The following is a 72,089-nucleotide window of genomic DNA, read 5'->3' as shown; positions in this document are numbered from 1 at the left end:
CTCAGTCACAGCTCCTCCCTCGGTTGTGAAAACCCACAATACTGTCAGACAGCGTCAAATGAACCCTGGGGGGACAAAACCACATCTACTTGAGAACAATTATTTTAAAGTAAAGATGTTTCCTTGGACTACATCAGAAAAGTCTATATGTTAACTTGCTGGCCAAAGAGAATGGAGAAAAAGGCCATGATACTACAGAAACATTCCAATGGGAAAGACAACATACGTGACTTAGAAAAGAATCCTTTAAGAGTAGTCTCAAAGTTACAGGGAGAATGGGAGAGATGACAGAAAAATTGAGATAAGCAACTGCACTGCTTCATGACAGGGAAAAAGGGCAGATATTGAAAAAATCTATGCCGGAAAGTCTTGTCACCAAACAAGTTTTTGAAATATTTTCTTCAGTTGCTAGAACTGAGGAAGAAATAGGTAATCGCTAGGATTGAACAAGGGTCCATTAAAAGCAGAGAGTGCCATACTGACCTCATTTCCTTTTATTATCGTATATATAAGTTGGAAAATACTAAATTTATATTGTAAGAAATTTTATAAGATCTGGCATGATACCTTTTAGAAAAGGCATTAAAGGGCCATTAATGGAGCAGGAATTAAAGGGCCATCCACTTAAGAGCCTTTCTTCAGAAAAAAGCAAGCATCAGATGAACTAAGAGACTTTCCATCTCCAAGACTGTGTAACTGTGGTTACTACACCATACTAAGGTTATGCTCTCTTTTCTGCTTGAGCAAACTCATGGGGAAAAGGTCTTGGTAAAGCAGTCTGAGGACCAGTCAGCAAAAACACACATTGTAAGAAGCTGAAAACAAGGATGCAGACTCATTATTTGACTTTACGCTTTAAGAAGACAGAAATAACACCTGTTTAGCTCCTTATTTATCTGCCATGTCACAGGTGCTCAATAATTATTACTCAAGAAATGAATGTCACAGATATCATTTAATTCTAATTGAGTCTCACTGAAACCTCTTAGACAAGTTGAGAAGAACTTCCTGGATGCTGCTTCTTTTGAAGACATTAGTATAAGAGCAAAACTGGTTTTCTCCAGAGATACCAGCCTGATGCTTTCCTAGCAGATGAGTATGTACTAAATACTATTTATCACTTCCATGCATGCCACTCCACCACCTCAGTGTAGAAAAGAAAGTATTTTCCTTCTTTGACACAGAAGATAAGACTCAAAAACAGACATCCATAACTAATACAGTATGTTAGCCCTCGCTGAGGGTCATGCTTCTATGTCCTCACGTTTTTAGGGCAGAGGATGGAGGTGGGAAGCCTGGCATGACAATCAATACCAAAATTACAGCTCCATGATAAGAAATGCTGTCAACATGGTAATGACTTGTTTAAACATTTATTAAATCACTTCACAACAAATAGTAACACATGAAGTGTTATCCTCACATTTCACAGCGACATCACTCCTAAGCAGAAAAAATGCTAGCCAAACTGTTTTAAAATCTTCATCAAGATATTATGTAGTTAATTTTGAGGGATTGGATTATTCTTGTTTGTTCACAAACAACCTTTTAATAAATTTGGCAAGCAAATGCAAGCATGGATGCATTATTATTGCTGAAAAAATAAATGTCTAAAATCAGGTATTTCAATATTGGAATACCCACAACACAGTGATTTTCATCTTCTCTATGTATTTTTTTAGCCCTCTTCTATTTCACTTTGACTTTCTGTGATCATGGATTACAACAAAGTTACTATTAATGACAGACTCACAATATCACAATTTAGAACCTATAACTTACTTGAATACTCAATCTTACGTTTCTTTTTTTCATCCTTTTAAAAATCTTCACTCCAAAGAAAATAACAAAGAAAAGGAATGAGGACTTTTTAAAAATACACTGTTATTGATCATTTCTAAAATACTACTCATTCTCCTGGTAAACAGAGATATATTAATATAAAGGTATATGCACATACATATAAATACTTTTAACATAAAATATTGGTGAATTGGTTTAGTTACTATTTCAGAATAGGTCAAAGCAAGTTATTGACAATATAACATTTTTATGTTCATTTATTATTTGAACCATTTATTTTTGTATTAACAAAAAGACCATAAAAGTTCACTGGTTTAACAAAGAAATTAAGATCTGCAAAGGTAGTGCCAAGCTAGTGTGGCATCTCCATGAAGCTGGAGACCCAAACCCTTCCTGAATGTTGCCTTATCACTCATTAGAACATCGCCTGTCTACAGCTGGAGAGGGCTCCCCACTATGTCCACTGTTGCCTCTTTCCAGCATGGGAATGTTGGGGAGTGATGTGGAAAAAAAGAGCGTGCTCTTTCTTTAAAAGTACTACTTAAAAGTTGTTCACATAATATCTGCTTCACCAGATCTTGGTCATATAGCCACTAACAGCTGCAAGACAGCCTCAATTTTTAATAGACACGTGCCCAGCTATTGTTTGGAGACTCCATTACTAAAGAAAAAGCAGAAATAGATATTAGGACATCTAATATCTATTTTAAGTATTTGAGCCCAGTTCATTATTATTATTATTGTAAGACACAGAAAATGCTTGGACTTTCATTAGCCAAGACACCTGATTCCAAACATGACGGAGCAGGCCACCACAGTGAAACACGGAATAGTCTTTTGTTTTAATTTCCTGACAGATTATTCTGAGTGGCACATCCTGATCTCAGATCAAAGGTCTGATGGAATAAAGTCTGGGTGCCCACCATTCTATTCATGCTGCAGAGAAATGAGAGCAAGCTACAAAAGGTGGCATGATTCTATGTTGAAACTAATTCTGAAAGTCGCTCTGTCATGTCCGACTCTTTGCGACCCCATGGACTCTACAGTCCAAGAAATTCTCCAGGCCAGAATACTGGAATGGGTAGCCTTTCCCTTCTCCAGGGGATCTTCCCAAACCAGGGTTCGAACCCAGGTCTTCCGCATTGCAAGTGGATTCTTTACCAGCTGAAACCACAAGACAAATCCATATAAATGATCAAAATCCACCTCTCTCTGCACTCTTGAGTGTGTGATAGCTGAAGTAACATACCCGATTGGTGGCTAATGAGATGGTGTCTACATGGTCTGATTCCCAGTTTGGTCCTTTTTCCATTGCACCAAAGTGCCTTCAATATGGCAAGCTGTATAAATAGAAAAACAATGAGAAAGATCAGGTTATTATATTGATAATTCAAACAATTCAGTAAGGGGAAAAGAAAGTGTAAAAATCCAGTGAACTCCAAGAATTTTTATTCACACAAATGCTTATACTTCTCCATATGTAAGTTCCCTAAGGACAGGATAGTTATCTGTTTTGTTTACTGCTGTTCCTATCACATGGGCTTCTCTGGTGACTCAGAGGTAGAGAATTTGCCTGTCAGTGCAGGAGACCCGGGTTCAATGCCTGGATCAGGAAGATCCCCTGGAGGAGGAAATGGCAACCCACTCCAGTATTCTTGCCTGGAGAATCCCATGGTGAGAGGAGCCTGTGGGCTACAGTCCATCGGGTCACAAAAGAGTCAGATATGACTTAGTGACTAAACACATTTCCACAACATAGTAGGCACTAAATAAATGTTTATGGAATTAATGAACAGAATAGTCCTATACAGCCCCCAGTCTCAACCTGAAGCTCCAGACTCTGAAAACCCTGTTCTTATACTGGCTGTTCTTGAAACAGCTCTCCCTGGAACCAGGGGAGCAGTGTGCAAGAGCCTCAGCCATCCTACTACCTCTTAGTGATCCCTCTGTAACAAGGGTATAGCTGGTCCCTCTTCCATATGAGTGGTATGGAGCCACCTAAGAACAAACCTATGCGATCAGCTCAAAGTTCTTCTCCAGGGCACATTTTTCTCGTACTGTTTAAAGATGCTTTATTTCCCCTGCTGCCTTTTTCTCCCATCTTTTCCCATTTCTCTTTAGAAATCATAATCAGCCTTTTTCATTTACGACACCCATAGATTTGAAAAAAACAGAAAACCCCCTAGAAATAATGAGGAACTCAACACTGCAAAATCCTCTAGGTAATTCAGCAGTCCCCTGATCATACACTATATCCTAACTATCCAACTGTAAAATTCCCAATGCACCAGACAAGCTCACGTGGAAGCACAAAATGCAAGCTGTAGATGTTACCGTAGAGCTACCTCTATTCAGGAAAGAAAATGAAGGAGATAAGGGCAAAATAGAAAAAGACAAGCATTGTGCATTGATACTGCTGTTGTAATAATAATCACTCAATACCGTTGGTGTTTTGCTGTTTACACAATCCCATGGTACACATAATTAAACTGAGGCTCAGTATTCTTAAGTGGGTTGTTTAATATGTAACTGATACATCTTGGAACAGAGACCCAGACACTGAAGTCCTTTGAGTGTAAATGTTATGGTCTTGTTAATATACCGTGCTACTTTTTAAAACATCAACATGAATTCTGGAATCATAAAAGAGCCTTACATCTTCTGCAAGTTCAGAGGATCCACTGAATATAACAATGGTTTAAAACCATGCTATTGTAGCCTGATAATTTATCTTGATCACTTCAGACATGTGTTACAAGTAATTTATTAATAATAATAAGGGGTTATAGTTTAGGAGTGGCTACTTTTTAATAACTTAGAGCAGATATACCTGTCATGCACTCTCACTCATTTGTACTGCAATATGCTTTTTTCGGGTGGATGCAGAATCTGTGCAATAATCACTATCAGGCCAGGATACGCACAGAACCTTACTATCACCAATGCGAGTGGGCTTTAAAGGGGCGAGGGGAGCATTTTTGTATGCGTCATCTGAGAATCTCTGGTTCAAAATAAGAAACCTGAGGCTAAAGACTTTATTTTCATTCTATTTCACTGACCACAATGCAAACTTGTGCCATTCAATCATAAGAGGCAACAAAAAAGATCTGGAGCTGGAAGAGATCTGGGGCCATTACTGGAAAAGAGACCAAAGATAATCATCTCTGTATATAAATGCCAGCATATTGCCTTTGGCAACATCCATTATTATGACTAAAGGAGTATGGAAAACTTGGAAACAATTCAAAGAACAGGGCTCACCTCCCATTAGCCAGAACAAATGTTATTTCTGTGAGATTGTCTGTGTTCTACATTATGTAATTTTAATGGATTGCTCCTCCCCTCAATGTTCTGTGCGCATACTCAACAATAGTTCTTTCTCCGTAATTATTCATTTCATTTTTGTCTTTTCCCCAAATGTAAAAACTCCTCAAGGGCAGGAAATGTTTTATTCATCTTTATCTATCCATAATAGATGCTCAAAAATGTCGATTTAACAAAAAAGGTTGATTAGGATTGGAAAGAAGAAACTGTGTTTTTAAAAAACGAAAGTAGTGGGAATTTCTTAATCTGAGGAGGGGTCACAGTAAGACTACTTAACACATAAATGGGTAAGGCAGTTACAGACAGTGATTAAACTTCTGCTAGAATGAACTAGTTGATAAGCGGCTTCAAAAGACTTTGAGTTTTACTCAGAATCTCATGGCAAACCACTGGAAGATTTTATACAGAGGATTAATATGGCTAACATGTTGAAAATAATTGTAGGGGGACAAAGGCAAAAATGGTGACCAGGTAGAAGGAGGTTATAGCAGTAACTCGGGCAAGAGATTATGTTGGCTTTAAGGATGGTAGTTGTGAAGGGTGATCAATTTCTAGATTTTTACTGTATGTATAAAGTAGTCAACAGGAACTCCATATAGCTTGGTTTCAAAAAGCTATCAAAGATGAATACAAAGTTTTTGGCTAAACTAATAAGAAGGGTGGAATTCTTCAAGCATTGAGACTTGATAATATTCCAAAGGGAAGGAGTATAAATAAAAAAGCAAAAATGTATAGGAGATATCAAGCAGTGGCCAGAGAGGTAGACCTAGTGTCAAGAGAGAGCACTGTTCTTGAAATCATGTAAAGGAAGGTATCAGTGACCTGTTTTTAAAAATCTGTCAAATGAGATGTTGTTGTTCAGTTGCTAAACCATGTCCAACTCTGCAACCCCATGGACTGCAGCATGCCAGGCTTCCCTGCCCTTCACTTATCTCCCAGAGTTTGTGCAAACCCATGTCCATTTAGTCAGTGATGGTATCTAACCACCTCATCCTCTGCCACCCTCCTCTTCTCTTGCCTTCAATCTCTCCCAGCAATCTTTTCCAATGAGTTGGCTTTTCACATCACATGGCCAAATTATTAAAGTTTCAGCTTCAGTATCAGTCCTTCCAATGAAGGGTTGTTTTCATTTAGAATTGACAGATTTGATCTTCTTGCAGTTCAAGGGACATCCAAGAGTCTTCTCCAGCACCACAATTCAAAAACATCAGTTCTTCAGCAGAGCCTCCTATCCTCATCCATCAGAGGGCAGACAGAAGATCTAAGAACTATAATCTCACAGCTCCAAAACAAAACCTACAATCTCAGAAAGCTAACCAAATAAGATGAGAATTCAGCAAAATGGCAAACACTGGTAAACTTAGTAAGAGTTACATGCAGTGGAGACATGGGATTAGAAGCCTACTGATATTGGAACAAAAGAGGGTGTGAAGGAGGAAACAGAACAGGCTCTATCTTGAAAGCAGGACTCCATCTCTGGCCACACTGTGGACTTCGAGCTATATGCCCGGTATCTATGGAAACAACATGCCAACTGGAAAACCAGGCCCCCAGAAGGAAGAGCCCCAGGGCTCTCCATCGCCTAAAAGAATACCCTAATTATCTGTGTAACCTAATAGAGTCATACATTCTATTATGCTTATTGGGGTATGACCACAGGTCTATTGATAACTGTCTACTGTTAACTACCTAGGCTTAAGGCACAGGTTAATTTTGATTGTATCTTTCTTTTCCTTTAGGCAGACTAGTTGCAGGGAATTTGGAGAGGTGAGTTTTGGCACATACACTTAGGGTATATACGATTTTCACAAAAACTGGTTGGGGTCCTTGGCTAAGAGGAGACTCTGCATTGGGCCTGCTGGTGTAACAAACTGCACTCCACTATCTGCATTGTCCTTCTGACTGAGTTTGTTTCCTGGAATGCGTGGCTACAACAGGTGGAAGGAGAGGATCTAGACATAGTGGGTATCAAACTTTTTTGTAAAAATTTTTATTGAAATATATTTGATTTACAGTGCTGTCACTAGCCTCAGGTATACTGTAAAGTGATTCAATTATACATATATAGTATTTTTCATTGAGTAGATTATTGGGCTTCCCTTATGATTCAGCTGGTAAAGAATTCAACTGCAGTGCGGGAGACCTGGGTTCACTTCCTGGGTTGGGAAGATCCCCTGGAGAAAGGAAGGGTGACCCACTCCAGCATTCTGGCCTGTAGAATGCCATGGACTGTATAGTCCATGGGGTCAGAAAGAGTCAGACATGATTCTTTAATAATAATAATATAATAAAGATTGTTACAAGATACTGAATATAGGTCCCTGTGATATACACTGGGTCCTTGTTGGCTATCTATTTTATACATTCAGTTCATAGTAGTGTGTATATTTCAGTCTCAAACTCCTAATTAATCCCTCCTCCTCCTTCCCTCCTTGGTAACCATAAGTTCGTTTTCTATGTCTGTGAGACTATTTCTGGTTTGCTAAAAAGTTCATTTGTATCACTTTTTACATTCCACATAAAAGCAATATCATATGATATTTGTCTTTGGCTGGCTTATTTCACTTAGTATGATGATCTCTGCTGCTGCTGCTAAGTCACTTCAGTCGTGTCCGACTCTGTGTGACCCCATAGACGGAAGCCCATCAGGCTCCCCCATCCCGGGGATTCTCCAGGCAAGAACACTGGAGTGGGTTGCCAATGGCATTAATTCATTCTTTTTTTATGGCTGAGTAATATCTCATTGTGTGTATATACCATATCCTCTTTATCCATTCACCTGTTGATGAAGACTTCAGTTGCTTCCATGTCTTAGCCATTGTAAATAGTGCTGCTATGGACACTGCAGTGCATGTATCTTTCAGAATTATAGGTTTCTCCAGGTAATGCCCAAGACGGAGATCACAGGATCATATGATGACTCTACTTTTAGTTTTTCAAAAAATGTCCATACTTTTCTCCACAATTTACAGTCCCACAAATAGTGTAGGATTCCTTTTTCTCCACACCTTCTCCAGCATTTATTATGTATACACGTTTTTGATAATGACCATTCTTACTACTGTAAGGTGATAACTGATTGATAGTTTTGATTCACATTTCTCTTAAGCACAAGCTGGAATCAAGATTGCTGGGAGAAATATCAATAACCTCAGATATGCAGATGATACTACCCTTATGGCAGAAAGTAAAGAAAAACTAAAAAGCCTATTGATGAAAGTGAAAGAGGAGAGTGAAAACGTTGGCTTTGAAGCTCAACATTCAGAAAACTAAGCTCATGACATCTGGTCCCATCACTTCATGTCAAATAGATGGGGAAATGGTGGAAACAGTGGCTGACTTTAGTTTTGGGGGCTCCAAAATCACTGCAGATGGTAACTTCAGCCATGAAATTAAAAGACACTTAATCCTTGGAAGAAAATTATGACCAACCTAGACAACATATTAAAAAGCAGAGGCATTACTTTGTCAACAAAGGTCCATCTAGTCAAGGCTATGGTTTTTCCAATGGTCATGTATGGAGGTGAGAGTGGACTATAAAGAAAGCTGAGCACCGAAGAATTGATGTTTTTAAACTGTGGTGTTGGAGAGACTCTTGAGAGTCCCTTGGACTGCAAGGAGATCCAACCAGTCCATCCTAAAGGAGATCAGTCCTGGGTGTTCACTGGAAGGACTGATGTTGAAGTTGAAACTCCAATACTTTGGCCTCCTGATGCAAAGAACTGACTCTTTAAAAGATCCCGATGTTGGGAAAGATTGAAGGCAGGAGGAGAAGGGGACAACAGAGTATAAGATGGTTGGATGGCATCACCGACTCAATGGACATGAGTTTGGGTAAACTCCCGGAGTTGGTGATGGACAGGGAGACCTGACGTGCTCTTGTTCATGGGGTTGCAAAGAACTGGACACGACTGAGTGACTGAACTGAATAATTAGTGATGCTGAGCATTTTTTTCCTATGCCTGGTGGCCATCTGTATATGTTTTTGGAGAAATGTTTATTTAGGACTGCCCATTTTTTGATTGGGTTGTTCATTTTCTGTTATTGAGCTTTATGAGTTGTTTGTATATTTTGAAATTTGACACCTTATTGGTCACATCAGTTGCCAATATGTGCTCCCCATTCCATAGGTTGCCTTTTCATTTTGTTTATGGCTACTTTGCTGTGCAAATCTTTAAGTTTAATTAGGTCCCATTTGTTTATTTTTGTTTTTATGTCCATTACTCTAGGATGTAGATCCAAAAAGACATTGCTGTGATTTATGTCAGAGTGTTCTGCCTGGTTTCCTCTAGGAGTTTTATAGTATCCCATTTTATATTTAGGTCTTCAATCCATTTTGAGTTTATATTTGCATATGGTGCTAGAGAATGTTCTAATTTCATTCTTTTACATGCAGCTGTCCCATTTTCCCAGTAGCATTTGTTAAAGTGTCTATCTTTTCTACATTGTATATACTTGCCTTTTGGTTGCAAATTAATGGACCAGAACTGTGTGGGTGAATCTCTTTGCTTTCTAATCTGTTCCATTGATCTATACATCTGTTTTTGTGCCAGTACTATATTGTTTTCCTGAATGTGGCTTTGTATGCTAGTCTGAAGTCAGGAAGCCTGATTCCTCCAGCTCTATTATTTTTTTCTCAGGATTGCTTTGGCTATTCAGGGTGTTTTGGTTTCCACACAAATTTTAAAATCCTTTGTTCTAGTTCTGTGAAAAATATCATGGGTAATTTGATGGAGATTGCATTGAATCTTTGGGTAGCAATTGCATTGATTGCTTTGGGTAGTACAGCTATTTTAACAATATTGAGTCATCTAATCCAAGAACATGGTATATCTTTCCATTTGTTTCTGTCATCTTCTATTTCTTTCATCAGCAACTTATAGATTTCAGAGTACGAATCTGTTGCCTCCTATATAGGTTTATTCCTAAGTATTATATTCTTTTTGATTCAGTTGTAAGGTGATTGTTTCCTTAATTTCTCTTTCTAATCTTCCATTGTTAGTGTATAGAAAGTAATGCAACAGATTTCTGTGTATTAATTTTGTATCTTGCAACTTTACTAAATTCATTGATGAGGTCTAGTAGTTTTCTGGTAACATCTTTAGGATTATCATGCCATCTGCAAACACAGAGTTTTACTACTTCCTTTTTAATTTGGACTCTTTTCCTTCTCTGATTACCATGACTAGGATTTCCAAAACTACGTTGAATAAAAGTGGCAAGTGTGGGCATCCTTGTCTTGTTGCTGAATTTAGAGAAAATGCTTTCAGTATGTCACTGTTGAGTATGATCCTAGCTTTGGGGTTGTCTTGTGTCTGCGTGCTCAGTCAATCATGTCTGACTCTTTGCAACCCCATGAACTGTAGCCCACCAGACTCTTCTGCCCATGGAATTTTCTAGGCAAGAATACTGGAGTTATACTTCCTATACCAAGGGATCTTCTAGGCCCAGGGACTGAATCCACATCTTGTCTCTCCTGCATTGGCAGGCAGATTGTTTACTACTGCACCACCTGGGAAGCCCTAAGGGGTTGTCATATATGGCTTTTATTATGTTAAGGTATGTTCCCTCTATGCTCACTTTTTGGAGAGTATTTATCATAAATGGATGTTACATTTTTGGATGTCAACATCCATAAATGGATGTTAAATTGATAAAATCAATTTATCAATTTTCCTACATCTATTGAAATGACCCTGTGGCTTTTATTCTTCAGTTCATTAATTGGTGTATGACACTGATTGATTTGTGGATACTGAAAAATCCTTGCATCTTCAGGGATAAATCCTTTTTTGATCACGGTGTATAATTGTCTAATGTATTGTTCGAGTTAGTTTGCTAGTATTTTGTTGAGGATTTTTGCATCTATGTTCATCAGTGCTATTGGCCAGCAGGTTTTTATTTTTGTGATATCTTTGTCTGATTTTGGTATCAGGAAGAGGATGATTATTATATAATGAATTCTGAAATGTTCCTTCCTCTGAAATTTTTTAGGATAATTTCAGAAGTATCAGTGTTAACTTATCTCTGAGTGTTTGGTAGAATTCACCTGTGAGGCCATCTGGTCCTGGACTTTTGTTTGCTGAGAGTTTTTAAATGACTGATTCATTGTCATTACTGGTAAGTGGTCTGTTCATATTTTCTATTTCTTCTTGGTTCAGTCTTAGGAGATGGTATATTATTGTTGTTCTTAGAGCAGAAATTTTACATTTTAATAAGGTCAGATAATAAACCTTTCTTTTATAGACTGTGCCTTTGATGTTGCATCTAAAAAGTCATAAAACTCAAGATCATCTGGATTTTCTATGTTATCCTCTAGGAAGCCATAGTTTTGTGTTTTACATTTAAGTCTGTGATCTATTTTGAGTTTTGTGAAGGACGTAAGGTCGGTATCTATGTTCACTTTTTCTGTTTAACCAGTTGTTCCAGCATTATTTGTTGAAAAGACTATTTCTTCTCCAACATATTAATATTGTCCTTGTTCCTTTATCAAATATCAAGTGACTCTATTTTTTGAGGTCTATTTCTTACTATTTCTATTCTGAAATGCTCATGAAATTTAAAGTGAAATGAGTCAGCATAAACTTCCCCAGACAAGTTCAGCTCCTCAGGTATAGGTACAAAGTAGGCAAAGTTTAAAAACTACTATGCCTCTTGCAGGGGCTTCCCAAGTGGTGCTAGTGGTAAAGAATTCTCCTGCTAGTGTAGGAGAAGTAAGAAATGTGAATTTGATTTCTTGGTTGGGAAGATCCCCTGGAAACGGAAATGGCAACATACTCCCGTATTCTTATCTAGAAAATTCTGTGGATAGAGGAACTTGGCGGGCTACAGTCCATGGGGTGGCAAAAAGTCAGACATGACTGAGCACCTGCACACATGCCACCTATAAGCTGCATGATCCTGAAAGACTTACTTAGATTCCCCAAGCTTCTGTTTTCTCATTTATTTTCACAGGTGTGTTGTAAGACTCAAATGAGATAGTATATGTATACTGCTGTGATGGAGAGCTCAAACACTAGATTTAGCCTGATTGGGCTTAAATCCTGACTCCTGTGTTAGTGATAGAGAGAAAGAGAAGGAAAACGAGGACATATGCAAAGGAATGTTTATAAATACAAACCATGGAATCTAAGTTAAATAAGGAGGGAGGTGAGAATATGAAATGTGGTAAGGGAGGACAGTGAAAATGTGACTGGATCAGTTGGGAAGTTTGGTTTTCAGCTGGAAAAATAGGAAGGAGGTGGTCAGAAAATAGAATACCTAAAACTGATATTATGATAGGAATGTATTAATTGACATGACCTTGAAAATCAATGTCTGATGTAAGGTCGAGAAATAGATTTATGAAGAAGAGGTGAAGAGGCTGAAAGTCTGAGTATCATCTCTGTGGACACTGAAAACACACAGAAGTATGACACAGAGTAGTGTTGATAAGAACTACGAGCAAGGTTAAAATATTCAGGATTCAGAGGTTTCCTTAAATGACTGCAAAAAAAGCAAGGAAGTATGGATAATATCATGGCTGGAATTTCAAAGATAGGAGGAATTAAGAAGGAATGAGAGAATAAGAAGCAAGGAGGAAAATATGTTACTTGAAAGCACAGTAGTACAGAAGGTGTGGAGGGAAAAAAAATCAGCCCCCACTTGATACAGGGCAGAGCATGTTTAAACCATCTAGTGTCTTATCCTTTGGAGAAGGAAATGGCAACCCACTCCAGTATTCTTGCCTGGAGAATCCAATGGACAGAGGAGCCTGGAGGGCTACAGTACATGGGGTCACAAGAGTCAGACACGACTTAATGACTAAACGACTACCAATGTCTTAAGACTGCTGCTGATGCTGCTAAGTCACTTCAGTCGTGTCCAACTCTGTGCAACCCCATAGATGACAGCCCACCAGGCTCCTCTATGCCTGGGATTCTCCAGGCAAGAACACTGGTGTGGGTTGCCATTTCCTTCCCTAATGCATGAAAGTGAAAAGTGAAGTCACTCAGTCGTGTCTGACTCTTCGCGACCCTATGGACCGCAGCCTACCAGGCTCCTCCGTCCATGGGATTTTCTAGGCAAAAGTACTGGAGTGGGGTGCCATTGTCTTCTCCATCTTAAGACTAAAAAGTCTTAGTCTTAGATTATAAACTAGCTTCTCAACTCTGTCAGACTCTGTAGGAAAGCAGGCAGCATAATCATCCACCTTAATGTTACATTACATCCTTATAAGAGTCTGGCAACCCAATCACCATATGCCTGGAGAATTCCAAGGACAGAGGAACCTGGTGGCCTACAGTCCATGGAGTCAGAAAGAGTCAGACAGGACTGAGTAACTGAATTGAATTGAAATGAGTGACTAACACTTAAACATGATTACCCTGAGAAAAAATTTTTCTCAATATTAGCATGGTCAGAGTTAAAAAAAAAAAAAACAATTTAACAATATCCTAAGTATTTACAGCTTTAGTTAGGGAAAAGCATTTAGAATATGTATTTATTGAATTGCGCTTTTAAAACCAATTGCTCTTTAACACCAGCATTTTAAATAAAATTGAATTAAGAGGAACTAAAAAGCCTCTTGATGAAAGTGAAAGAGAAGAGTGAAAAAGTTGACTTGAAGCTCAACATTCAAAAAACTGAAATCATGGCATCCGGTCCCATCACTTCATGGCAAATAGATGGGGAAACAGTGGAAACAGTGTCAGACTTTATTTTTTGGGGCTCCAAAATCACTACGGATGCTGATTGCAGCCATGAAATTAGAAGACGCTTACTCCTTGGAAGAAAAGTTATGACCAACCTAGATGGCATATTAAAAAGCAGAGACATTACTTTGCCAACCAAGGTCCATCTAGTCAAAGCTATGGTTTTTCCAGTGGTCATGTATGGATGTGAGAGTTGTACTGTGAAGAAAGCTGATCACCGAAGAATTGATGCTTTTGAACTGTAGTGCTGGAGAAGACTCTTGAGAGTCCCTTGGACTGCAAGGAGATCCAACCAATCCATTCTAAAGGATATACGTCCTGGGTGTTCATTGGAAGGACTGATGCTAAAGCTGAAGCGCCAATACTTTGGCCACCTGATGTGAAGAACCGAGTCATTTGAAAAGACTCTGATGCTGGGAGGGATTAGGGGCAGGAGGAGACAGGGACGACCGAGAATGAGTTGGCTGGATGGCATCACCGACTCGATGGAGGTAAGTTTGAGTGAACTTCGGGAGTTGTCGATGGACAGGGAGGCCTGGCGTGCTGTGATTCATGGGGTCGCAAAGAGTCGGACATGACTGAGCGACTGAACTGAACTGAACTGAATACACACCCGGAGAGACATTAATTCCACATCTCTTCCAAAGTTAGTGTGGGTTATTAAGGATATGAGTTTGAGCAAACTCTGGGAGATGGTGAAGGATGGGGAAGCCTAGCTTGCTGCAGTCCACAGGGTTGCAAAGAATCAGGCACGACTTAGTGACTGAATAACAACAAACTAACCAATCCTATAGCTACCATATCTTGGAAAGACCTCAGAGTAACTGTGAATCATAATTTTTTAAAAATCAGATTTAAAGCAAAATATCCATTACAAAAATGTATTTTATCACAATTTTAAATAAAGACAAGACACAACCCTCCACTTGCATGATCCTTTCCCCTCTAACCTCAGAACCAGTCCAATAATGTTTTATACACAAAAAGAGGTACTGGCCTAAAGGTCAGTCAGTTTGCCTATGTCATTTTAAAAAATATGGCACAAAAGTAAGATTCAACTTGACTACTGAGTTTTGACACTGTCTTAAATTTTGTACTGGAGGTCACTCCATTCTGTCAATAGTCTCCGAAAGTGAATGATTACTATATTTATATTCTCACAATCTTCACAAAGCCTGCCTCACTTTATGAAGAGACACAGACACCTTATTGTAACAAGCAGTTACCCATTTCATTTCAGTCCAAACATTATTTCCTGGGGGTCTTTCAACTCTTCTCATGACAGCTGCCCAGTTTACCTGCACATTACTCTATCAATGAAGTTTCCTGTAGAAAGCAGGCAGCAGGAAAGGACTGGCAACTATTATAATGTTATTAAAATGATATAAAACTACAAATAACAACAATCTTGATAAGTTTTTAAAATATCCTTTGAAACTATTTCACATCTGGAATGGCTAAATTAAAATGATCATTAAGTCACCAAAAATAATGTGATATAAACTATTATAACATCCAGTAGCTTTGTATCAATAATGTTAAGCTAATGGTAGAAGTGCAAAAGTCTTAACTCTATCACCATTCAGTCTGAAATAAATAAAAACTTATGACAGAACAAATTAAGGAGTGAACGATTTAATACAGTAATTAGTAATGAGAAATGTAAAAATTAGTAATTACTGAAGAAACTGTATGTTCAATGTATTAACTATACCTATTAAAACTATTATATTATTTTGTTAGGTTATATAATGAGTTGTTTTTTTTTTTTTTTCAAAGTAGATGCTACTTCCTAGGAGGAATATTAGGTTTTTAGGAAGCCTCACTATTTAGGCCACAGTTAACTGTACATTAGTTTTGTATTATGGTTTGTACCCTGGGAGGTCTACTTGAATTGCTAAACTAAGCTTCTGAAAGAGTTTGATGAGGTGTCAAAACAACAATATTTAGCAACTGGCAATTCCAAGGCACTGAATAGATCTGGGGCCTTTATGCCTCTCAGGATCCTGTGAATTTTTTAAAGACAGACATGGGAAAGTTAGGGCATCCCTCATAGATACCAGAATCCTATGCCAGTAAAAACTTACACCCCCAGTCAAAAAGTCCTCAGAATAACAGTTAATTTCCAGAGTATTTCCAGGAATACCAGTATTTGCTAAATGAAGCAAGTCCCTTTATGACTATGAAAATCCTTTAAAAAAAATTTGGAATGCAGACCCACCCAAATTACTCGGGAGTTTTCTAACCTTTCACAGTTTAATATATGGGAAATACTCTTATTCATTCATTTATTAACTACTCACAAAACATTAAATACCCACAGTGAAGTGATTATATGGATATACTTCCCCTTCATTCCTTATATTTTATTAGGGAAGAAATTAAATATACACATATAAACATACATGCATACATACAGAAAGGAGACTAACTAATGTTAAGTCAATGCTATGAAAAAATTCACAAATAGCCAAAAATACTACTGGGATCAGGAAACTCCTTTAGAAAACTAGGGAAGCCCTCTCTGAGGATCTAACATTAAGCAACAACCTGAAAGAAAAGGAGCCAGCTTTGAGAAGTGTGTTGGAAAAAAACATTCCAGGGACAGGAAGTTATAGCATGTGCCTAAGAATTTCCTGGAGTAGAATAGAATTTGGCATATCCTAGAAACAAAAGTCCATCATAGCTGGAATATATTGGGGAGGAGAGTACCTGTCTCACACACTCATACACACACACACTCCAATTTCCCTGAAACACACAGCATACAAAATTGTGATGAGGTGGATACAGAGCAATAGAAACTAATTAGCACTTAGGATCATGACCTTAATAAGGTTACTTTGCATGCCATAAAAACTACCTATTGCAATATTGATTCAATGATTTTTGGTAAGTATATGAAAATAACTGTGCAACAATCACTTAACTAGTTTAAAACTTTTTGGAGTGCCAAAAAGTTACCTCATGCCTTCGGCAGTAAATTTCCACTATTATCTCCAGCCCCTAGCACTTGGAGATCTTCATTTTTCTTCACGATTTCCTTTTCCTAGAAATTTCATGTCAATTTAATTATGCAATGCTCTTTCATTTAGTATAAACTCTGTTTTTTCATGCATCAGCAGTAGTTTTTTACTTTTTATTTCTGAATTGTAGCCCACTGCACGAGTATACCACATTTTCTTTATTCATTTACCAATTGATAGATATTTGGATTGCTTCCAATTTGGGATTGTTTTATGAATAATGCCTCTATAAACATTGGTCAACAGATCTTTAAATGCACACAAGTTGGAGGTAGATACCTAGGAGTGAAATCGCTTGGTCAAACGGCACTCTATCATTAACTTTCTAAGACGTTGTCATATTGTTTGAGTCATTTATTTTTAAGGCCTTGCTCATAGACCACTTATGGAGGATAACAATGATGAGACAGCTTGCTGGAATACTTGATGAAACCTGTAGCCATACACATCCCTTTCCAACCTCACACGGTAATATCACAAGGGACCCAGCTATGACAATTACTGTTGTTTACAAATGAGAAAGTTCAGGAGACTGAGAACAAAATAGGCAACTTATGAAAGGTTCATGAGGACATTATCTGAATACTGATTTTTAATGATTCTCACAGTTCACCACATTACATGGGGACTCTCACAGAGAAAAATCAGTTCTAATTCTTGGAACTAAGGTGTGTATAGGTGTGCCCAGCTTGGAAATGTACTTTGTGCATCAGAAATATGCATCGACCATGAGACCAAAAGTATAAGATTCTGTACTCGACTAATAAGAATTGTTTCTATGGCATTATTTCTATCTGCTCATCATCTATATCTGAAAAAAATAAATTTCCTATAGTATCTTCAGAGTTTAAAAGGTACATGAAAAGCTAAATGGGCTTGTTCATAGAGGGTAGCAAAACTGATGAAGACAATGTGCAGTGACTTTCTATATGAGGCAGAAACATGCACAACACATAAAGAGAAAGAAACCAAAAATATCTGATGTTGTTATAAAGGAAAGCAGAGCCAGAAGCAATTTGTCTGTGCTTCGCTCCCATCTGTGTGGCTCCTTCAGTTAAACAGCCAATGTAGTCAAATCTGATTTGCTTTCCTGTTATAAAAGTTGTGGCTTAACTAAGAGCTGTGCTGGAATGTCTAGATAAAGACATCTTTACATAAATACTGTATATACATCTATGTTTTACACATATGCTTTCTTCATGTGATTTTTGTACACACACCCTGTCTTCCCATCTTCAGGTAATATATTAGGCAATGAAAAGCATTTAAAGGGAAGTCTTTCTTCCAAGGCTGTGAGAACTGTTCTTTCTCCTAAACTTGTCTGTAACATTAGAAAAGCTACAGAGAAATTTATAACCCTATTTGCAAAACAGAAAAGAAAGTTGTGTTCTCCTATAAAGTCAGGACTGGAAGAAATAAACTGAAACCTCTAAAAATACCTCTAGACAGGTAGGAGGTGAATGTACTTCAGTCCTTGTCCATCCAACTGGGGACTAAAAGGTGAAGTGTTTTATCTAACACTATTAAGTGCTTCCCATGAGGAGTCAAACATGACATCCCCATAGCTTTTCCTTCAGACTAGTGCTCTAACCAGCTGACCACTCTAGCTATAAACTATCTAGCTATTTGCCCTGGCTGTATTTTCCCACTCCTGGATGATTGTCTGCCTGGCAACAAGATGACAGAAGCACTAAGCCAAAATATCCTTATGTGGGCATAGCTGCCTCTTCATGGCAGAGCCAATTTGGACCTCTTCCATTGGCAGGGATGTCCCAGAAGCAGCCAATTTTAGTTCAGCCTCTTTAAAACTCTGGATTGTAAACAAACAGTAGGATTTTCCACAGTGGAACGGAGAATAATGAGATGAAGGATGCAGAAGAGAATGGGTAGGTAAGGCCAGCACCTAGTTCACCAGAGAAACTAATGAGCTGAAAACTCTCAGACACTCTACTGATAAACTCCCAGATCTCTCAATTTTTAAAGTCCATGAACTGCATGCAGCTCTTCCTTCCTTTTCTTTCCTACAATTTTAAATTTCCATATCATTGCTTGTTTTTCTTTCCTTTCTTTTCTTAGTCGCTCTTGATATTTGAAATAGTAGGTCAAATTTGGACATGTCTAGTAGGTGGATGCTGTTTTAGTAGTGGGGGGGAGTAGTTGCTCAAATTCCCTGGTTTGCAGAGCCTTCATATGATTTCATGGATTTCACAAATCTTTCTAGATTCAGTTTGGTTCAGTTCAGTCACTAAGTCATGTCTGACTCTTTGCCACCCCATGAACCGCAGCACGCCAGGCCTCCCTGTCTATCACCAACCCCTGGAGTTTAACCAAACTCATGTTCATTGAGTCACTGATGCCATCCAACCATCTCATCCTCTCTCATCCCCTTCTCCTCCTGCCTTCAGTATTTCCCAACATCAGGGTCTTTTCAAATGAGTCAGCTCTTCGCATCAGGTAGCCAAAATATTGGAGTTTCAGCTTCAACATCAGTCCTTCCAATGAACACCCAGGACTGATGTCCTTTAGGATGGACTGGTTGGATCTCCTTGAAGTCCAAAGGACTCTCAAGAGTCTTCTCCAACACCACAGTTCAAAAGCGTCAATTCTTCGGTGCTCAGCTTTCTTTATAATCCAACTCTCTCATCCATAAATGACTACTGGAGAAACCATAGCCTTAACTAGACAGATCTTTGTTGACAAAGTAATGTCTATGCTTTTTAATATGCTGTCTAGGTTGGTCATAACTTTCCTTCCAATGAGTAAGCTAGATTAAATGTTCTTGAAACATTAATAATTGATTAGATTCAACATAATTTAAGGCAGATCCAGTCATACCCCTTCCATGAATCTATGCCTTCTAGAATCAAATGCAATTTTGATATGCAATAATCACATCATGTTGTTGTTCAGTCACTGAGTCATGCCCAACTCTTGCTTCCCCATGGACTATAACCCACCAGGCTCCCTTGTCCATGATTTTTTCCAGGCAAGAATACAGGAGTGGGTTGCCATTTCCTTCTCCAGGGGATCATGTCAACCCAGGGATTGAACCTGCATCTACAGCTTGGCAGGCAGATTCTTTCCTACTGAGCCACCTGTGAAGCCCTTTCACATCTAGTGCTCTGCAGTGTGATAGAGTCAAAAGACAAAGGTGTTTAGAGTTGGATGGCCAAGTTAGGATTAATAGCCCACCTTATCTACTAGCTTGTTGTTGGTAGAAAGGCAATATATTTGAATTCTCTCAGTCTTGGTTTCAACTTAGTGAAATGGAAATAAGGGTAACAATTACTTTACACAAGGGGTATAAAAACTAAACAACTATCTGCACTCAATGCAATAGCCATTATAGTTGTTGGTAGTTATTATTATTAATATGCTGTTGATCAAAATGAATGTAAAATTGCTGATGACCAGCTCACAACACGGATTTGACAAAAAATCATTTCAATTTGGTATCAGTGATATAACTGTGAATAATTTCATAAGATTTAATGCACTGACACTGTCAGTTACTATATAAAAAGTACAAGTAACCCAGAATCCTCCATTAACTGAGAAAATATAAAATGATGAAAAGTCACAGTGCCCGAAGGATCACTTTTATATACATTGTATTTTATCAATCACAGCAGCATTTACATGTGTTTGGGGGAGAAAACAGTACATTTTCATGTTAGAGATACTTATTCACACTACAAAAAAAACTTGGGGTACATATGGATTGGTGGGCCTCATCCCATAACTCCATCCCTCCTCACAGTCCATTGGCACACAGGCTAGGAATTACCAACATTGGTTAAGGTCAAAATCGACAGGAGAGCCTTACACATACGAGCTCTGCTTGCCAAGTGGAAATGCTAACCTGCTCTTTCCCAGGATTTTATAAAACCTTTTGAAGACATTTCACAAGATAAATGGAAATGGGATAAACACAAGGCCTTAAGAAAAATATACTTCTGGTGCATTTATTAAGCACTTGGATCTGATGCGTGACACCTGCTTGAAACTCAAAGAATTATCACAGGCTTTGCCGAGGTAGAAAAGACAAGAATTATGACTGCACACAGGCTCATACTTCAGCAAGTCAATGTTTTTAAATCAATGAAAAACAATCCAGTGATTGTGTTTTCTTCAAAGAGAAAGCAGTGTAAGATGACATACAGTATTTCAAGCTGTTCAAATTACTGATGGCAGAGTGGCAAGATATATATCCATTAAAACCAAATAGTTGTTTCAAAGTATGTTGGGCAACACAGATAAATAGTGTCTCTCTGAAGCAAATATAGAATTATTTCTTTACTTGGAATTTTGGACTCTATAATGCTTTCAACTGAAAGTATCTCTTGCTCATTTTGGAATCTTTATTTTGCACCTTCATTCAGAATCTCTTGAGCTAGCCCACCAAACTCATTTTTTACATCAACATCAAGGCATATGCACTAGGTTCCAAAGCATGCATATTTCTGTGATAGGTTCTCTGATATTCTCATTCATATTGATAAATTGATCATAGTGAATGAGTAAAATACGTTAAATTTGAAGTCTACTTTCACAGGAGTATTGCATCATCAATACTACCTTCAGGATGGAAACTAATGGGCCATGTTTAAGCGCATAACTATTTGGAAGAAAGAGGAGCGTGCAATTTATCTTTCTTTCTTGATTCTTCATTCATCAGTGTTTCCATTTATAAACTCTAAAAAAAGTTGACATATAAAGTACTAGATCACCATCCATTTGTCCCCAAGGCTTTGCATCCACCTAATCAGTAAAAATAATCCTCTCTTCTTTATCTGTCTAAGAAGTCCAGGGTAGCTAATGTGGGATCACAGAATACTCACCAGTCAAGAGCATCTATGAATTCTAGGTGTTCAAAACATAAATGAATTTCTTTCACACAAGGGTTTTGAATACTTGTTGACTTAAAGTGACCATACTGCTTTCCCAAGTTCTGTCTCTCTTAATAATAAGCTATGTCACTTCTCATAAGACATGGCATAAAGTAGAGAAATATTAAGCTCCTCACAACTGGAAAAAATTATTCTTTCTAATCCCTCTGACTACACTCCCTTTGAAAAACTGACCATCACAATAAGTTCAGAATTAAGGTTTCCATTTTCATTAGAAACCTAGAAAAATTCAAGAGATACTCATGAATTATGTTTGATAAATACACCAAATACAGAAGTGTTTGTTAAAGACCAGAATACAATGTGACAATTTTAACTAAAATGTTAAAAGTATATATATAAAGTGGCTAATTGCTGGTTCCTAGTCTTTAAAAATAAATCATATGGGATAATGAAAGATGTGAAAATGACCAATTATATCCTGGAAAATAATATAACAAATTGACCATTAGGAAGCAGCATAGTCTATGGATAAAACAATACTGTGGTATATTTAAAGGAATAAAGCAAGAGAGTTCCAGAAAATCATCTATTTCTGCTTCATTGATTATGCCAAAGCCTTTTTCTGTGTGCATCACAATAAACTGTGGAAATTTCTGAAAGAGATGGGAATACCAGACCACCTGACCTGCCTCTTGAGAAACCTATATGCAGGTCAGGAAGCAACAGTTAGAACTGGACATGGAACAACAGACTGGTTCCAACTAGGAAAAGGAGTGTGTCAAGGTTGTATATTGTCACCCTGCTTATTTAACTTCTATGCAGAGTACATCATGAGGAACGCTGGGCTGGAAGAAGCACAAGCTGGAATCAAGATTGCTGGGAGAAATATCAATAACCTCAGATATGCAGATGACACCACCCTTATGGCAGAAAGTGAAGAGGAACTCAAAAGCCTCTTGATGAAAGTGAAAGAGGAGAGTGAAAAGGTTGGCTTGAAGCTCAACATTCAGAAAACTAAGATCATGGCATCTGGTCCCATCACCTCATAGGAAATAGATGGGGAAACAGTGGAAACAGTCAGACTTTATTTTTTTGGGCTCCAAAATCACTGGAGATGCTGATTGCAGCCATGAAATTAAAAGACGCTTACTCCTTGGAAGGAAAGTTATGACCAACCTAGATAGTATATTAAAAAGCAGAGACATTACTTTGCCAACCAAGGTCCGTCCAGTCAAGGCTATGGTTTTTCCAGTGGTCATGTATGGATGTGAGAGTTGGACTGTGAAGAAAGCTGATTACCGAAGAATTGATGCTTTTGAACTGTGGTGCTGGAGAAGACTCTTGAGAGTCCCTTGGACTGCAAGGAGATCCAACCAGTCCATTCTAAAGGAGATCAACCCTGGGTGTTCATTGGAAGGACTGATGCTAAAGCTGAAACTCTAATGGCCACCTCATGCAACGAGTTGACTCACTGGAAAAGACTCTGATGCTGGGAGGGATTGGGGGCAGGAGGAGAAGGGGACGACAGAGAATGAGATGGCTGGATGGCATCACCGACTCGATGGACATGAGTTTGAGTGAACTCCAGGAGTTGGTGATGGACAGGGAGGCCTGGCGTGCTATGATTCATGGGGTTGCAAAGAGTCGGACACGACTGAGCGACTGAACTGAACTGAACCTTTTTGACAAAGAAATAGGTCAGAAAATAACTCTATTGTTTCTAACACTTAAACTATGAAATTTTGAATGATATCTTGGAGTCATGACATAAAATATTAAAAATATTAAAATTTTGACAATAAAAAAGATTTTAAATCCTAATCTCAAATGTAACAATAATGCTTATGTACCTAAGTTGTTCTCTGAATTGCCTGTTTTCATGTTCATCAGTTCAGTTGCCCAGTCATATCTGACTCTTTGCAACCCCATGGACTGCAGCACGCCAGGCCTCCCTGTGCATCACCAACTCCCAGAGTCCACCCAAACTCATGTCCATCAAGTCAGTGATGCCATCCAGCCATCTCATTCTCTGTCGTCCCCTTCTCCTCCTGCCTTCAATCTTTCCCAGCATCAGGGTCTTTTCAAATGAGTCAGTTTTTCACATCAGGTGGCCAAACTATTGGAGTTTCAGCTTCATCAGTCCTTCCAATGAATATTCAGGACTGATTTCCTTTAGGATGGACTGGTTGGATCTCCTTTCTGTCCAAGGGACTCTTAAAGGTTTCCCTTGTGGCTCAGCTGGTAAAGAATCTGCCTACAATGCGGGAGACCTGGGTTCAATCCCTGGGTTGGGAAGATTCCCTGGAGAAGGGAAAGGCTACCCACTCCAGTATTCCGGCCTGGAGAATTCCATGGACTCTATAGCCCATGGGGTCACAAAGAGTTGGACATGACTGAGTGACTTTTAGTTTCATGTTCATGTTCCTGTGCTTATCCTGATGGCCATTACGCTCAAGATCAAAGAGTTGGAAAGTACCTAAGCCTAGAGAATTTAGATTCAGCTCTGCCTAACCTCAAAATCCTGAACCCTAAATACTATGTAGCATATTACACTATGAACTCTTCTTGACCTATTTCTCCCTGTCTTCTCCATAACAGTAAAGAATGCATCACCCCTGAATTAGTCAAGCCTGAAGCCTAGGCATTGCTCTTGACTCCTCCCTTTTACTCACACTTCACATTTAACCCATCAGCAAGAGCTGTCAATCTCCCTCATAAAGAAATCTTCTATGTTTCCACCTTCACCATCCTATCCTGAGTTATCATTTTCTGTCACCAGAATACTCAGTATCCTAACTGCTCTTCTTGCTTCCACTCCTTCTATCACACACATGACAATTGGTAATATTTTAAAGAGGTAAATCAGATCCAGCTCCAAAATCTTCCTTCCATGCTCAGAAAAAAAATATGAAGTTTCTATACTGGCATACCAAAGCCCTGCCTCAAGTGGTACCTCCTCTCCCCAACCTCACCCTCCAGACTCCTCGTTCCAGTGAGAACCACACATTAACATGCGAAGTTTATCCCTATCTGTAGAGTGTTTGGGCTTGCTCTTACCTGTCCCAGGAATACTATTCTCCCTGTCAGTCTATGGCTGTTCCTGTATTACATTTGGATCTCAATCTATATGTGACCTTACCTGAGAAATGCCTTTTCTGACTGCTTCATCTAAAGCAGCCAGCCAGTGACTCTCTAGTCACCTTGTCTTATTCTAATTCTCTGCCCACATTTCTCACATTTGCCATTTTCTTGTTTTTATTGGCTCACTTATTGTTTTTCTCCCCTTCAAAGAACATAAGATCTATATACAACAATGTATAATTCATTGCTGGATTCTCAGTGCCTTAGACATGAGAAGTTCAGTGAATATGTGTTAAATGAATCACGAGTGAAGAGGGATATTGCTGGCATGTGGAGCATTTTGACTGATCGCCTTCACAAAATGATCCCAGTGATGTCAACAATGATCCTCCACCCCCTCCCACTCTACTTGATCCAATTTATAGATACTATAACCCTGTGATTAAAACCTCAATCTAAGAAAAATGTTCTTTGTTAAAATTAAGACACCATCCCTCAATGGGTTACATTTTAAACTTCAGCAGTCATATACACCTCAGTGTAAGCAAATTTAAATAGTCAAATATCTTAAAATAGAAATGAGAAAAGAAAAAAATGAAGGTATTAAATAACTGAAAGTGAGGACAAGGGGAACTGGAGCTTCGAGGCATATTTAATGACTTCAAAGATTGTCCTAGCTTCTGTCCTGAGTAGGAGCTTTGCCTAACAAGGAATTCTGATGCAGATTCAATGTTTCTTAGAAACAGTCTTCAATTACTGACAAAAGATGGCCATCTGTTCTGATGCTAAAGCCAGACAAAGGGGAAAAGAATAAAATGCAGTACAGAGGGCTTACATTAGATATGAGGCAGGATGCCTACACAGATATGTGAGGAGTTATACAATGGAAAATGTTTCTGGAGGAACACAGCTTTGAATTTTCTTAACATGGAACTCCTTAGAACTAATTCAGTTTTGGATCAGCAAGGAATTATTTCTGAAGCTAGGAAAGTGCACTTTATTCCTTTGTCCCTGTAATATCATTTGATACAGTGAACAAAGATATTCAAAATATCTTAAACAATTAGAAATCCAGGATGAAATCCAGGATGCATAATGGTAGACATAATCGCAGGACTGTCACTACTTGTTGCAGCAGAATCAGTTCAGTTCAGTTCAGTCGCTCAGTCGTGTCCGACTCCACGATCCCATGAATCACAGCACGCCAGGCCTCCTGTCCATCACCAACTCCCGGAGTTCACTCAATAGAGACCCACAAAAACCTGAGCACATTAAGGTTTTGTATTCAATTACTTATATCAGGAGTCACCTTCCATATGACATAAGTTGCCTGAGTGATCTACAAGAAGAGGGCCGGTAGAGGGAACAAAGTAAGATAAGTACCCATGGTTTATCTTGTACTTTTCCAACTCTCTCCAGACAGCATTTCTCCTTTCTTCAAATTCACTTTCATCTGAGTATAGCAAAGAGTCAGACATGACTGAGCAACTTTCACTTTCACTTTTTGAGTATCTAATGAACCTTCAACCCACTGAAGTTTGGGTCTATGGTGAGCTATTTTCTACATGCACTCAATATTCTCCATCCAAACCAAAGTTCCCAAAGAATGGTTCCAAGTTCTCAAAGATCCCGAGAGCAAGCGTTTGCTTATTCTGGTTTCAAAGCTCCAGAAATTTTGTTGTTTGTTCTTGTTGTTGATAGTATGCTTTCTTTTCTAAAAGGATTTTAAAATACTGATATTAGCACATTATACCCTATCACATGACTGTTTTATTACCAGATACTTAGGTTACATTTGAACACATTCTGAGTACCTGAAGGTCAAATGATGTCCAGCACGTTCTCTGAATCAAGCTTATATCATAGTTGTCATCAAAAACTCTGCAGTTGTGGAAACATACTGATCAGAAAAAACCTGCCCAGGAGGTGATTCATGCAGGTATGACTGCAGGACATCTTACAACAGGATATCATCTGTGGACATGACAAATATTCTCTGGAGAGTTCTTCATTGATCATTTTTGTTATTGTATTTCACATTTTGTATAGATTCTTAAATTGATTGTCTCATAAAAATATAGTAGTTAAAATTAAAAATTTATTTAAAAAGGAAAAATAATGATTACAATGATTAATCAAATTATGGTCTCTCATACTCAAAAGCATAAAAATTACATTGACAACAAGTAACAGTAAACAGTTACATTTGTTACTTTTAAATACAGCATGAGAAATATGGTCTTAATAAAAATTCTTTGCTTTTAAATGTTTTTAGCCTGAATTTTATTTTTTATAGTTTTGCTTTGGCTTAATTTATTATGTTTAACCTTGTAGTTGCATAAAATGTACACTTTTTTTTCTTTTAGTACAATACTTAAGAAATTTTATATTGAACTTAGAGCCAATGCTAGAAGTCAAAGAGGTTTTACTGTTTTGTTTTGTTTTTGTTTTGTTCTGCTTTCTTCTTTAAAAGGTTGTGGTAAATTATCTAAGATTACAAATCACTAGAGTAATTGAGCCTTATACATGTTAAAAGGAAAGTGACTTGATTTCTTGATTAAAATAACTGACACTAACTCCAGATGGTTATTATAATTTTTGAAGAAGTTCTGGTCTCAGAACAAATCTTCACTTAGTGTTTCAGGCCTTCACAAGCATCTTATGTACAACCGAACTCAGAACTGTCACCACCTACATCCCTGTACCCACCCCCCCCACACACTAAAAGGATCTGATAAATCATCGTTACCTGTTACCCCTGGAAGAACACCAGGGACCACTCTGCCACTAACATAAGTTAGTGATTGCTATTATTTAGTCAGTTTTCTGACCACAAGATTTTGCAGATGTATTTGTCCACTTGTGCCCAAGCACTGACATTTTTTATAATACAAGAAATTTTTATTATCTAAGAAGCTAGAAGACTGAGCTCACATTAACAAGTTAGTAAAAGAATGTTATATGTATTCAAGCAAAAATCATAGAAAGCAAGGAAAGCAGAAATTAATACAAGAAAGAATACAACATCTGAAATGCTGGGCTGGATGAAGCACAAGCTGGAATCAAGATTGCTGGGAGAAATATCAATAACCTCAGCTATGCAGATGACACCGTCTTAAGGCAGAAAGCGAAGAGGAACTAAAGAAAAGAGACTCTTGATGAAAGTAAAAAAAGGAGAGTAAAAAAGCTAAGTTAAAACTCAATTCAAAAAAACAATGACATCCGGTCCCATCCCTTCATGACAAATAGATGGGGAAACAATGGAAACAGTGACAGACTTTATTTTCTTGGGCTCCAAAATCACTGCAGATGGTGACTATAGCCATGAAATTAAAAGATGCTTGCTCTATGGAAGAAAAGCTATGACAAACCTAGACAGCATATTAAAAAACAGAGACATTACTTTGCTGATGAAAGTCCATCTAGTCAAAGCTATGGTTTTTCCAATAGTCATGTATGGATGTGAGAGTTGGATCATAAAAAAGGCTGAGCACTGACAAACTGATGCTTTTGAACTGTGGTATTGGAGAAGACTATTGAGAGGCCCTTGGACAGCAAGGAGAATAAGCCAGTCAATCCTAAAGGAAATCAACCCTGAATATTCATTGGAAGGACTGATGCTGAAGCTCCAATACTTTGGCCACCTGTTGCGAAGAGCTGACTCATTAGAAAAGACACTGATGCTGGGAATGATTGAAGGCAGGAGGAGGAGGGAATGACAGAGAATGAGATGGTTCGAAGGCATCAGCAACTCAATGGACATGAATTTGAGCAAGCTCCAGGAGATGGTGAAGGACAGGGAAACCTGGTCTGTTGCAGTCCATGGGGTTGCAAAGAGTCAGACAGAACTGAGCAACTGAACAACAACAATATAAGAAAAAAGAAATGTGGAAATAGTTCAGTGAAGTGTGACATTATTTGTGGCCTACATAAATGAGAATCAAAGCTGCTTTATGGTGGAGGGAGCATTCGTGCTGAGACTCAAATGACTGAACTAGGAAGATAAAAAGGAAGGGCTTTCTGGGTGGACTGGAGTAGCATAACAAAAAAATATGAAGGTAGAGAAGTATTGAGCCATGTTCTCTAGTGGTGAGTCACACTGTTGTGCTAAAGCATTAAGCACCCAGAAGGAGGCAACATGGACATGAGCAGAAAAGACAGATTGTGGGGCGGCATGGTAGACATTCCTAAATATCTTGTTAGGTTTGAGCTTGATTTGGAAGACCACGAGAAGCCAATAAAGGGTTGTGAAATGGGAGTTGTGGGCAACATTGTCTTCAAGGTGATAAGCAAATCTCCAAGGTAGTAGTTTTCAAACTATGGTTTCTGGATCCATAGCATCAGCATCACCTGAGAATCACTAGAAATTCAAATTATGAGGCCTTATCCCAGGACAACTGAATCACTAAGAACACAGCCCAAAATTTAGCAAATTCTGCAGGGTATTCAGATACAAGTTCAAATCTGAGAACCTTTTCTGTAAGGTATAGAATACACTGAAAAGGAAAAAATCAGGAGGTGTTAGTGTTGCCGACCATTGAGTAAAGAAAAATGATTTACTGAAAAGATAATCCTTAGCTCGATCTACATATAAGTCTGTAAATACGAAAATGAGTTAATGGCACTAACTTTCCCCTTCCACTTTAAAATTTTAAATTCCATCAAAGGAGAGAAGAGAACATTCTGCTGCATGACCACTGAAATTAGTATAGCAAGTTTAGCATGAATTTGACAATTTCTGTTATCAATAAATCTAGAACTACCAGATCTCTCTTGCTAAATTCCAAATCTATCTGCTTTCACACTATGATTTTTTAATGGTCTTATTTGTGCATTATTTCAATTTTTCATTATATATTGTGCCATTTAGTATTCTCCATGATTATGTTTTCACTGAACAGATGCACTACGGTTTCACTGCACCAAATTCTATGATCCATAATTAGATGTCAATATGTTTTCTTTATGAACTAAATACATTTTTAGTTACTTGGACATTAATTAAAATCACATGCTGGATTGTTACATCCTTTCAACACATTTTTGAGGAAATATTTTTGGTTTACTTGAATGCTTTAAAACATTCAATTTTATACTATATAATTCTTTTTCCATAAGAACAAATACTATATCTAATATATAAATATTAATTACAGAGTTACATCATGAAGCCATTAATGAGATATAACCATTAACATGCAAAAGCAGACATATGATGAATTAGGAGAAAAGAATATGTTTTTTTAATTGCTGCATTTTAAATATATCATGAGTTGTATTTATTTTCATGGCAATTTAAGAAAAAACAAATGAAAGAAAATTTCAGAATAATGACAAAAAATAAACAATACTTAACTCCCATAGGAATTAAGTACATAATACTTATGTAAAAATTCACATTCCAATAAAAACGAGCCAGGATAATAAGGTGATACAGAGCTCACACTCATTAGTCATGTTATATTGTACCATTTTGAACATTCTGAACTCCTCATGAATTTGCAAGATGCACTCATAGCATGGGAAAACTGAAAACAGCTTTTCCAAAGAAGAAGAAAAACTTGATAGCCTCTAAGAAAATGTTGAAAAATCTAACCCAGAAAGTTACTCCACTTATGCCAGACATTCCCATCTGTTTTTGCAAGTGCGGTATGGGATTGGCCAGAGGTTAGGGCAGAAGGGGAAGTAAGCATACATGGAAATTATTCTAACATGTCCCTGTCATTCTCTCTCTGATATTCTACTGTTTCCTCAGAGTTACTGCAGTTCATGTTAGCAGTTCATTTAGCAGATATAAAACTCTTAATGCAACTGGTACAATAGAAGCTACTATGTCTCTTAATACCAGTCCAGTTTGGCCTGAAATACAAGGGGACATAAAGAAATTAAGTTATGACCTATTTGGAAATTTATCCAAAATAATTTCTCCCCGTGGGATTTCTATTGCCTTCTTTCTGTGTATATCACATACGGTAAACTGAGATTTATTTGTCTGAAATAACATGAACTATGTACATCTATATAAAGTGGAATACAAAATAGCAACAGTTTCCACTATCTAAGCATTTTAATGGTGAGGTGGCATCATGAGAATATGCTTTAAAAAAAAGGGCTAGCCACAAGAGTTGAGCCTACTAAATTCAGAGCCAAACTTTATCAATGTCATTTATAACCAAGCTTGGCAATAAAGTTCAAAAGCTTAGAAAAATGCATTTCTATCCTGACATTTACAGGAGAGAGCAGTAGGAAATTATTTGTTGATGAGAGATTATTGGTTGAAATTTGTCTTATGTGAAGGGGAGTTTCCGTGTTTACACTCGGAGCAGAACTATTCATGTTAGAAATGAGACTCTCATGCCCTACTCCAGACCGATTAAATCACCAGTCTTCAGTTTGAAAAAATCTTCCAGGTAATGTGTATTTCACACCAAAGTTTGCAAAGAAGTTCTCTAAGGCTTTCGATTAGTCACAATAATATGCTCATAAGTAATGTACTCCATTTATCCAATAACCCCTTAGATATTTTGGGTGAGAGATGACTAGACAAAATATACTTGGGGCATATGCTAAAAATATCCATTATATATCTGAAATTCAAATTTAAGTACATAGCCTTATTTGATACAGCCACCCTATCTGGGATACACACACGGACTTTGCCCTTTCCATCTTCCACAATGAAACTCCACCCGGCCTTCACTGAGACTAACTTTTTTCCACAGGAGTATTTCTTTTTGGCCACTGTCCTGTATGACTCTTCACTATCAGGAGTAATTCTCCTCTCTGGCTTACCTATGTTGAGATCACCCCTATGGAGAAAAATTAATAAAACCAATGGTAACTTTCTACATCTCCTCTAAGTTGTACAGCAATACTTTACAGTCAAAAAGTAAACAGACTTTCATTTCTGGCACAATGGCACATCCACCTTCCCACTGAAAACTTCTAAATGTGCAAATATTTTTAAAAATATTTTGATTAATTCACAAGAAATAAGGAATATTCTGACTAAAATCTAAATGAAGATGGAAAATATTATTAAGAGGATTGCTGAAGCTAGGTTTCACCCTGAGGGATTTACTAAGTAAACAGCATTTCCTTTACATGGCCTTCAAGAACTCAAGGGACAGGAGCCAAAAACCAAAGCCTCCTCAGGGTAAGAAGTCTAAGAAAAAATTCATAAACAGCTGTGACCTTAGAGGTCCAGCCTTCATAGCAAAAGTGAGGGTAAAGATATTCCCCTGAGATTTCAAAAGCAAAAACTAGCTTTCACATGAGTTTGTAGCATAAACTCACACATGAAGGTACTCTAAAAAATTAGGCCAAAAACTGAATTTACATTGGTCCCAAACTAGGTAATATACACAGATGCCACACAAAGGCAAATGGAAATTCTCTCTTGTGTACCTGCCTTCATCCTAGACTATAGACGGGATTCTAAGGAACATAAGATCATAGTTCAAAATTGCATAACCCTCCCCCCTACAAGAAACATCAAAAGGGGAAATAAGTATAAAATTGGCAGGAATGGATTTATCAATACATTAAATAAATACATCTATTATAAAATAAAATAAATATTTTAAAATGAGTGGAAAAGTCATTAGATTTTTATTAAAATGACCAATCAGATTTCAAAGAGAACTTATGAAAATAAAAAATAAAATAAATTGAAAATTTAGCAAAGAGATTTAATAATTGTTCAGACATAGATATAAATATTGATCAGGGATACATCAGTAGATTGATGAGCAGTATAGAAGAAAAATCCTAAAAATCTGTGAGTCCGCCTCAAATGTCCAATCTTCAAAATAAATGCAAAATTAAAAATATAAATAAAGGCCAGTTTTCATACAGATTAACAGTCTTAATTCACACAAAATCTATGTTCTGAAAAACTCAAACTTAAGACTTGCTTTTACAGAAACACATATAGAGAAAGAGGATGAGAAAAACTAACAAGATACAAGCAGTATTTGAAAAGGAATTTTGAGAATTATCTGATACAAATGAAAGATATCAATCCACATATTCAAGAAGCCTCAAAATTCCCAAGTTAGAAAAATGAAAAGAGAAATCATTATCCAGACTCACCACAGTGAAACTTTAGAAGGTCAAGACAAAGTTCTCATATGAATTAAAAAGTCAAATTGTTTTCCAAAGAGTGAAGGATAGGCTGATAGTTGACTTAATCAAGGCCAATATTCAATAGAATTTTATGTTCAGGGTTATGGGAAAAATAATTTTGAAAAATGAATTCTGTGATTTCAATGTTACAATCTGGGAAAAGCTTTTATAGTAACAGTGGCAAATAATTCATTGTGGAGTTAGAAAATATAAACCCAAAATACTCAATGCCAAGATCATATACTTTGGAATCAGAGATATTGAAGTTAAACATTACTAAGGTTCTCATATTGTTGGAAGAATGTGAAACATATTGCCAAATATTAGATGATTATATATTAAATACTCATGTTAGAATGTCTAGGGTATTCACTAAAAAATTACAGTGACTGGAAGGACACAGGCCATGTTGCTGATCACAATGTAATTAAATAAGAAATCATTAACAAAAAATGACTAGAATAACCATATATTTAGAATTCTAAAAAGGATACTTCCAAATAATAAATCAAAAAAGGAAGCATAATAAAACTAATGTGTTTAAATCCAAGTGATAGTAGAATATTTTTATCATTATTGAGGGGCACAATAAAACAGTATTTGGAAATAAATTTTTATATGTTTATTTTAATAAAGAACAGCAGAATACTTTTTTCTATAGATTACATGCTGAGCCATTAGGAAAGCCTCAATAAATTTAAGAAATTTGAAATCATATCAATCATCTTTTATGACCATAATGCTATGAGACTGGATACAGGAAAAAGAAAAAAACTATAAAAAACACAAACACTTAAAGGTTGAACAACCAATGAACCACTGAAGAACTCAAAGAGGAAGTCAAAAAATACCTAGAAATAAATGACAATGAAAACATGACAATTTAATACATGAGGGATGCAGCAAAAGAAGTTCTAAGAGGGAGGTTCATATAAATACAAACTTACCTCAGGAAACAATAAAAGTCTCAAACAACCTAACCTTATACCTAAAGCAACTAGAGAAAGAAAAACCAACAAAACCTATAGTAGAAGGAGAGAAATGATAAAGATCAGTGCAAAAATAAAGTAGTTTTTTCCCCTTTTGTTACAAAATGCGTTTATTTCAGCCAGATAAAATTCTCCAACTGCATACATGGGTACATATGATAAGGTCCTTCTTCGATACATGTCCTGCTTACAAGAGCCATTTCTAATTATTAAAACGTGTAACAAACATCTTTGTCTCTTAAAATATAATTTAAATAACTTTCTAAGGTATCAGCCATATGTCTGGTCATAGAACCGAGTGGAGAGCGGCTCTCCAGTGATGAGACCAGAGCAATATCAGCACATTGCCTCCACGATGAGATTCCACCAGTCTGCAAGCTGCTGAGCTCATCTGTGGTCAACCCGCCAAGTATGTGGATAGTTGCTGTTGGGGCAGCAAGCTGCCTTCTGTGAAAAAAGTTATGTGCAGACAAAGTATGACGTAGGCAATGTGGAGAGGCATTTCACAGAATGCACACACCTTTCGGGTAACTTAAGGATGAAAGTTTGATGAGAGCAAATCTGTTTACACTGCTGGGTACTGTGGCACCGTCTCACTGGGCACTCAATAAATATCTATGAAGTGAAAGGAAAGATAAAAGAATAAGCTGTAGCAGTTGCCTTGATGTCCAACTGTTGTCACAATTGGGCTTTATGAGCTTTATGGACACTATTTCTTGTTCAGAGTAAGTCATTCTATTTGGAAAGCCATGCCTTTCTTTCTCCTCAAGTTCTTCATGAGCATTTAGAGACTTCTTGCAGACTGCCAGTATTCGGGGCTCATTGGCTTACAGAAGATCTGGGAGTGGGCCATGCAATGTCTCGGTTTGTCCCTTGAAGTAAGAATGCCTGAGTGACTTGGATCAATGAAACCAAAAGTTGGTTCTTTGAGAAGATAAACAAAACTGATAAACCTTCAGTCAGATTCATCAAGAAAAAAGATGAAATAATATTATACATAGAAAATCCTAAAGATGTTACCAGAGAACTACCAGAGCTCATCAATGAATTTGATAAAGTTGTAGAATATAAAATTAATACGAAGAAATCTCTTGCATTCCTATACACTAACAATGAAAGATCAGAAAGAGAAATTAAGGGAACAATCTCATTTACCACAGCATCAAAAAGAATAAAATACCTAAGAGTAAACTTACATAAGGAGGCAAAAGAGCTGTACTGAGAAAACCACAAAATACTGATGATGAAAGATCTCAAACAGATGGATAGATATATCATGTTCTTGGAATGGAAGAATCAATATGGTCAAAATGACTATACTACCCAAAGTAATCTACAGATTCAATGAAGTCCCTATCAAATTACCAATAGCATTTTCCACAGAATTAGAACAAAAATGTTACAATTTGTATGAAAACACACACACACAAACAAACCCAATAGCCAAGGCAATCTTGAGAAAGAAAAACAGAGCTAGAGAAATCAGGCTCCCTGACATCATATTATACTACAAAGCTACAGTAATAAAAACATTATATTACTGGCACAAAAACAGAAATATAGATCAATGGAACAGGATAAAAAAAATCCAGCAATATGCAGATTCCAATAGCCACCTAATCTATGACAAAGGAGGCAAGAATATACAATGGACAAAAGACAACCTCATCCTTTAGTGGTACTGAAAAAACTGGACAGCCACATATAAATAAATGAATTTAGAACACTCCCTAACAACATAAATTTCTAGAGGAAAACATAGGCAGAACACTCTCTGACATAAATCACAACACAATAGTTTTTGATCCAATTCCAGAGTAATGAATATAAAAACAAGACAAATAAATGGGACTGAACTGAACTGAACTGAACTGAATTAAATTAAAAAAACTTGTGTACAGCAAAGGAAGCCATAAACAAAATGAAAAGATAACCCACAGAATGGGAAAAGATATTTACAATGAAGCTACTGAAAAGGGATTAATCTCCAAAATATAGAAACAGTTCATGCAGCTCAATATCAAAGCAACAAACAAACCACACAAAAAAATGGGTGGAGGATCTAAACAAAATTCTCCAAAGACATACAGATGGCCAAAAAACACGTGAAAAGATATTCAACATCACTAAGTATTCAGTCAGTCAGTTCAGTTCAGTCGCTCAGTTGTGTCCGACTCTCCGTGACCCCATGAATCACAGCACGCCAGGCCTCCCTGTCCATCACCAACTCCCAGAAACACTAAGTATTAGAGAAATGCAAATCAAAACCACAATGAGATGTCACTTCAAACCAGTCAGAATGGCCACCATAGACAATAGAAGTTAGAAGGGTGTGGAGAAAAGGTAATCCTCCTACACTATTGGTGGGAATGTAAATTGGTACAGCCACTATGGAGAACAGTATGGAGGGTCCTTAAAAAACTAAAAATAGAGCTACCATATGTCATAAATCCCACTTGTGGGCATGTATCTGAAGAAAACCATAATTTGAAAAGATACATGTACCCCAATGTTCATTGCAGCACTGTTTACAGTAACCAGGACGTGGAAGCAACCTAAATGTCCATGATGGAGGAATGGATTAAAAAAAAATGTGGTACATACATACAATGGAATATTTGTCAACCTCAAAATAAAAAATGAAATAATAGCATCTGCAGCAAAACAGAGGGACCTAGAGATTGCCATACTGAACAAAGTTAAGTCAGATAGAGAAAGAAAAATATCATATGAAATTGCTTATATGTGGAGTCTAAAAGATGGTACAGATGAACCTATTTATAAACCAGAAAGAGCTATTTATGTAGTAAAAAAAGAAAAACAGCTCATGGTTAGCAAGGGGGAAAGGGAAGGAGGGATAAACTAGAAGATTGGTACTGACATATGCACACCACTAGATATAAAATAGATAACTAATAAGAACCTACTATATAGCACAGCAAACTCTACTCAGTACTTTGTAATGACCTACATAGGAACAGAATCTAAAAAGGAGTGGGTGTCTGATTCACTTTGCTGTGTAGCAGAAGCTAACACATTGTAAATCAACTATATTCCAATAAAAAAAAATTTCAAGAAAAAAATCAGGTGATCAAATAGGATAATAAATAAGAGTAAGCCAAACAAGAAACACTAGTATAAAAAGAAAAAATGGAAATTACTGAAAGAAAATACATAGGAAATAAATCAACAAAGCAAATTTCCTACTTTTCAAAGCAATAATAAAATTGTCAATCATCAGACACAAATAATAAAAAAGTAGATAAGGCACCAAAAATAGGAATGAAAAATGAACAGAGCTGCATACTAACAACTATACAAAGATTATAAAAGCTTTTATATGAATCAATTTTAAAATAAAATTTAAATGGAAACATTTCTAGAAAAATAGAGCAACAAAACTGCCCAAAATTAAAATGAAATGCCTTAAGAGTTCTTAATCTGTGAAGAAATTAAATTAGTAGATAATTTCTATACTGAAAACTCCATATCTGGACCGTTCTATTAGTGAGTTCTATGAAGGAGTTAAGGGCCAAATAAGTAAAATCATAAAAATCTATTCTAGGGTACCATAAAAAACTAGAACAATTCCCAACTTATTTTATGAGAGGAGAATATCTAGGATACAAATCCAGACAAGAACAATATGAGAAAGGGATTCTCATAATAATGAATGCATAAATCTAAATATATATACATGCAAATTCAATCCAGCAATTGCAAAAAATCATGACTGACTGAGTTAGGTTATCCTAGGAATTTACTGTTGCCTTTATATCTGAAAACAAATTATTGTAATTCATTACATTAATAAAGGGAAAATGATATGTCTATTGGCTTAGGAAAGCTGCTTAATAATTTAAAAATTACACATGGTTAAAAAAACCTCTCGGCACACAAAAAATAGAAACGATCTTGAATACATATAGTTCAGGAAAATATATAATAAATGTCATTCTTAACTGTGAAACAATGAAAACTTCTTCTATAGTGTCACAAGTAAACCAATGGTGTCTGTTATTAACATTTCTAGCCACGATTATACTAATTGCCAGGGTAAAACAAAAAAAAAGAAATCAAAGTGTATGCATTGAAAATGAAAGAACAAAGTTTTCATTAACATACAAAATCAATTATGTTTTCTGTATCCCAACCAGAAATTTAGAGTGTACAAATTTTTAAATGTTATCTAACATTTTATAGATTATATCAATATATAAAGTCTAAGAAGTAAATCTAACAAACTTCTGTAAAAACTTTACAGAAAAAAATTATAAAATTCAGTAAAAATTAAAGAACATAAATAAATAATGTTTATAGATTAGAGAGTTTGATATCAAGATGTCAGATCTTCCCAAATTTATCAATAAAATTTAAATATACAATAAAATTTTAAAGTGGAACTTGACAAGCTGATTAAAAATGGAAGAGCAAAGGGCTATGAATTGCTCAGAATCTCTTGAATAACAAGTTGGAACATATCTCTCACCACATATCAATAATTATTTTTAAATTATTGAAATTAGAATGGATCCCTTACCAAATATCAATAATAATTTTTACTCACTATGATGCTCTCTAGGTCCATCCGTATTGCTGCAAATGGCCTTAAATAATTATCTTTAAGGTATTGTGATATTACCACAGAGACTGGAATATAGTCCAGTCAAAATATCCCAGAAAAATAGCCACACTTTCAAGGAAACTTGATTTATGGCAAAGATGACATTTCAGATCCATGGTAAAAATATAGAACTTAACGAGTGCCAAGGCAACTGGTTATCTATACAGAAAAAATAAATAAAATTAGATTTTTAAATCATATCCTTCACAAAAATTATTTCAGTGATATTACAAGAGCTAAACATGAAAATCAAAACTATAAAACTTTTATAATATAGGAGACTATTCTATAAAAATCAGTAATAAAAGAGTTTTTCAACCCTTCACATAAAAGCACAGCCTATGCAAGGTAAGCAGAGAAGGCAATGGCAAGCCACTCCAGTACTATTGCCTGGAGAATCCCATGGATGGAGGAGCCTGGTGGGCTGCAGTCCGTGGGGTCGCTAAGTGTCGGACAGGACTGAGCGACTTCACTTTCACTTTTCGCTTTCACACTTTGGAGAAGGAAATGGCAACCCACTCCAGTGTTCTTGCCTGGAGAATCCCAGGGACAGGGGAGCCTGGTGGGCTTCCGTCTACGGGGTCACACAGAGTCGGACACGACTGAAGTGACTCAGCGGCAGCAACAGCATACAAGGTAAGACTGAAAACTGAACACACCATAGAGAGAAGAGAAAATGTTTTCAATATACATAATAAAGGACCAGGATCCAGACTGTCCAAAGGACTTCTAGAAATAAATAAGAAGACAAAATGGGCAAAGAGGTGAACAAATGCTTCACAAAACACAATATCCAAATAAGTAATAAGCAAATGTAAACATAATAAACTGCATTATTTTTCAGGGAATTATAACCTAGAACTACAATAAAACAGTACTACATACTCTCTGGGTTGGCAAAAATTTAAGTCTGACAATACCAAGCATTGGCAAACAGGTGATGCAAGTAAATATTTACACATGTATACAACACTGATCATTTTGTAAACTGGTAAACTACTTTTGGGAGAAAGTTTGAAACTATCTGAAAATTTGAATACACATATTTCTTTTGACACAGAAATCCCATTTCTAGGTTTAAGTATTTAAGGGAAAATCTTATTACATGCACCAGGAGAACATTCAGTTCAGTTCAGTTCAGTCACTCAGTTGTGTCCGACTCTTTGCGACCTCATGGACCAAGCACGCCAGGCCTCCCTGTCCATCACCAACTCCCAGAGTTTATCCAAACTCAAGTGCACTGAGTCGGTAATGCCATCCAACCATCTCATCCTCTGTCGTCCCCCTTTCCTCCTGCCTTCAGTCTTTCCTGCCTCAAGGTCTTTACAAATGAGTCAGTTCTTTGCATCAGGTGGCCAAAGTATTGGAGTTTCAGCTTCAGCATCAGTTCTTCCATTGAACACTCAGGACTGATCTCCTTTATGATGGACTGGCTGGATCTTCTTGCAGTCCAAGAGACTCTCAAGGGTCTTCTCCAACACCACAATTCAAAGGCATCAATTCTTCAGCACTCAGCTTTCTTCACAGTCCAGCTCTCACATCCATACATGACTACTGGAAACATCATAACCTTGACTAGAACGACCTTTGCTGGCAAAGTAATGTCTCTGTTTTTTAATATGCTATCTAGGTTGGTCATAACTTTCCTTCCAAGGAGCAAGCGTCTTTTAATTTCATGGCTGCAGTCAACATCTGCAGTGATTTTGGAGCCCCAAAAAATAAAATCAGCCATTGTTTCCCCATCTATTTGCCATGAAGTGATGGGAGCAGATGCCATGATCTTCATAAGAGCACTATTTATAATAGCAAATGCTTATTTAAATATAATAGATAAATAAACCAAGATGTGATCATACAATGAAATACTGGAGAGCAATGGAAAGTCAGTGAATTACATTTACTTGAATCAATGTCTAAACCAGTGAAGGTATATCAAGTGAAAAAGAAAGCACGTAAATTAACACATACAGTATTATTCCATTTATGGTAAATTAGAGACAACATGCAAAAGTAAGCAATATATGAGCTAGTATTAGAAACATATGATTAAGAATATAAAGAAAAATAGGGAAATGATAAACATAAGATCAAATTTGTTGTGATTTTCTCTGAGTTACATAAGATTAGAAGAGACTCAGAATAGGTAACACAAGAGATTTCAAAGGAATGCTAATATTCCATTTTGTGATTATATGATCTATTTATAAGCATTCTTTGAATAAAGGTTTTTGTACATTACTTATATTTTATAAATATTTCTTGAAATCTATTCAGTTTTTATAAAATAATTAGAAGTATTAATACAAAGTGAATGGTTTTATTAATGGTCACATATTCAACACAATTTACTTTGAATGTACAAAAGCAGATAGAATTAGAAATTGGTAGATGTTCAATAAATGCATTGATATGTATTATGTCAAACATAAAAACAATTTAAAGAAACTCCCCAGTGTTGCTATATTTAAAATGGATAACCAACAAGGACCTATTGTATAGCACTAGGAACTCTGCTCAATGTTATTTGGCAGTCTGGATGGGAGGGGAGTTTGGGGGAGAATGGATACATGTATATGTATGGCTGAGTCCCTTTGCTGTCCACCTGAAACCATCACAACATTGTTAATCAGCTTTACCCCAATACAAAATAAAAAGTTGAAGAAATAAAGAAATTTTCTAGTGTCAATCTTTACTTGGAGCTGTCACTGAATTCCACTTCCTTGCTTGTTGTACTTAAGGAGAAGGCAATGGCACCCCACTCCAGTACTCTTGCATGGAAAATCCCATGGACGGAGGAGGCTGTTAGGCTGCAGTCCATGGGGTTGTTAGTCAGACACGACTGAGCGACTTCACTTTCACTTTTCACTTTCATGCATTGGAGAAGGAAATGGCAACCCACTCCAGTGTTCTTGCCTGGAGAATCACACAGACAGGGGAGCATTGTGGGCTTCGTCTACAGGGTCGCACAGAGTCGGATACGACTGAAGCAACTTAGCAGCAGCAGCTTTTACTTAGTAAGTGATCAACTAGGACCAAAAGAGTGAATTAAAAATTCCACCCAATGATTAATGTCCAATGGCAAATAAAACATTTATTGAGTACCTATCACATGCATGGCAATATGTATACCTAGACAGCATGTGAAAAGGCAGAAACATCACTTTGCTGACAAAGGTCCATACAGTCAAAGCTATGGTTTTTCCCAGTAGTCATGTACAAATGTGAGGGTTGGACCATAAGGAAGGCTGAGCACTTTTGAACTGTGGTGTTGGAGAAGATTCTTGAGAGTCCCTTGGACTGCAAGGAGATCAAAACAGTCAATATTAAAGGAAATCAACCCTGAATGTTCACTGGAAGGACTGAAGCTAATGCAAAGAGCCAACTCATTCAAAAAGACCCTGATGCTGGGAAAGATTGAGGGCGGGAGGAGAGGGAAGCAATAGAAGATGAGACAGTTGAATGGCATCATTGACTCAATGGATATGAGTTTGAGCAAACGCTGGGAAATACTGAAGGACAGGGAAGCCTTGTGTACTGCGTGCAATCCACTTTGTCAGAAGTGTCTCAACAACAACTTGTAATTCACAAAACACAGAAGATACTCAGATCTTCTCTACTTCTTACTAGGAATTTCTAAATAATCCCCTCTTTTCCCTCTCTTGCACACTCTATCTAGCAAGCCTACCCTAACTCCCTTCTTTGTGGCTCCCAGACACATCTTTCTACTGTGCAGAACTTCAAACAATATCCATCTTATGATAAAATTTGAAAATGGATTTCTCTGATCATTCTTATCTTTGAAAGCATCTGATTGACCTCATCATATTCCAGGCCCATAAATTTAAATGCCTATCAGGGCCAGGCAAGGCATTTAGATGACAGACTCCTATCAAGCATAAGAAAAAACATCAAGAGCAGAAGCTCTATGCAAAAAAAAGGCAACAGCTAAAATGGTCTAGCCAAGTATTGCCTCATAATAATGGAAGTTCTGTGTTCTTTCTTAGGAAAAGTATGAAATTTAGATTATTTTTAATTGAAATTACATAACTTTTCAACTCAAAACCATAAAAAGACCTGCTGACCTATTCAATAAAATGCAAACTCCTTGATTTTAGCATGTAAGGCTCTTCAAACTCTGTTTCCAAACTAACTTCCTCGTGTCTCTTCCCACATGTTATGTTCTGCACTCATCCTTCCCGAACACACCATATTCCTTGACAGTTCCAAGATGGGAGCACATTTATATAGATTGTGGGCCAACCCCTGATCCAAGTCCACTCATTGCTAAGGGCTGATCTGCGTTTAAAGTCACCTCCACTCAGAAGGCTTCCTCAACACCTACAGGACAAAGTCAGCCACGGTTTATTATATCTATTTCCTTTTTCTTTGTTCATATACATACAGGCTGTCCCTGACTTTCATATTTTCAGCTTCTGAACAGCCAACACTTTCATGCATTATACATCGACACTCCAAAGTGCCTTTTGTATGCCAAATCCAGACTTTCATACATCAGCAGATCAACGAACATTTTGCACTAATGTGTGGTGGCACCGCCTGACAGCCAAGAGTTCTGTTTGGGCAGTCATGCCATCTTTGTCTGTAAAGAGCAGCCTCTATGTAATTATTTGAATATTTTTTGCTCTTTGCCCTTATTATTTTGCCAAAATGAGTGGAAAATGAACGTTGAAAATGCTGATAATAGTGATAAAAAGCGTAGGTCTCATGAGTTTAATACAGTTGAAACAAAGATGAAATCATTAGCCATTCCCATTACAGCACATCTTTAACCCCAATCAGCCTCTTAACAGATTTAAGCCTAGTCAACTGTACTCCAGCTATGAAGGAAAAAATTATAAGACTAAGGACCTTGTATAAAATACTAGAAACAAATTGTTGAAGACTGTGTGTTAATGGCAAGGTGTAATTAGAGAGTATATCATATATTTTAGATCTCAAGGGAAAAAGAAAACTCTGCCTGACATGATTTTTTTTTTACTGTTAACATTATGACTCTATTATGTGTTTAAGGAAAGTACTATATATGAATCCATGGATATTTGATGGATGTTTTCACTGGGAATCACAGTGCCTTTTTACTATATCCTTAACCTTTGGGTACCCTTGATCCGCTTGCTCCTTAATTTGCTTACTCATTCATACATCATCCTGAAGTGCTAAGGAAACTATCCATGCTCATCCTCCACTCGAGAGCCACTGACTCCTAAGGGGAGGCTGTGGCATGCCTGCCACCGACAGAGATGGGACAATCAATTTCGAGCCAAGATGGCATGAACCTTGTGGAGCAAATAAATGAGACCTGAAGTACTGGGGAACGAGAAAGAGTATTCTAACCGTTTCTGGCTATATATCAGGTACTGTGTATAAGTACTTTATTCTTATAAAAACTTGTCGGGAATCATTGAACAGATGAGGAAAGCGCACTCTGTGACTTATCCATGGTCATGAAAAGAGACAGGAAACCAAACTACCATTTAAAATCAACTGCCTCTGACTCCAAAGTGAATCATCTTTCAGAAGCACAATGCCTTCAGTATGCTCAGTATTACAGATACTGGTCAAGGCTATTATCAAATGGTCAAATGATGTATGTTCTTCCGCTCCTTTCTTTAAACTTGTCCCTCTGGGCTGATTTAAATTTCTTTTTCAGAAAGTTCTAATGCAGTCATTTATCAAATGGTTGGTTTGAATAGCTGTTACAAAGAAACATCTTATTCTTCCCTCAGTGAGTGGTGGGTTTTGTTTGTTTGTTTTAGTAGTAAATGTTTCACACAGCTCACCTAGAGCCAAAGTTTTCTGAAATGAACTCCCTTTGTTCTTTTCAGGAGTGAACTTTCTCTGTGTGCATCCTCTTACAGTTCTTCTATTCAAAGAGATTTTGAAATTTAATGATAAACATGAAAGATAGAAGGCAAGTGGAGAAGGTTACAACAGAAGGCAAGGTGGTTGGATGGCATCACCAACTCAATGGACATCAGTTTGAGCAAGCTCTGGGAGTTGGTGATGGACACGGAAGCCTGGTATGCTGCAGTCCATGGAATCACAAAGACTCAGACACAACTAAGTGGCTGAACAACAAGATGAAAATTATAAATAGTGTATGCAATAAGATGAATATCAAGCCTAAATCTCCTGCTCACAGTAATATACAATACAATGTCATGGGATCACAGCAGTTTCAAATGTGTTTTTAATCTCTAAACATGTGTTTAAACACATTCATGAATAATTGAGGACTATTCTTGAGTATATATTACTCCCTTTCTCACCACACCTTTCTTCCTTAAAACATTGCAATTAGTTCATACAAATCTAATAAATCCATGGGTCAAAGTTCTCCAGCACGTACCTGATCAATTCCATTTGCTTATTTTTCTTGGTCTCTCTATAGAATTTAATACGTGCATCATCCCTGATTTATTTCTGTCTCATAATCTGGCACTTCTGAAATGGATAACTATCATAGGTTTTAAAGACTCTGCTTTCTGGCTGCAATTACTGACCTGCATCGGTATCTACTTCTACTGGTTGGATGCTCACTAAAGACATAATTGGCTGCCCTCTCAGATACACAGTGATCCCTTTTACCTGCCGCTGTTAGTGCTGCTGCTCATAGCTCATATCTTAACCCGCTCAGACAGATAATCTTCAGGGTCCTGGAATCACCTAACTGGAGGTAAACACCCACATTGGGTGACTGAGCCAATCAGTAACTAACGTGGATACAAGAACCCTGCTTCCTCAAGGTGGGACAGACTCTCTGATGCAGTTTATGCTCTAGTGCTTCCCTATGGGGTTAGGCTCAAGCCGGATACTTGAAATCATGTCTTTGCTTGTTTTATTTTGTCTTTTTCCTTTTCCCTATCCTCCTCTCTGACTCATGTAGAGATTCCTCCTGAACATATACTCTCTTTCCTAGTTTAAGCCTTTGTCTTAGCTGAGACTCTACTTCCAGAGAAACTGACCAAAGAAAATGCCTAAAATCAAAACAAAGAATATGTGGCTGTTTTGTTTTTTATTTTTTTAGCCCCTGGGAATCAAGGGGCATAAACCAGTTTACTGGTTACATGACTCCGAAATTCTGGACTGTGGGATTTTCCAGAAATCTGTTACTTGTCTGCTGTATTAAACCGGAGCTAAAAATGGATATTGAAATTCAGCCTGGTAATTTCAAAATTATCGCCTTTCCACCTCTTCGTGTCTCTGCCAACCTTCTAGGCATACCTGTGGGTCTCCTGGAATAAATGTGAACCTGGCGGAGGCAGAGATTCAGAGCCTCAAGATTTGTGAACTTATGAAGGTGGGCATTTACGTAGTGTAGTGGTTATCACATTCGCCTCACACACTAAAGGTCCCCAGTTTGTAATGGAGCAGAAACATATTATTTGGCACTTCTCAGGGGGTGCTAGTGGTAAAGAACCTACCTGCCAATGCAGGAGATATAAGAGACACGGTTCAATCCCTGGGTTGAGAAGATTTCCTGGAGGAGTTCATGGCAACCCACCCCAATATTCTGGCCTGGAGAATCCCATGGACAGAGGATATAGTCCATAGAGTCCCAAAGAGATGGACATAACTGAACCGACTTAGCTTGGGATGTTGTAGCTCGGTGGATAACTGAATAGAGCTATTTTAATAGGAAGAAGCCTCAGGAAAAAGAGACAATCTGAATAACTTGACTCCGAAAAGGCAAAAATAATTTCCAAAACAAAGAGTTAACAGTAGAATCAAGAGATGGAGCACTGAGGTTTGGGAGGGTGAAATCAAGGCTGAGCTTGGTGCATGCAGTGTTAGGAAGCACTGACCATATTCACCCAAGCCCTTAGGATAAGTAGTGATCTTTTACAACTGAGCTTTTTCACATGCCTGGAGACTGAAACGCTATCTGCTTTCTTAGAGATCAAGTAAAACTACACCAGAATGCAGTTTTGAAAACAAAGTCCTTCTTAACCATTTTGCCACCACAAACTTTAAATTTGTCATTAACACCCCTAAGATAAAATTATTTAAGTTTATTCTCCCTGAATATCTGACCTCTTTGCTGTGAATACACACTTTAAAAAAAACACTGATTTCCTGTAGTCTTGTGTGCCCTACACCTGTCCAAACCACTCTATTCTGTTGCTACCCAAGTAATTATATTTTATTTTATAACATTAATTTTAACTAAAGTTATTTTGTATCATTCTCAATTATATATCTGTTAATACCTTTCAGGCTGAATTAAAAGTTCCTAGAAGAGCGTCTTAATAGCCCCTTCATAACCTATTGTCTTTGTCAGAGCAGATCTTTTATAAATATTTTAGGATGAATAAACAGCATGTTACTTATTTAACAAGGAATTATTTTGCACCTACTATGTGCCAGGACACTTTCTTCCCATTGGTATAAGTACATCACTTTGAATGACACAAACCTGATGTCTCTTCATGGGCTTTACATTTGATTGAACAAAAGAAATAAGCAGATAGTGGTTATGTTTTATTACGGGAAATAAAAGAAGAAGGAGCGATAGGAAAAAAAAAAAAACTCTTGTGGAAGAGAGGCTCCGTCAGTCACCGAGCTGAGAGACGACTGTGTGAAGAAGTGGTTCTTCAGCTGAAACATGAAGGACAAGAGAGAGGACGGCTACACGGGGAGGAAGCAGCAGCAAGCGGAAAGTTCCTGAGGCAGGAAACACAAACCAACACGATGAGGAAACAGACAGAAGGTCAGTGAGGCTGGAAGGCAGCGTGAGGAGAAGATGCAGGCTGAAAGCAGGGCACAGGCAGGTCAGGCGCGAGCACTAGGCATCTGAAGGTTCAGCCACACGCATCAGCTCGAATCGCAGAGTCTGCGAGGCCTGTTGCAAAATGAAAATTTGGAACTCCTTGTTAAAAAAAAAAAAAAAAGAGGAAAATGCAGTTTAAAGTACTAAATTATAACCCATTTGGCTTTCCCCCTCAGTCTCTTTCAAGCTGTCACGGTATTTTTATTTGCTGTTTAATGTTTAACTCCCTCTGACATGAGGAGGCTCGTGTGGGGCAAGCACCATGCCGCACCCACTAACGTGGTGGGGGAGTAAGCACCCAAGCCCTCACCCTCACGCTTCCCTGACTGCCCTCAGAGACGGAGATGCTGGGACTTCTCTGACTTGGAAAAAGTGTTAATATTATCATTCTCAGCGGAAAAGTCAGGTTGTGGAGAAGTTAATGTCTTGACTAGGCAAACACAAAATAAAAGTACTTGAAACATAGTTATCAAGGTAAAATACACCTACAGGAATCATGCAGTGTGGCCCCCTGCTTACAGAAAATACTTCATAAATCCTGGATTTAGAGAGAGAACTGACAAACCTCTTCCCATCCTGCTATTTTTTTCCTCCTTTGACTAAGTTCCTAGTTAAATTCCAAGATTTCTGTTCAAGCCAGCATTTTCTCATTCAACGTTTATTGAGTACCCACCATGTGCCAGGCACATACCTGAATACATTAACTCCAAAAGTGAAATGCAAACCATGCTATAACTAAAATGTAGCTTTTTATACAGTACGGTGTTTTTATGCTAAGAGTTCTATATTCTCCACTAAACTGAACTTTTAAATTTAGCACGTTTTAATGTCCCAAGCACTGCTCCATCTTATTTAACACCTCAAAGTCTAAGACAGAGGTATTTTTACTCCACATTTATAAATGAGGCAAGCAAAGAGCAGAGCTCTTCAGTAATTGAGGGAGCTACACAATAGGAGACTGAGCTTTCAACTTAGGGTTGTCTCACTGTAAAGACAGAGTTTTTCCTATAAATCATCTACTCTCCCTTCTTCCTATCTTTCCGTGAGTCACCATACCTCTTATGTCCTCACCTTCAGAAGTACTCAACAATTCAGCAATTCTGAAATACCCACTTAAAAAAAAAAAAAGCCTATCTTGTTTGTATTTAGTTTTAGAAGAGCTGCACTACAAATTGTTTGAAATACCTACAAGAAATTTTGAATGCACTTGCATATAGTATTAGCTGTATAATGTAAACATAAGTGTCTCACTGAAATAGTCAAAATCAAGCATAGGATTAGGTTCTTCAAAGAGACAAGATTGTGACTTAATACTATTTACTACTTTATTTGCAAGGATCACGTCCTCCAAATACTCTTAACAGTTGTACATATGTGTTCAAAGAGAGGTCTATAGATCAAGGCAGTGATTTTCTAAATACTAAAGTCTCAAAGCACTCCCAGGGATCTGTTGATTAACCCAGTAGGATATTAATTACGAACACATCTGCCATTCTTACTTTTTGTTCTTTCTCTTCAAACAGGAGTGGAGTAATTCAAACCTGTGTGTATGATTAGGTGCAGCTAGCAATGCATAATAAGCTAGATTTAGATACATTTACAAAGCCTCAGATGAAATGAAACAGTTTACTAGAAAACATAACTTGTACTGCGATTAAAAGTCTAAAGTAGGAAAAAGTTGTTTTTAAAAAACTTAACCTTAAATGAAACAGCATATGAGGTGAGTGAATGTGAAAAAAAATAGATGGCTTTATTGTTTCTCAAGAACAGGAGTATTTATAGTTCTTCTACTTTGTGACTCATCACTGTGCTATAAAATATTTGGGGTATTACTCATAACTACAAAAAAGACAGGCTAGAATAGTTTGATGTTAGGGTAAAAGACGAGGTGAACAAGCTGGCATTCTACATGTGACATTCTCATTTATTCAAAAAATGGACAATTTCTATCATTTTTAGCTACTTTTCTTTCTTTGTAAAAATGAGTATATTATTTAAAACAAGTGATCATCCATGTGCCTCACATCTAAAATTATAAAAAACAAGCAAAATGGAAATAAGGCATAGGAAGTACAAGAAATGTAGCGGGTTATAATTAATCCCCCTTATATTTATTGAGCTATGTAAGTTTATGATTATCATACAGACATGCTTTGAGGATTAGAGAAGTTAGTCTAATAGCAGCATTTCCTTCAAGCATTCCTTCTCTACAGCAAAGGTGAATACCAGAAGGAAATAGACATAAAAACAAAGAAGAAGAAAAAGGAGGAAGAATTGTCAGTGGATGAGAAGATTGAGCTGAAACAAATCCTCTAACTCAAACAGCAAGTTTTTATAGATATGATTAGTAGTTTTAAGCAGTAACTCAGTAGAAAACAGTTCCTCTTACAGAATTTTCCCATCCTTTTCATTAAATAGTATGCTAAAATGAAGTTAACCTTCCACAACAATAAGTTTTTCTTAAAGTAAATGCTGATTATCACTTGCTCTAAATCATTTCAAGAATACAGAAAAAAGCATTTCAAAATGCTACTCATTTTCCAGGAATATAGTATTATATTCCTTCTCAAGAAAAATATACAAGTTTTGTTCATTAACTTTTGCTTATAATCACCACTGCATTTGGTCAATTAGATTTCTAGAATTTTACCGTTAAGGTTTTCACTTTCGAGAGAGATTATAATTGGCCAAGTTTTTGTACTTCTTATTTCTTCTAAATAATGGAGAAGGCTCCTTTTAATGGTGAAAAAGAAAAATACTGGGAAAGCTTATTCTGAAATATTGTTAGGGGGCGTCTGTGGACTTGGAATTGTGTTAAAGTCACATAACATACATTTATATCAAAATATATAAAATAAATAAAGCTGGGTTGGTTTCTTCCATGATTATAAACTAACTCCGGGTACTGGCTTTATCTTCTAGAATATCAACCCTGAAGAAGGTAAAGGTTGTGTCAATTGATCTAAAAACTACTGAACAACTCTTCAGTGACTGAAGGTGGGAGGTTCTGGGGTATGTCTATATGTATCGGAGGTGGGACTCTCATCCTTGACACTCTTGACATCCTGAGTCAGATAATCCTTTGTTGTGTGAAGCTGCCCTCTGTATTGTATGTTTAGCATACAGTACTACTGACTCTACTCACTAAGCACCACTAGCCCTAGCACCCCCTTTCCCTAGACATAAAACTTAAAAAAAAAAAAACCTGCATCCAGACCCAGACAATATTCCATTGGAAGGCACTGAGAACCCTGGATGCGAATGATTTCAACCCACTATCTCTTCCAAAACTATGTCAAGACACCTGTATAGCCTCTAATTCATTACAAGGCAAACATTTTGAGTTAATAAAGTGATTCACTGCAAAGATCAAATTAAGGATATGGTCTTTCAATTCAAGTCTAATAGCCTCCAGGTCGCCACTATAAAATTGAGAGAGAAAAAAGTATTAGGAGCAAAGACATACAGCAGATTAAAAGACAGTATGTAAAAAGAAGAATTTGGGGTGGGCTTCTGGAACATGAAACTTACTAGAAACAGACTTGAAACCTATTAAGTTTGTAAAGCTACTGCATTGCCAAAGAAACTACATTACTGGTTGAAAATTTGTCTGCTGAAGACTTAAAAACAACTCTGCCTCCTAGTCTTCCAAAGCAAGAAATGGGCTGAGAATAAGGTGCTAAAGTTAAAGAGGGCACATTCCTCAGCATCTACTTCACAGCGGCCCCCTGAGAATGACAAAGGAATAGAGGAGAATCATGATCTAATTAAGGAAATTTCCACCCATTCCATGCCCGACCCTCCACCCCGTCATGGTAGGGGCTTCACCTTATCTGTGCAGCAAGGCTTCACAACTGGTTTGAAGGAAGACTGCTGGGTTATTTCCAGTCCTTCCCATTTCCTAATACTGCGTTGTTGGCATTTGGGAGAGAGGACAGATGTAATTTGTCTTTAAGTTCATGGGACTTAAGGAAAAGTGAAGATACAATTAGACCTAATTCAGAGGCTATCTGGAACCTAGAATTCTTAGACTTTGAATTGTATTCAGTGATTGAACACATTTTAGATTGTCTCCCTGGGGAGGGGTTGAATTTGTCCTATGAGCGGGGTGAAAGGAGCAAGGTGATAATCTATGACTGAAAGATTAGATTGTGACAAAAAATATAACTTATCAAATACCCATATGGTCCTCTACATGTCCCAGCCTCCTTTACAGTTAAATTAAAACTATTTGACTAGTTCTGGCCTCCAAAGGGTTATAAGCAGAAGTGACATGAATTACTTGCAGGGTGAGACAGTTTAGAGCACAGTGCCTCCTCTAAATCTCTCTTTTTCCCTTTGATGCCTCTTTTGGAAGCCATATCTTGAGATGGTGGAGGCACAAAATTAAGTGAACCTGGATTTCTAAGTCAATCTTTGGGCAAGAACCTCTGCTGCCCTTCACCAGGCTTTTTTGTGGTCAGTTTCCCGTGGTCATGTATGGATGTGAGAGTTGGACTGTGAAGAAAGCTGATCGCCGAAGAATTGATGCTTTTGAACTGTGGTGCTGGAGAAGACTCTTGAGAGTCCCTTGGACTGCAAGGAGATCCAACCAGTCCGTTCTAAAGGAGATCAATCCTGGGTGTTCATTGGAAGCACTGATGCTAAAGTTGAAACTGCAATACTTTGGCCACCTCATGCGACGAGTTGACTCACTGGAAAAGAGTCTGATGCTGGGAAAGGGTGGAGGCGGGAGGAGAAGGGGACAACCGAGAATGAGATGGCTGGATGGCATCACCGACTCTGTGGACATGAGTTTGAGTGAACTCCGGGAATTGGTGATGGACAGGGAGGCCTGGCGTGCTGTGATTCATGGGGTCGCGGAGAATCGGACACGACTGAGCGACTGAACTGAACTGAACTGAGACTAATAGGTATATTTGTTACTGCAGCATGGACTAGCCTATCCTTCCTAACACAGTTCCCTAACCAAGAGTTCCGCCATCATCTCAAACACTGACAGAGGTAGAAAATAGCTCTACAAAAAAAAAAAAAATTAACTACAAAAAAGCTGACTGCTGCTGAGCATATTTTTAGGGTTTCATTTGTTAATCAATAAAAAATACATTGCAAAGACAGGAAAGAGAAACAGATCCTGGAGTAAAGACTTTAATAGGACCTCACACTTGTTCCCCTCTCTGAAAAGTGATGCAGCAGGTATGTTCCCTTTTGGTAATATATTCATCAGCAGGTAAAATATACATTCAGTCTTTTATATACTAATTTGAATCCATAAGCTCCTTCCACCTGTGACCATGATGTTACATTTTATGCAGTCAACAAAGAACTTCCATTCCTCAACCAGTAGCCTTTAATGTTGCGCTTTATTTTAACAAGCACCTTGGTTTTTACTAATGGGACTGATATTTGGGGTCTTAGGTTGAGAATAAACTTTCAGGCCAATTATTAACAACTTTACACTTCCACATCTTCCAAATCCTTTGTCCCTCCACTACCAATTCTCCATAACTCACAAAATGTGTTATCTATTTTATGCAATGAAAAAAAATAATTTAAAAATCCCTCCAGCAACAATACAGAAATAACAAAAGAATGCTTAAATATAATTGAGTTGTAAATATATTTTCATAAGTGTATAGGTATATATGTGTGTATATGTATGTGTGTATACATATATATTACCCACACAAATCACTTCATTATTTTCTTGAATTGTTTTTGGTTCAGAAAAGAAAATGCACAGTCGATGACTTAGCCACTTTCAGGGTAGCTACCCGTGGCCATCCTGCTGTCCTTTGAAATTCAACATATTCAAAACCTCTCCTTCTACTATTTATCCTCATAATGTTTCTGATGATCTGAACTAGCAAACTTTCTCACATTCACCCATGTATGAAATTTAGAATAATTCTCTTTCCCTCCATCCTACAAACCATATAGTGCCGAGTACATCAGTGACCCTCTGATCAAATCCTTTTTCTCCATTCTCACTGCCTGTAGTCTCAATCAGTCCTTCAATCCTTCATTACCTTTTTCTGATCTTCATAAGATCTGCTGAACCAGTCTTCCTACATAGGGTCTTCTCTTACTCAACGCAGTCTTCACACTTCTATCAGATTAAATTTTTTAAAACCAAGATATAAATTATGCTATTTTCTTACTTAAAATCTATCAAATTTCCCCCAATGCCATTCTACCATATCTTTATCCTGTCACTTAAAAGTCTTCCTCATCGTAAGTCTAATTTTGTAACCACTTCTCTCCTACATTTATCCCGCTGCTGCTCCTGCTGCCAAGTCGCATCAGTCGTGTCCGATTCTGTGCGACCCCACAGACAGCAGCTCACCAGGCTCCTCTGTTCCTGGGATTCTCCAGGCAAGAACACTGGAAAGGGTTGCCATTTCCTTCTCCAATGCATGCATGCATGCTAAGTTGCTTCAGTCCTTTATCCTACATTTCAGAAGATTGGATTCCTCATCATTGCTTCTGCTCTTCTAAACCAGGGCTTTTACCAATACCATTCCTTTTGGTCAAAATATTCTGTCTTCCCACTGACAGTCTGCTGCTGCTAAGTCACTTCAGTCGTGTCTGACTCTGTGTGACCCCATAGACGGCAGCCCACCAGGCTCCTGTCCCTGGGATTCTCCAGGCAAGAACACTGGAGTGGGTTGCCATTTCCTTCTCCAATGCATGAAAGTGAAAGTGAAGTCGCTCAGTCATGTCCGACTCTTCGCCACCCCGTGGACTGCAGCCTACCAGGCTCCTCCGTCCGTGGGATTTTCCAGGCAAGAGTACCGGAGTGGGTTGCCATTGCCTTCTCCACTCTACTTGTCCTTTAAAATTTCATCTCATTAGTTATATCTTCAGAAAAACCATTCTCAATCCCACCAATTGGTACAGAGCCTCTTTTATGGCACTAATCAAAATTTCTTGTTATGGTGCTAGTTAAAATCACTGTGTTATGCCTTAGCATTATCTGAATTGCTACTAAACTATGAGTTATGTTATGGCAAGAGTAATGTAAAATATAAATTAAATAGATGGAATAAATTGGTTTATGGAAGGAGCATCATCAGTCTACTGTAATAAATAATCTTTCCGTTTCAACTCTGTTCATTTCTTTCTTCTTCACCTTCACCATAGATATGTGAAAAGTTTCCTTCTTTTAGGACCACAATCACTCACATGAATATGGAGGCCTAGCACGCCAGTATTTTTGTGCTGACAGCATTACATAAGATGCCGTTTAAGCAACTTTTACATCTGAGTCCTGGCTTTTTGGACTCTAAATATCAGTGCTCCAGGACTTCCCCACTATTGATCGCTCAGTTCTTCTAGCATTATAACAGTATACTGCATCAACTCAGTTCATCCCAATTGGTAGCTCCAAAGAAAACGTATCTTCATGAATATCTTATTAAATTTATCTAAGCAAAATTCCAGAGAGATTCAGACGCCCATCTCAGTTTCTACGTACATGCCAACCTTTGTAAATAGAGCTACATATCTCCCATGTCAATAGAGATACAAAATGAACTCTCAAGGTGGATTATTCTCTCTGTGGTTTTGCTTTTCAAGACAAATTCACACCTACCTTGGCCCACTAGCAGGTCAAATTATAGAACACTGATTTTAAGAAAATACCTGTGAGTCTAAGGAGGAGTGTGGAAGCATCAAGAGGCCTCTGTTTAAGAATGCCTTGACCTGCATTCCAAAAATCTCCTATGAATGGGAACTGTGGAACACTTCACTCGAGAAACTGGCTGTTAGAGACTATAGACCTCCTCTCCTCTCCAGTGATATATCTACCAAACCATTTTTAAAAAAATCAATCGAATAAAAGGAAATATAGCACACAGGTGCACACTCATAAACATATGAAAATGAAATGCTTAATGAATACTTACTTCAAGGGAAGCCCAATAAAAGAAAGTGAATGAAGTGTCTCTATTACTCCCATATCCCTTTTTTGGGTGACTAATTGTTCTAGTTTTCCCTGGCCTGAGGGAATTCCCAGGAGAGGGGACTTTCAGCATTAAACCAAGAATGTCCTTCCAAACTAGACTTAGTTTCTTACCCTACCCTTCTCAGATGTTAATATGATAACTTCAGTCCTTTGCATATTCCAAAATATAGGTACTTATTCAAGAATTTGTTTTGCCTTTTATTTCCATAAATTACGGAGGCCAGTTATGATCTGTTCTTAAGAATTCCAGACATTCACATTTGATCTCAGCATGTCTAAATCCCCTTTCCAAAAGTGTTTGAATTTCTGGGTCTCCAGCTATAAGACAGTCAGGGAAGTAGTCTTAAGGAACCAGCTGCTCTCTTGTGGCTCAACTGTATTATCTGAAAGAGATTCCCTGCTTGCCTATCTTGGATTTTCTGTCCCTACTCAATCACAAAATGAGAGAAAAATTGTCATGGGGCAAGAAACTTTTCAAACCTCAGAGAGACTCTTCTCTTAGCTAAACCATTTCATTTATACATCTTGGCAGTAGTCATTAGCAGTGAGAAACCTAAAGAGACAACAAAAGAAAAATGTATGTCTTTTTCAAGAGCTTCTGAAGTGTTGAAAAGTGTTTCTATTTAAAAGCTTCTGACAATGATTGGCAGGATCTGAGAAAACCTGGAAAGATGAGCCCCACCCTCTGAGAATTACTTTCAGGAGAACCATAATTGGTGAACACCTATTCCATTCTTACCACAGCTGAAAGATTGCAAACTAATTGCTACTTGGTGGTCCCTCTCAAATGCCACAGATCAATACAGAACACCCTGCAAAGGCTGCAGAACCTCAAAGAAGTGGAGAAGTTCTAAGGTTCTGAACTAAACTGACACAATAAAATTAAGAACAAACCTGTATTGATTGATTGAGTGATCACTAACTGGCCTATTAGGTCAGTGTCTTCCTAAGAATCTGACATTTAAAATCAAAACTAGGACAGGCCTAATTTTAAGTTTTGTGATTAGGGGATTTAATTTAAATGAGAAGATGAACAGAGGTGTATACATCAAACCAATTTAGTATAGATAGAAATGGAAATTACAGAGTCAGTTCAGAAAAGACATAATGAAGCCCATTTACATTTGATGTAATAGATGTTTTGAATATTAATGACCCACATAGCAAAATGACCTATTGACAGTTGAGGAATTTAAATACCAACTTTTGAACTTTGTTTTTCTTAAGTAGCTACTCAATGATAAATATAAGACACCATGAAGGAGTTAAACCAAATTTTGTCTATCAAGTCATTGAACTTAAGTCCTAAACCAATTAGGTTGTGATTTAATCAATAGTGCCTCGGTAATGGGTGCCCTGATCCCCTAATGAATTGCCTTGAAGGTTAATTCTAAGTTCAGAAAGTTGATGGTCATCATCATTAGTGCAGGGAGATGGAAGCAGAAACAAACAAACAAAAAAAAAATGGGCCTTTGACATCTATCATTAAAAGCAGAATACAAATCATTTCCCTTTATCCATCTTTATGTAGTAATCAAGAAAGATGCCTTTAGAAGTCATTCGGTTTAATCAACTAGGCAATAGTGCATTCAATCCAAACTAAAAAAGAAATTACTTGGAAAAGAAAGGGACTCCAAGAAGGGGAATAGCAGACATATGCTCAAACTGTGAGATTTCAAATGATATGTCATAAGATGTAATATCTAATCACACATGTAGAAGAGAACCATTTCTTTGTGGAAAATAAAAACTAAAGATACTTAAGCATCAGATAAGTGCCTAGAGATACTACAAATGTTTTACAAAGCCATGTAAAGAAACTAAGTCAAACTTAACTTCACGTCAGATTTTTCTATTCAAACAAGAATCTGCCAGGAAAGATTGATGTCTGTTAGATCTTGCCATTTTGTTAACAGCGGGTCACAAGTCCTACTTATTACCTGATTCTGAAAAATATTCAAGAACAGATTGAGAATCTTGGACTTAATGTCTAAGTGAGAACAATAAAAACAGTCTTCAGCTGCCATTACATAACTTCTCTCTTCATTATCGCACAGCAGATGATATTTATTTTTCTGTTTCATTTTCTGCTTTCTAACCTGAGCCACAGGCCAGATTCTCCTCCTCTGTAACTCTGCGGGGATTCTTTGGTTTGTACCTTTTGTGTAATTTTGCTTGGCATTCTAAATATGGCTTATCCTCCTGGGTTTCAATACATTTCTTGATTTTCACCCACAAACCTTAATGGAGTTGTGTGCCTTGGAATAAGGAGTAGTTATCAGCAGGAGAAATCTAGAGATATTATGGGCTTGGACCAATAATAATTAAATTTCTATTTCATACATTGAGGTGGGAGGGAGAATCTTCTTTGAAGAATGGATTTTACAATTCTGCAATTCAAATTACAATGTATTGCTGTAGTATAGAGACTACTCCCTAAAGTAATACAGTTACTGTACTTTTTGATAGCTTCAAAAATGGTTTAGCAAAAATGGATTTCCAAAATCTAATCTTTGCAGTCTGAGACTTCTCAAAAACAAAGCTGGATTTCTTTATTGCCCAAATTACAACAACCCAGGTCTCTTGTCTAAGAAATAAAATTCCTGAAATAAGGTCAAAACTAAATCCCTCCAGTCTTTGTTTAAAAAATATGCTTTTTATGTTCCAAGTGTTTCACACAATGTTTGCATGAGGTGGTCATGCACTCTGGAAGTGCCTGACAAACTTGACATAACCTTCAAGAGACAATCACTTACTCTGAACGTTTGTCATATTTCCGACCATTACTTTTTCCAGCTCTCTTTGATGATTCATGCTAAGGGGAGAGAACCGGAAGGGATATTTTCCTTCAGAGCCACAAAAATAACCAAGATGTACTTTTCTTTCAGCCATACATTTCAACATGCATAAACTCTCTGGCTGATATTTCTTGCCATTTGGTCCAACTATACTTCCTGAAGACACTGTATGAAAAGAACTAGTCTAATTTAAGAAGGAATCTGTCCCTGGTAAAACAATACATACAAAAATGAAAAAAGAAATCATTCAGTTTAGCCAACTTCCTTACAGCCTTGATCTTAGAATCTGGTTTTTAAATAGAAAACTTAAACAAAAGTCACTATACAAGTCATTTTGTTCTCAGTACAATTAGGATCATTTTATGGAAAATAGAGTTTATTTAAGTTAATTTTAAGGTCAGTGAAACTTACATGACCTAAATAGATCTCTTCTTCATGCAGAGTCTCAAGTATATATCATTTTCCTTTGTGATCAAAATTTTCTTGTATACGTTTATTTTCAGACAGATTTACTACAATTTTTTCAAAGATTTATTAAAATGTGTATGACTTCCCCCAAATACAAAAAGGTAAAATATTCTGAAACAACTTAATTCAAAAATACTTTTTAGGAAAAGACTAAAATCCACATACACATAAAGGATATAAAGTACATATTTACAAATTCACTGCTGTGTTCAGATGGCAGTAGCTATTGAGGCACTTTGAGCTATAGAATCTGCTCAACTGAGACAGGTATCATGATCAGAACTAAGAATTACAGCACAAAACCTGCTGAAATTATCATAAACTATAACCACTTCTGAGTCTGATTCAATGAAGCTATTATTTTTACTGGAAATGGAGATAAAACTTGAGGCGGAAAGCATAACAAAAGTATTCAAAGAGGTAAATTTATTTATTTTCAATATTTTAATGGTATTTTTGTTAGGTATTTGCTATACCTGTGGGAAACACACATTTCCTACATGGGAAAACACAGCTCGAATTTTAGGTTGTTGGTTTTCTTAAAGTGTGGTTTCTGGACCAGCAATTTCAGCATCTGGGAACCTGTTGGAAATGCCAACTCTCAGGCCCCACCTCAGATATATCAAATCAGAGAAACTCCAAGAGTACACTCAGCAAACTTTTCAAAGCCCTCCAGGTGATTCTGATGCACATTCAAGTTTTAGAAACACTGTTCTAGACAATCATTTGTAGGATGGAATGAATTCAAATATAGACAAAACTACAAAATATTTTGCATCACCAACTCAAAGAACATGAGAAAACTCCGGGAGAGAGTGAAGGACACAGAAGCCTGGTGTACCATAGCCCATGGGGTTGCAAAGAGTCAGACATACCTTAGCAACTGAACAACAACAAAATATTTTTGATAATTTAAATAATACATTTATACAGTGCTTCATCTGTTACAAAGTACTTTCAAATGCATTAATCTCACTTGATCTCTCAATATCATTGTAATAGTAACAGTGAAGGTACTCATATTTTCATTTTGTAAGATTAAATTGGGTGTGAAAGAGGTTAAATAAGTTCACTTCACGATGCTATTTAATACAACTTGGCGAGAACCTAGATCTCAGGTAGTAAAACATGTATGCTGTTACTAAGACAGAGTTGATCAGAATTAATATAGATTCTTCGTTTAACAATATCCACTGGCATCCAAACAATGTTTTAAACTCTAAAATTTTTTAATGAAGTAGCATTCAAAAATGCTGTCTTAGAAAGGACTTAAATGAAGCTCTATCTCTGAACAAAATCAAATTAAATTCTCAAAGTCTTAGTTGATGATTTTACTGTAAAACAATACTCATTTATTTTTACTACTGTTAAAAGGATAAACAATCAAGTGTCCCAAATGGTCTCAGTTCAGTTCAGTTCAGTTGCTCAGACGTGTCCGACTCTTTGCGACCCTGTGGACTGCAGCACACCAGGCCTCCCTGTCCATCACCAACTCCCAGAAATTATTCAGACTCACAACCATTGAGTCGGTGATGCCATCCAACCATCTCGTCCTCTGTCGTTCCCTTCTCCTCCTGCTTCAATCTTTCCCAGAATCAGGGTCTTTTCAAATGAGTCAGCTTTTTGCATCAGGTGGCCAAAGTCTCAGACAATTTTATATTAATAAAATCATAAAGAAGAAATAAAGCTTAAATCTGTGGGAATTCAGGCAATCTTTTTTTTTTAAATATTCTCCAATTTACAGTATAGGAAGTAAATCTTCAATCTATCCTTTTTGTTTCCTATCTGGAAAGTAGATTCTAGATATTCTTCACTTGGTGCTTTTCTAAAGTGAGATGGACCTGCTTCTTATCCTGAGCTGAGTGTATATTTTCTGAAACTTTAATAATCACAGTCACTTATTATAGCATGATTTACATCATGACCCAGTATCTTTTTATGGGCTCTTCATAATTTCGAAAGAAGAATTTAAGGATGTTAACAAAGTTTTCAGTTCACATTGACACTACTCAAGACATTGGCATAAATAGTGTTTGTTTAGTAAAACTAATATATCACAGAATTTGTGAGAATGTCTGATATCTATAGAAGGATTAAAGCAAAATGCTAGGGAAAACACGTTTCTGACTGTTGCAGATGTTCTCAGATCCAATAGCATCTCTAAAAAAAAATATGTGTGAGATGTTTCTTTGAATGACACAGGAGTACAATTTACAAGTCTAGCCTGAGATTTCTCAAACTGGGATCTCAGAGTGCATTCTAGAGAATTAGAAGATCTGCAAGAATATTTTTTTGTATAATATTTCTCATTTTGATGACAAACTTAAAAAAAAATACCTCATCAGTTATAAAGAAGCTTATTTGAAGTGACAATTTGCAATTGAATAAATATGCTGTTTTCAGGGATTAAACATGTATTTCTTAAGTCACAGGGCTTCTCTCATAGCTCAGTTGGTAAAGAATCCGCCTGCAATGCAGGTGACCCCAGTTAGATCTCTGGGTTGGGAAGATCCCCTAGAGAAGGGAAAGGCTATGCACTCCAGTATTCTGGCCTGGAGAATTCCATGGATTGAACAGTTCATGGGGTCCAAAGAGCTGGACACAACTGAGTGATTTTCAATTTCACTTCACTTTTTCTTTAGTCATTCTTTTTCAAACTAAGGTTCCGGGATGCACCTCCAAATGAGTTATGAGAATTGCTTTTTCTTTTGAAAAAGATCTATTTATCATTTGCATTTGAGAAACAGTAATTTTATCAATTTACCAACTACCTAAAATCTGTTCAATTTGGGGAAAAAAGCAAACTTTACTAGGAAGCTTAAATAAATATGAAACATTATTTTGAAAGCACATAGAACATAATGAAAATGTCATGCAGTATCAGTTGAACTATTTTGACCACCCTTGAGTGAAATACCAGTGGGACAAGAGAGGAACATCCATTCCAGTAGGGAAGAGCATTTTATCACTAAAAATGTTTTAATTTGTTTATAATATAAATCAGACTGATTTTATTTGGTTTTATTGTTGTTTTTAAACACTCTACAGACATTCCTCCCCTTATTACTTGTGACTGAGCTGAACTGCTTCCACTGGCCTGTCCATGGTACGTCACTTGTGAGTTTGCAACACAAGAGTGCAAGGACTCAAACCAGCAATTCAATAAGCAAAGACCGTCAGTGGTAAAGATCACCATGTGAAGATTATCTTCAAGATAACCCAAGTGTGTGAATGTTTAAAACTCCATGAATGAATAGTATGACCAGGGGTTAGAGAGCCAATATTGAAAATGAAGAAATATGAAGATTCAGAATTTGCCATAATTGTCAACAATTTACCACTTATTTTTCCTTGTTTCCAGTGATTTAATTGGTAACTGAAACCCTTATCAGGTTTTTTAAGTAGAAAAGCAGGCCTTCTCTGAGTACCAAAATATAATCAGCCAGATTTCTCAATGTCTGAGGAGAGAATTACAACACATACCTAAAGGAAGGAACTCTGCTGTTGCATTTCAACTAAAAGTATCAATATGGATGGATGGACAGATAACAGATAATGAAATAAACATAGCTTTGTTTACACAGGTGTATATGTGTTAATGTGTGTGGTGTGTGTGTCTTCTGAAACAACCTATAAGCAATAATATTCCAGTAGAAAGACCACACCTAGGTTTGATTTCTAAACATTATTCTACACTAAAAGGAACAGAGATTCTTGGAAAATTGAGGGTTAGGGATGAAAAAAGATAAAACTTTCTTAAAATATCTTTGAATCTAGAAATAAAGAAATTAGTGCCCTCCCAAAAAAGGACATATCAAAATAATACACCAAAAAAAAAAAAAAAACCTCCAGTTTGAACAAGTTCCTATTGGCCAAACTGGCACAAATTGTGCATCAAAATAAATAATGAAGAATACATGCGACCAGTCTAATATAAATCAGTAAATAAATAATTAAAAGGAGGAAATGAAAAAACCCATCTTTACATAAAAAAGCCAGCTAATGAGTGTAGAAAAGTAGATGGAATTAGAAATTCACTATGTGGAAATAATCACTCTAATATTTGATTCAGGCACAAATCTTCAATGGATACTCAAGCTAGAGGGTGAATATTTGATGAGACAGGATATTTACAAAGTCTCAAAGCATCTCTCCACAAGAAACTTATTAATTATGAAGGGGGAAATAGTAACTTTATGAGAGAAACCTGGTAGACACCACCTTAACGAAATGATCAAAGCTAATTCACTAGTAATGGAAAAAATGGACATCATGTATCTCTTGAGAAGGACACATCACTTCTGCCATTTTTTTACTAAAATGTATAACCTGACTCTGTTGTAGATGTGACCAGTGATAGAAGCAAGGTCCAGTGCTGTAAAGAGGAATATTGCATAGGAACCTGGAATGTTAGGTCCATGAATCAAGGCAAATTGGAAGTGGTCAAACAGGAGATGGCAAGAGTGAACATAGACATTCTAGGAATCAGTGAATTAAAATGGACTGGAATGGGTGAATTTAACTCGGATTACCATTATATATACTACTGTGGGCAAGAATCCCTTAGAAGAAATGGAGTAGCCATCATGGTCAACAAAAGAGTCCAAAAGGCAGTGCTTGGATGCAATCTTAAAAATGACAGAATGATTTCTGTTCGTTTCCAAGGCAAACCATTCAATATTACAGTAATCCAGGCCTATGCCCCTACCAGTAATGCTGAAGAAGCCGAAGTTAATCGGTTCTATGAAGACCTACAAGACCTTTTAGAACTAACACCCAAAAAAGATGTCCTTTTCATTATAGGGGATTGGAATGCAAAAGTAGGAATTCAAGAAACACCTGAAGTAACAGGCAAATTTGGCCTTGGAGCACGAAATGAAGCGGGGCAAAGGCTAATAGAGTTTTGCCAAGAGAACACACTGGTCATAGCAAACACCCTCTTCCAACAACACAAGAGAAGACTCTACACACAAAAGCCTCTTGATGAAAGTGAAAGAGGAGAGTGATAAGGTTGGCTTGAAGCTCAACATTCAGAAAACAAAGATCATGGCATCTGGTCCCATCACTTCATGGGAAATAGATGGAAAAACAGTGGAAACAGTGTCAGACTTTATTTTTTTGGGCTCCAAAATCACTGCGGATGCTGATTGCAGCCAGGAAATTAAAAGACGCTTTCTCCTTGGAAGGAAAGTTATGACCAACCTTGATAGTAAATTAAAAAGCAGAGACATTACTTTGCCAACCAAGGTCCATCTAGTCAAGGCTATGGTTTTTCCAGTGGTCACGTATGGATGTGAGAGTTGGACTGTGAAGAAAGCTGATCACCGAAGAATCGATGCTTTTGAACTGTGGTGTGGAGAAGACTCTTGAGAGTCCCTTATACTGCAAGGAGATCCAACCAGTCCATTCTAAAGGAGATCAATCCTGGATGTTCATTGGAAGGACTGATGCTAAAGCTGAAACTGCAATACTTTGGCCACCTTATGCGACGAGTTGACTCACTGGAAAAGACTCTGATGCTGGGAAAGGTTGGGGGCGGGAGGAGAAGGGGACGACCGAGAATGAGATGGCTGGATGGCATCACCGACTCTGTGGACATGAGTTTGAGTGTACTCCGGGAGTTGGTGATGGATAGGGAGGCCTGGTGTGCTGTGATTCATGGGGTCACGGAGAGTCGGACACGACTGAGCGACTGAACTGAACTGAACTGAATCATGAAGAACTATCAGATAAACCAAAATGGAGACACATGCTACAAAATAACTAGTCTGTATACTTTCAAAATGCCAAGGTCATCAACAACAAAGGAACATTGGAAACTACTCCAGAAAAGGTGAGACTAAAGAAATGGCAATTAAATGCAACATTCAGTTCTGGACCAGACAAAAATGATATTTTGCTATAAACAATATTACTAGAAAAATTGAAAAAATTTGGAACATGTTCTTCACTATTACTTAAATATACATTTTATTATAATATTATATTATGCTGTGGAAGAGAAAAAAATTTTTCCCAGTCCTCATAGAATCCCTGGTTGGGTCTTAAAATTATAATGATAAATACAGATTAAAAGATGAAAGCCTATGGATTTTATCGAATTTTTACATGTACATGGGAACCTTCTCAAAAGAATGAGTCCTGAAGAAATTACCAGAGCAGGAAGTTTTGAAGCTTTTAGACAAAGAAATAATAAAATTTTGACAATAGATAATAATAAAATTTTGAACCCCTTTGTGCTAGGGGTTCAGTTCAGTTCAGGTCAGTCTCTCAGTCATGTCCGACTCTTTGCGACCCCATGAATCACAGCACGCCAGGCCTCCCTGTCCATCACCAACTCCCGGAGTTCACTCAAACTCATGTCCATTCAGTTGGTGATGCCATCCAGCCATATCATTCTCTGCCGTCCCCTTCTCCTCCTGCCCCCAATCCCTCCCAGCATCAGAGTCTTTTCCAGTGAGTCAACTCGTTGCATGAGGTGGCCGAAGTATTGGAGTTTCAGCTTTAGCATCAGTCCTTCCAATGAACACCCAGGATTGATCTCCTTTAGAATGGACTGGTTGGATCTCCTTGCAGTCCGAGGGACTCTCAAGAGTCTTCTCCAGCACCACAGTTCAAAAGCATCAATTCTTCGACGATCAGCTTTCTTCACAGTCCAACTCTCACATCCATACATGACCACAGGAAAAACCATAGCCTTGACTAGACGGACCTTGGTTGGCAAAGTAATGTCTATGCTTTTTAATATACTATCTAGGTTGGTCATAACTTTCCTTCCAAGGAGTAAGCGTCTTTTAATTTCATGGCTGCAGTCACCATCTGCAGTGATTTTGGAGCCCAAAAAATAAAGTCTGACACTGTTTCCACTGTTTTTCCATCTATTTCCCATGAAGTGATGGACCAGATGCCATGATCTTTGTTTTCTGAATGTTGAGCTTCAAGCCAACCTTTTCACTCTCCTCTTTCACTTTCATCAAGAGGCTTTTTAGTTCCTCTTCACTTTCTGCCATAAGGGTGGTGTCATCTGCATATCTGAGGTTATTGATATTTCTCCCGGCAATCTTGATTCCAGCTTGTGCTTCTTCCAGCCCAGCGTTCCTCATGATATACTCTGCATAGAAGTTAAATAAGCAAGGTGACAATATACAGCCTTGACGCACTCCTTTTCCTATTTGGAACCAGTCTGTTGTTCCATGTACAGTTCTCACTGTTGCTTCCTGACCTGCATACAGGTTCCTCAAGAGGCAGGTCAGGAGGTCTGGTATTCCCATCTCTTTCAGAATGTTCCACAGTTTCTTGTGATCCACACAGTCAAAGGCTTTGGCATAGTCAATGAAGCAGAAATAGATGTTTTTCTGGAACTCTCTTGCTTTCTCCATGATCCAGCCATGTTGGCAATTTGATCTCTAGTGCCTCTGCCTTTTCTAAAACCTGCTTAAACATCTGGGAGTTCCTGGTTCACATATTGCTGAAGCCTGGCTTGGAGAATTTTGAGCATGACTTTACTAGCGTGTGAGATGAGTGCAATTGTGCGGTAGTTGAGCATTCTTTGGCATTGCCTTTCTTTGTTTAATATAGTTAGTTTAATAAGATTTATTAACTCTCTGGTGATAAAGCTGTCTTCTCTCTTACCAGGACACATGGGGAAGCTTTCTTATCTCCTTTTAGGGAAGAAGGGCAAAAGGGAGCAGGGGCGTTCAGAGTTATCTTTTTGCTTCTGCTCTTCCCCAGTTGCTTCAGTTTAAGATATTCGATATGCCAAGGTTCCATCGCTTCAGTCGTGTCTGACTCTTTGCAACCTCACAGACTACAGCCCACCAGGCTCCTCTGTTCATGGGATTCTCCAGGCAAGAATTCTGGAGTGCGTTGCCATGCCCTCCTCCAGGCGATATTCCTGACCCAGGGATGGAACCTGCCTCTCGGCCTCTCACATCTCCTGCATTAGCAAGTGGGTTCTTTACCACTAGCACCACCTGGGAAACCTGTCCTGAACATCAGTATCAATGCCAATTTCCTGATGTATGTAACTATGCTCTGCTTATATAAGAAATATTTTCATTTGTTCCATACAAACACATGGAAGCATTTAGACGTAAAGGGGAAGCACACCTGTACATACTCTGTTTAAGATGGGGGTGGGGGGATGGTAGGGTGAGGGGTGGAGGACCGGAAGGATTACTACCCAGGGAAGCCAGATAAAGGTTAAATATTTGTACTACGTGTTTTCCCACATTTTTGCAATTCTTATTTTATAATAGAAAGTTACAAGAAAATATATCCTTTCAATTTGGTATAAATGTAGAAGACAGTACAGAAAAATCATCTCTGGGGGTTAAAGAATAATCTCAGGAGACAATGGTATTATTATCAGCTTCCATAGGAAATAAGAAAAAAGAGGCCTTAATCCTCTCTATCAGGCTTCATGATCTATCTGGAAATGCAAAATAAGTATTGAATTAGAAAATGAAAAATGCAAAGATAGGAAGAAAGCACCTTGCCATTTTAAATGTATTTAAACATCTAAATCTAACATAAATATCATGGCAAATTAAAAGGCATCTCTCAAGTTTTCTGGGAAAAGCAATTTAGTCAACAATTACAGATATGAGACTCAATCCATCCTTGGCCAATTCAAAAAGACTAGAGTCAAGGAGAGGTATTCAAGTGCTACTCAGGAGACAGATATTTTACTCATCTTCAAAAATGCAGATCTTAGAGAGAAGAGAAAGTTAACTTTGACATTATAGACAGAATTCTTGAACAGATTTTAAAATATTAGGCCATGACCATTTAAAGAAAAGAGATAATCACTACAAGGATCACCAAGATCAAACCAAGTCAAAGTAAACTTCACTTCCTTTTTCTGAGAAACTCAGTAGACATGCACGTCAGTAGCAAATCAGGACGAATTTTGCTACCAGGAAATCACTGGTAACATTTTACAACAAATCATCATGAACAGAATAGAAGGATATGGGCTGATCCCACATTCTAATACAGTTGGTAGGAAGTGGGTTTAAAATCACTCAGATCATTGTTTCAAACGGTGTTCAAACTGGAAAGAATAACTTCTTACTATAAAAGACTCCATGCTTGAAAGGCAAATATTGCCAAATTTATTGGGCACGGCTTCAGAATCAAACTACAGAAGCAGAAATGAAGAACATTTCCACAGGTTGGAATTACTGTTGGACATAACAATTCAGTATTATCAGATTTTAAGATGGATAATTTGGAAATTAGTGAAAACATAAGAGTAAAACGTATTATAATGGCCAACACACAGAGACTGATACTGCTAGTATACTGATTCTTCTTAATTTTGTGTATCTGTATGTATGTGCACTTTTAAGTGGAAATACACTGCATGTTCATTTATTACTTCATTTAGCAAATATATACAGCATGTTTGCCAATGCCTGGCACTAGTCAAGGCACTGGGGAAAGGGAAAGTCGCTCAGTCGTGTCCAGCTCTTTATGACCCCAGTGCAATACAGTCCATGGGATTCTCCAGGCCAGAATACTGGAGTGGGTAGCCATTCCCCTTCTCCAGGGAATCTTCCCAACCCAGGGACTGAACCCAGGTCTCCCGCACTGCAGGTAAATTCTTTACTGTCTGAGCCACCAGGCCAGCATAAGAATACTGGACTGGGTAGGCTATCCCTTCTCCAGCTGAGCTACCAGGGAAGCCCTGGCACTGCAGAAAATCAACTATAAATAAAAGACAGTAACTCTTTAACTCATGCAAGCTATAATCTATATATAATTGAATATTTTTTCACTTAAAATTACAATGAAAGCTTTTTTATGCCGTTAAATATTTTTAAATGGCAGTAAATAACTGCAGTGTTTCATTAGTGATATTATGAGGCATTTAACTACTTCCCTATTGTTGAAAGTCTAATTTCAAATTTTGTTGTCATAAATAACACTGAATATTTTTGTGCATAAATCATTAATCCCATTTCTCATTTATTTCCCATGTAACATTTCCTGGATCATATGATGATAACTCTTTCTCAATAGTTTCCAATTGGCTTCTGCAAAGATTGTAACTATTTATACCCAAACAAGTAATAAATGAATGTGTGTATTTTCCTTACCATGAGTATTAAATTAAAATTTGAAAACAAACCAACTGACATTTGGCAATTTGATGGATAAAATTTTATTGAGATTTTAATTTGCATTTTTATTACAAGTTGGGACTGAATTTTTATATGTTTATTAGATACTATCATTCTTTTCTGTTGTCTGTATTATCTTTATTCTACTGGTAAGTAGAATGTTCATCTTGTTTACATTATTTGCAAACACTCTTTAGACAGGTAGTAAAATATAAAGAATAAATCTTTAACAGATATAGGAAAAATATATAAATAAAAATTAAGTCAATCTCTGTCTCTCTCTCTCTCTCTCATACACACACACACAAATCCAAACACAAGATAGAAGATTCCTGACTTAATTGTACTACAACTCTATTTCAAAAAACAAAAAGGCTTTCAGATTATATGCAAGTAATGACCAACACGAAATATATATAAAGAAAAAGGCAATATTAAGGGAAATCATGTGTTCAAACGTGGGATAACAATTCTACTGATTTTTAAATGTATAAAACAGCCCTCAAATTTGAATTCACACTTAAGAGTGATACTGACAAGTCTTTTGAAGAAGACAGTGACCAGAAGCAGAACTTAAAATTGTACTGTCAGCCAAGGCAGAGGGGAGGGTATTTATATTTACAAAGGTGCTTTCCTTTTTCAACCATAGAAAGCGTGTGTACCGGAATAGACTAGCGTGGTGCTGTGGGGCCCTGACAGCCTACAAGGTGGCGGTTTACTCTTGTAGGCCGTGTCCCACTCTTGCGACCCCACGGACTGTAGCCCACCAGACTCCTCTGTCCATGAGATTTCCCAGGAAACAATACTGGAGTGGGTTGCCATTTCCTCCTGCAGGGGATCTTCCCAACCCAGGGATCAAAAGCAGGTCTCCTGCATTGCAGCTGGATTCTTTACCAAGTGAGCCACCAATTATTCAGAACAGGAATAAACGAGAGAGTGAATGAATGACCAAATAAGCAAAGCTAAGCAAAGCTGAGCAAACGACCAAAACTGATCAGCTAATGTGAATGGAAGTTCCACTGAATGTGACTTAGTCAACACTGGAATCACCTTTCTGATCATTCAGTGCAGGGTAGTCGCTCAGTCGTGTCCAACTCTTTAGGTTTTACCAACGAAGGGTGGGCCACCTCAAGTGATAGTGAGCACCTCAGGATTTTTGAGTATGAAGGAGAGGAGACTGGGGTGACATGGAAACTGAGTTAGCATGAGTTCGCCAGATACTCAGTGAAGCCGCTCTTATTTCTGTAATTCTTGACTTCTATGAAAGAAGACAAGCCTATTACCATTTAGGAACCCAAAAAGGAATAAGCAGATGAAACGAAAGCTGAGAAATAGAAAAAATGTTCTTATTTCAAGTCTGAGGTGCAGGCAATAGATTGAAGAATAGATTATTGTGAAAACCAGAGTATCTGAAAGCGTGCTCGAGAAGCTTGAGGGTTAGGAGCTCCGAGTCTGAATGACTTCTGAAGTCACTCAGATTAGTTTATACCACTTTTTGTATTTTAGAATGGAATCATAAATTTTAATGTGATATCTGACCGAAATGTTGAATGAACAGAAAATGTAGAAATGAAACATTCAATGCGGGGGGGGGGGGGGGGCGGGGGTTGTGGATAATAAAGAACACTCAGTAGACATGACAGTATTTCATTATTATTAGCACTCATCTGTTAAACACGGCAGGCTTGATAGAACAAGTTATTCTAGAGAATGGGTATAATGGAGATGAAAATCTTCCTCTAAACTTTTATACCTAATACATTAACTGTGATCAGGTTTCCAGCCAAATTAATCAAACAGATATATAAACTATTTAAGATGTTCGAGTGGGAGAGCCAGAGCCACTCTTTCGAGGCTTAGTCTGCCAAAAACCATTGGAGGCGTCTCTATTTCTAATATTAGATACTACAATTGGACCTCCGCCTCCTGTCTCCAGATAACTACTCGGTAGGGCTGACTTTCTCTCAGCTTATGTGAAGACAGAGGAGAACAAGATTCGTGACATCCTGGGATTTTGCCAGGATTCAGTGGGTGGTAGAACCAAGGCTGAAGGCCAAGGGGCAAATCCACTAGCTGCACACAACACACCCTCATGCCTTTGTTCATTAAAGCATCATATTAGTTTTTTTTTTACTGAGAGTGGGGGTAGGGAGGAAATAATCTACTTTTTAAAAGTGTCTCTCCAAGAAAAATAGTTCCAAGTTTAGGCTGGTATACTGTAGGGGTGGGGGGGTGGGGAACAGCTAAAATAAAAAGCTTAGCTGTAGTTCATTAACTTTAATTGGTTTTTGTTGCCTCTCCTCAGGTTTCCTGGATCTTTCAGCTCTCTCCTCCCCCTACTCTCTGCTTCCCCTTCTTCTACCTCTCGCCTCCTCCCCCTCCAATCTGGCTTTCCCTCCTTCCTGGCAGCATTTTTAGCTTTAATTTGATAGTAAAAAACTGAATCCAAAGTTACAAAATTCTTCAGATTCAACTTCTTTGAAAGAAAAAGAAGTTTTGGAAAAAGAATGGATATCTCAACTTAAACTTCACACTGCTTAAAGGCACATGTCCTCACAGGTAGCAGGTGCTTTATGAAGGTGAACTGGATCAGACAAACACATGAAATCATTCATCTGTGTAAACAATGACTTCTGGCAGGCTGGCTTAGTAAAAGCACTGTTCTGGGCCCTGGACACTAGCGGAGAACAAGCAAAGTCCCCATTCTCAAGGAATGTATAAATTTACTGGAAAGACAGACAAAAACAAAAGAACAAACCAATATATTAAAACTTGGTAGTGAAAATGCTATGGAAAAAAAAACATAAAGCTGGAAGGAATAAATTAGTGTTGGGGTGCTGCTTAGAGAGCAAAGGCTTCTCTCAGGAAGTGACTCTTGGACACCATATACAGAATGAGGTTAATGTAAGGGGCGAGGAAGAAAATCAGGTAAGCAATAAAGGAAAGAAAAAAAAGGAATTAATCAAGCAACTTTTCCATTCATCTCCTGCCACTGGAGAGATATCCGTATGCATAAGCACTCTATAAAACCTATTAGGTTCTAAACCATTGTTGTACCAAGATGTCCTAACCATGTATTTCTGAAATGAAACTCAGAATTCCTCACTTATACAGATTCTTTTTAAAATCAAAGCAAAAACAGAAAGGAATACTAAATTGCTTTTTGGTCCACTGGATGATTTCCATTAGCCTTGACTTATTTTAAGTTCAAGGCAAGACACAAGTACTAATTTTCATCACTAATGTAGTCCAGTCCAACCTGATCTACCCAGGCAGAACTGCACCTAAACCTCAGACTTAATTCAGTGCTTCCTAACAGAAGTGGGAGCTTCCAACTTTGGAAGAAAAAAAAAAATGTTTTACAGAAACAAAATACTGATGGACTATAAACTGTTGGACTATAAAGAAAGCTGAGTGCA

Source organism: Moschus berezovskii, chromosome 8, assembly GCF_049115385.1.
Source record: "Moschus berezovskii isolate FMDL1 chromosome 8, NW_MosBer_1.0, whole genome shotgun sequence".
Lineage (NCBI taxonomy): Eukaryota > Metazoa > Chordata > Mammalia > Artiodactyla > Moschidae > Moschus > Moschus berezovskii.
The sequence above is the reverse complement of the archived record's forward strand: the minus strand, read 5'-3'. Positions refer to the sequence as shown.